Here is a 72,089-nt window from a genome sequence, read left to right as displayed (position 1 = left end):
CAAGAACTAAATAAAATAATTTCAAAATTCATATGGCAAGGCAAAGGACCTATAATAAGATTTAAAGCACTACAGAATCTTAAGGAGAAAGCAGGTTGTGCCTTGCCAGACTTGGAAATGTATTACAACACTTGCGTGCTGGTATGAATAAAAGAATAGATTCTAATAGAAAGCACAAGACTTTTAAAGTTAGAAGGGCATGATCTTAAGTTGGGATGGCACGCTTTCCTTTGGTACCAAAAAATGGATATACACAAATACTTTAAGGACCATGTAATAAGAAAATCCTTGATGGCAGTCTGGGAAAAAATAAAATCTCAAATATATACAAGAACTCCAAAATGGGTATCACCACTCACCAGTGGAAACATTTACTCAGCCAAACCTATTAAAATAGGAGAAAGCATATACCTATGAACAATTTTTAGGAGATTATGGAAAGCTAAAATCAATAGAAAAATTAAAAGAACAGGATATGAATATAGGGTGGTGGTTAAGAGCGCAATTTGAATCCAGATTTGCCAAAGACAAATCACAAGGATTCTACATGGACCGGTGTCTCTTTGACAAATTGTTATTGGAAACAAATGAAACATTAATTTAAAAACTTTATTCTTATATAAAACAATTGAAAATAGAAGATGAAATAGTACAAGACTATATGGTAAAGTGGGAGCAAAACAACGGCAACAGATATGGAAAACAAATATTAAAATAACGAAATCAGCCACATTTAAAGAAAACCTGTACAAAATGTTCTATGGGTGGTATGTGACACTGAAAAAAATTAGCAAAAACGTATCTAGAAATATCCAAAACGTGTTGGAAATGCACAGATAAAACAGGTACATTCTTTCATAATTGGTAGTTGTGTAAAAAGGAGATGAAATATTGGAAAATGATACATGAACTATTGCAAGAAGTACGAGGCAAAACTATACCCTTTAACCCTGAAATACTTCTACTAAATATTATACCAGAGGGGATGCATAGGGAAACTAGATATTTTATACTTCATATAATTACAGCAGCAAGAATGGTATATGCCAGGCATTGGAAGAACACAGATATACCAACAAAAGAACTGACAGAAAAAAAATTGGTGACTGCAGAATTGGATACACTAACAGAATTGATAAAAGAAAAAATAGACACAATTGGAAACAAAGATGGATCCCCTTTTATAGGTGGATAGAATTAAAATACAAAATATGAATGTAATTATAGTTTAGGAAGATAGGACCCAAAATAGCGAGAAAAGAAAACGATTATCAAAATTAAACAAAGTAGACTTATAGAAATAATAGGCTAACAGTAATGAAAAGACTGCACAAATACAATTGAACTGTAGAGGTGGAGCGTAATATATTGTATAAAAATGTATTAATCCTGTAAGATTTGGTTTGATCTGTTTGTAGGTTAATTTGGAATTAAAACTAATAAAGCATGTTATAAAAAGAAAAAAAGAATTATTAGACTTGGAATCAGAATGGGAGTAAAATAGAATCAGAAACAAAGTGAGCAGGTGCATACTACGGGTTATAAGGATGGTTATAATCCAAATCTTGGTAGGGGTTTAGCAAATTTTATGGCACCTGATTTTTTTTTTTAAAAAAAATGTATGCTGCCTTTCAAGGGAATCCTTCCTGAGACAGCTTAAAACATAATAAATGTTAAACCTGGCATTAAAAGTCCATTCAGAGCACAAAAACATAAAACATCAAGCAGCTTAAAATGAGCTTCTCACAGTTCTCAGTGCTAAAAACAGGCTATAAACATTATATTAAAACTCTGATTAAAAGCCTCAGCAAAAAGAAATGTTATGGCCTGACAACTAAATGCAACATAGGGCGGGCATCAGCTGAGCCTCAGGGGAATGGTATTTCACAAGCAAAGGTGTCTCCATTGAAAAAGCTCCATCTCCATTCTCCACCTGCCTTACCTCTGACGAAGAGGGCAAGAGAGCAGGGATTGAGAAGAAGGTGATATTATTACCACATCACCATCACTGAGGATCCAGTTCAGAAGGACACCGACTTAAGCAGAATCCCAGCTTAATGGTAGGGCTACGTGAGGAAGCTTTGGTAGGCCAGATCCCAAAGTGTCCTGCATTTAACTGCCATGGCGTAAGATGATCAATTCATGACAAAAACAATAATTGGGGACAGGTCACACAGGCACTCAGTGAACTAGATGTCTAAACCCATGAGGTAATTCAAGTTCATACAAAATATGTGAAGCGTCATATGCAACAGCCCTGAAAAACTGTTTTACAGGCAGGAATGCAACAAAGTTTTCAATGCGAAAGGTCCTTTGTTCAAAGGCAACATCATTTGTTAATTAATCGAATTATCAATTCAGAACACTCATATTTATATGCTTTCAAAATAATCTCTTACCTAACCATCCCACTTAACCTGGCTGACCATTAGCGATTTGCTAAACTTTAAACACTTTCCAAGATTATGTATACAATTAATACTTCATCACAATACAATTACAATACAATTAATGCTTCATTAGCACTTCCTTGCTACTTTTAATCATAATAGCAAATATCAAAAATAAGGATTAAAACATCATCATCCATATGATGATTTGTGGTTCCCTAACCATACATCCCACCTTTGAACTACTCTTCTGACCTTAGCTGGGCCATTCTCACTGCGTTTCCAGACGCTCCTCACACCGGAGCCTAAATATGTGATGCATCTACACATACAGGCTGTGTACCCCAACTCCTCTGAATCTCATTACTTCCTTGTCTTACTCCAAGGCTATTCTCTTCTGGAGTTCCTTTATTCTTTGGTCAGCAGGTCCAAGTATCTACTGAAACCGAGTTCGCTCTGATTCTGGCCTACAGAAGCATTCTTTATGATTTTGTCAGTCAAGACCTGCAACTAGTCTCCAATATTCCTTGCCAAATCTATGATAACATGAGCCTATTCCCACATTCCCTTAGGATCCTGTGTAATTCAGAATTTGTTGTTAAACAGGCTATATATATCAGGGTAAAATATATATCATCACCAACAGAAAATGATTAAAAATGAAAGTGTACAAAATATAGTACATGTTTCTTGCCATAATCAATAAATGTTTAAATGATGAAAAATAACAAGGTGTCAATATAATAAAACTGCACAAAGCAAAAACATATATTACCATGCTATGCCAATAAAATAGACATTAACAATATACTTTGGGGGTCAGTTGCTGTTGTCTTTTGTTCTAGCAATAAAGTATCAGCTACTGCGTTTCTATGGACGTGCAACCTGTCTGAATGATTTCAGTTCCCTCAGTTACCCATTATTTTAGATCTTTTTATCCTTGAGTACAAATTTGAAAACCTTAGTGCGTGCTGTGATATTCCCTCGTAATATAAAATCTTATCTATTCTCTCTTTAATTGTGCCATTTTATCACTCCAAGCTGTCAACTTTGCTCAGAAGATTCTGTTTAAATTTATTTACCCACCACAGTCCTATTCCTGGAACTAAAGCCTATTATCCTGGTCTGATAAGAAATCCTACAATTACTTTATTCATTACCACCCATCTAAAAACCAGGGGAAATAAATCACCAATGCTAAGAGCAAAAAGCAGGCTTTTGTATTGGTTGCTTGGCAAGATCTAAACAGGGTGCACATCCGTTTTCTTTACATTTGAGTCTTTGGTATATGCTACAAGTTTCAAGGGGTCACAGTTTTTGTCCTCAGAGTATGATTGATCTGCAGGAAGCCACATTGGTTCAAAGGAAAGTCCAAAAATAAAGCCATATGATTCCTTTCATTCGGACTAACTAAAATATCACAAAATAGTATGGAAAATTCTGAGGTCTTCGAAACTATCACTATCACTGAATAGATGTGACAGACAGGACTGGCTCCAGCTCCACCTCCCTTGAGAAACCAACCAATGAGAGGGGGAAGAATGCTGAGCCAAGGACAGTTGGAGTCCATTGGAAAGAGTGAGAGGGTGAGAAGGAGGATTTTGGACGCTGCTAAGAAAAGGTGGCAGAGATATTTGCTGGCTGATTACAAACCTGTTCTGTTACACTGAAATATTCTATGTTTAACCCCAATATATTTACGAGTTAAAACCTTTCATCCTATGTTCCATCTTGTAAATAAAAGTTTACTTTAATTTTGTTTAATCCTGGCTGGTTTGGAGTCATTGATGGATGGAAAATATCACACAGACAGACTGTTAGTAGTTGGATCCCTTCCTTACTCTAAAAGGACAGTTTATGGATGGAAGATCATAAATGCTCCTGCCTGATCTAGAGTGGATGCCAGATGGGCAAGAGTCTGGAAAACTACCAGAATATAACTTAGAGGCAGATGACTGACTGACAGTCCCTCCACGCCCCAGAGAGACGCAGAGATAATAAGGTTTCCTTTTTTTAGTGAAGATTTTTTTTAAATTTAAGCTATAAACAGTAACATAAAAACTATAAACAATAAACATAAAAGATAAAGAAACAACATTCTAAAAAAACCCTACACACTAACAATACATCAAAGCAGAATGAACTCAAAGCAGCTTAACCTCCTCTGCAGAGCCTGCAGGGCCGAAGGAGGAAGGAATCACATGGGTAGATTTTAGAGCTGCTGGAATGCCATTCTGGAGAGTTCCTCCTCAAAAAAAGCCCGTGCACCAACTGCACATGTGAACTTTCTCTGTCGTCTTTAAAGGGACCTCAATGACATAGGACAGCTGTAATTAATCAATTTCTTGCCATATTAAACAGTACAAGAAGAAATAAATTAACATAAAGCAGGATTTATTTTCAAAACGTCACTTCTTAGCACAAGCCAGTGGTGCTGCTCTCCTGCTTGGGTGGCAACCCACCACTAACTATTCACTTGCAGTTTCCCACCATAGTAGTCAGTGAAACAATGAGGCTAAGCTGGTGCCAACTCTCACCTACTTCAGGATTTATTAACACCACCTCCGTTGTTTGTGTGTGCTGGAAACACAGGAAGTCGGTGGTTCAGAGGGAGGTCTATGTTCTGTGCAATTCTGGTGCTGTTGAATGCAAAAACAGCTGCCCCAGAATCTCCATTTTGTCTGCCCTCCCCTTCTCCATTGAAAAGAATGACCAGGAAAATCATGCGCACAAAAGAAAATGAAAGAAAAAATTTGAGTCTCACCAGGCAACACCCTACTGGGGAACTACCCAAACATGATATACATTTCATTTGACTGCGGTGGTTTCAAAACCAACACGAAAATTTTCAAAATGCACACCCCTACTTTCTACTGCTATATGAATATTCTTTAGACAGTACTTTATTGCAGATCAAAGCTTCACTTGTTATTGAGCATTTTGTTCTTAGGAATTGACATAACCAGGAAAGGGTAAAAAATAAGGGGGAGGTTTTACTGTGATTTCTTGGAACAAATGACTGTGACACAGCTATCCATTGCTAGCATAAAATTGGAATATTTATGAGCATTTCACAATGTCACAACAGCTTAGCCATTGGTAAGGCAGAGTTGGCAGGCAACAAAAAAAAGCCATTTCATCAGATTCAGAGAGCAGCTAATAATTCATTTTATATTATTATGTATATTTCAGGGGTGGGGGGAAGCAACATTGGCTATGGTGTTTCCAGCAATTCCTAGAACTCCTCTTACTTGAAAGTGACGTCATGGTATAGCTGGCATCATCCCTCCCATTTCCTTGCCCGCAGCCTTCCCACTGGTTGCCATGCATACACTCCAACCTCGCTAGGATCACACTGCGACCTGCTCTGGATCTCAGTACAACAGAATCTAAAACATTTTTAAGTACTGTTAAATGTGTACTTATTACGACTGGAGGGGGACTTCTCCCAGTCTTTGGTTCCTTTGGATAGGCTGCCACCGCTCAAACTTAAAAGGCTTAACTCCCCACCAGCCACCAGCTGTTTGCGGAACTGGTGAGGCTCTGTTCATGTGCAAAGTTCTAGCAAATGGCTAAGCAGGAGGCCCGTGGGTGAGAATACTGTTGACACAGCTTGACTTAACCAAAGAAAGATCTTTATTATACTGCTCGCGGGGAGGGCGGAATATAAATATAATAAAATAAATAAATCAATAATAAAAAATACAGTAGAATATGACAGAGAGCACAAGGATATATCGGATAAACAATGAACTAGGCTTAGCAGCTAATAAAAAGAAAGAAAAGGAAAAAGTCTAATATCCGACTATCCTTTGAGAGTTACCAAACTGTGCCTGGACATCCAAACCAGATGCCTCTCAGAGAGGTAGGAGGGAAGCTTCCTATAGAGCCCTTCTTCCTCCATCCTCAATGAACCATATACACAGAAAACCACAGCCCATTTGAAAGCCTCACCCCTCCTTAAAGGCAAGGGGAGACTCTTCCTCCCTCCTGGGGAATTAAAATCTGTCATCCATGTCCAAGCTTTCCTTATGCACATAGGTGCACATTTGCCATGGAGTTTGTTTTATGATGGCAACCAAAAGGGTAGAACAATGTACATTTATCCATCCCAGGATGTCAGCTATAACAAACATCTCAAGAAGAGGTGTCAGCTAGAGCAAATGAAGTACTGCCCTGCCAAGCATTTATTGTACCTTCCTTCCTGAGAGGACATCCATTTTCCCAGGGTGAATTACAGGGCAGTTTGAGATCTAAATGGCCTGCAGATACATGTCTGACGGTACTGTTGTTCTCAGTAGAAAAGAACCTTTCTTATATTTGGGACAGATGACACATTTGTGGGAAAAGATTGGAACTACTTTTCTAAAGAAAAACTTCAAAACAAACATACCAAAACGAGATAAATTTACTGACTGTGTAGCATGGTATGTTCTATAAAGTACCATGCATATAAACAGAAGAATATAAATGAACATACTGTGTGCTTGTCTGCATTTACAAAGATTTCAATATCCTTAAAGAAGCATGGTGTAATGGTTAGGAGGTCAGACTGCAAGTCCCAGGTTCAAATCCCCACTGTACCATGAACCTTGCTAGGTGACCTTAGGCCAGTCTGACCTTCAGATAAAATGGAAGAGAAGAGAATAGTGTAAGCTGCTCTAGATCCCCTGATTGGGGAGAAAGTTGGGAAATAAATGAAATAAATAAATAAATAAATGCCCTCTCAACATTATAGTTGTTGTAGGAAAAAATGGGAGAGGAGGGAATGACGTCCACCACTCTGAACTCCTTTGAAGAAAGGTGTACACTAAATGCTGTAACTCAAGAGATGAATTTCTAACTATTTGAAAGCATCCCTAAAGAAATTTAAGAAGGTGAGCTAATGGAAAAAATGTAAATACAACTCATTATATTTTAGTATTAAGTGTGACACTGAATAATGTCACAAAAATGTATTCAGCAAATTTGGCAAGCCTTCAGTACTTGCTGATTGCAAAAATGAGAATGAATAATTTTTGTTCAGTGATAACCTTTTCCTTAAAGGGCAGAACAAGGGCCCAGCTCCCCTGCAACTGTTTTAGGAAGGCCTGGAACAGATTCGGTATTATGCCATTTAATTGGTTCTCCCACCAAGTGAAAATTACTTTTTTGTCAGCTACCGCTGTAAACTTTCATGAATGAACATCCCTCAGCAATGACACCTCAATAGGGCATCAAAAAGATTAGACAATAATTAAATCATATAAGCCATCCTGAGGTGTGAAGGGATAAATTGATGCAAGATATTAACTTGCAAGGAGTCGCATGCCATCTGTCCCAGAGATATTTATTCTGACTGCAAATGAAAACACTGCAGTGAGAGGCACTTCTATGGACAGGGTAATAGCATCATATATTATTCCAGATCAGGAAGTGCTAAAATTTCCAACCGGACCTGAAGCAATGCAAAGGAGTTATATGCTAATGAATGTATTAGCTGTACCGGTGGGCTTGGGGCACTGGACTTTTTTTTTCTCCCTTACTGGAAGACAGGATAAGAAATGTAAGAGTTATATTTATTGCATTTCTCTATCCTTATGCACGGATAGAAACAAGCAAAAATTCCAAAGGGAATGTTGGAAGATGGATCACTTAGTAGACCAGCTACACTGAATACCAAGTTTGCAAACCTCTCTTCTTTTGAAGTTTTGTGTCCTTCTTTGCAGAAATAAAGTCACTCCCTCCATCCACTTAACAGTGCCATCCTTAGCAGATTTACACCTTTCTAAGTCCATTGAAATGACTTTGCTAAGCATGACAGTTTGAAATGTTCTTAACATTTTAGCAGAGTGTGAAAAGATCTGCAGGACAAACCTGGGCATATTTAAATCAGAAATAAGTGGTACTGTGAGACTTGTATCTGAGTAAGCATGGGCAAGATTTTTGCCTTGCTTATTTCTTTACTTATTTCAAGTAAAGTATGTCACTTGAAGTTTTTCCAATGCCCTTTAAGCTTGCATACTTTACTTTCTTTTAGGTGCTGGGCTAAAACTTATATTTTTACTTTGGATTTTTATTAGGGGTTTTATCATCAGTTTTTTTTAATAGTTTGCGTTTGTCTTACAGTCAGATTTTTATGCTGCTTGCATCTGATGGCTTGTTTTTCATGGCTTTTAAACAGCTTTTTAAAATAGTGGTTTTTCATTGTAAGCTGCTTTGAGCAGGGCACTGAGGAAGCAGCATAGAAATATTCTAAATAAATAAACATATTCTATAAATCAGCAAGAGGGAAGAACAGCTGCAGACCTCATTCCATACTTCTAGGGCAATACAGGACCACTTGGGAGCAAGGGAGACAGAATGTCCTATGTCCCAAGGGTGGAACATAGGATTAGATCCAGCCAGTTTTTTCACTCAATCGCACCCAGTTCCTCTCCTTATGACAGCCTTCATCCAACATGGCTTTTGTACATGAAGGCCGCATGATTTTCATTATGATTCTCTAGCCTTTTGGGGTGGTCAAAATGATTTCTTCTTTTTTCACCAGCAGAAAAGCTGGTTGGACCTAACACATGGTTCGTGGGGAGCAGGTCTCCAGATAGCTCACATACATTTTCTAAATTATATCACAAACATTCATGGAGATGAAGCGGATCTTATCATGCAACTTGCCCTTGATATCCTAGCTATGAATATCTCCAAAAATTGCCTAGAGGCAGATACCTTACCCATACCTTAGAAAGAACATATGTAGACAAGTTAGTCCTGTGTTTGAATCTGTCTAGTTATCGTTGGAAAAAGAAAGCAAGACTGGATGGATCTAGCAAAGAAAGTTACATTCTTACTGAATGCTGGAATTTCTCTTCTTGTTGTGCATATTTCAACAGAATAATTATGTCTTTGTAATCAAGTGGTTCTTTTTGAAGTTCTGAAATTTTTGAGACAAGGAGTAAAGAATGAATATTTATGATCTCTCCTAGATGTGCATTGTTGCTTCTAAGGAAATGACTGACAGTGAATCTGGGAGAAAAAATAACTTGCTCTCCAGTCTCCTGGGGAGAAGGAGGAAGGTTGGATCACTCTGCAGGAGGTGTGAAGGCATCTTAAGGTATCAATCCCAAATTATTAGCATGGACCTGTAGGGCAGCCAAGAGGAAACAGAAGAAAACTCTGTGGAGTTACACTACTACCATTTGCACACAAGGCTCAGAGATTAAGAATGGATCATGCCCCCATTATCTTTCCTGCTATCAGGAACTGGCTAATTTGACTTGGTCACCACTTTCATTTAAGGAAAAACCATGCACTTCTTTTTTTCTACCAAATATTGGAGAAGACATGTTTGCCTTAACTTTGGAGCCTCAGAAGTTCATCATCCTGTAAAACCAAATAAAGTAGTGAGACCATGTGAATTATTATTACATCATTTTTCAAGTTATTTTGTCCTGGAAATATTCAGAATTCCTTATTAGACATACTGCCCATGGCATGCAGCTGTATATTTAAGAGAGATTTATTTGTCCTGTATATTTTACTTGGTTTGCATGCTATGTAAATCAGTGGCAAATCTGTCCTCTTGAATCTCGATTACGTAAGTAAAGAATGTGATTTTCATAAAACTGCCTTTCAGAAGATTTGTTGTACGTGTTCTATATTGCAGCTACATAAGCTGGTTCTTTGGCTTTATGTTTCAACTGGGAGTTCTAAAGTTTCATTTAATAATCTATGTTTGATGCAGTGGGAGGAGGTGGAATCAGAGTAATTATTTCCGCATAAAAATCAAGTATGCAGTCACAACAAAGTAAATCAACAAGTGTCAGAAGTCAGATTAGATAGCTATGGTTTCATTTGCATGCAATATGCTGGAAGAAAAATGTGAAGAAAATAATGAGTATGATTTCAAGCTTGAAAATTCACAAATAAGCTAAAAGAACACATATACAATAACATTTTTTGAAGTTTTATTACTTTAATGTATCTCATTTTACATTTAAATTTTCACCATCTGTAGGGCTAATAGACTCAAGAAAAGAGAGCCAAGAGTTTGCATGCTCTGTTGTAGACAGGACCTTAACTATTTCCACAATAATTTGCAGGGTTAACATGGTTGCATGGTTCGCAATTAAAATATGCTCCACCAGTGGGCTATAAATTTCAATAAAGAAATAGCAATGGAGGCGTGGGAACACTTGTGGAAAAATACACTGAAGATCACGACATGCACCAATATTAAAGAGAATGTCTATAAAATGATTTATCGTTGGTATCTGACACCAAAGAAAATTGCGCTAGAGAATTTGAATACGTCTAATAAATGCTGGAAATGTAAAAAGCATGAGGGATCTTTGTATCACATGTGGTGGACTTGTGAGGTGGCTAGGCAGTACTGGGGGGAAATAATAAGAGTAATAAGTGAGATTTTACAATTTCAAGTTAATAAGAACCCAGAACTCTTGCTACTGAACTTGGGAATGGAGGACATCCCAGCACAACACAGGACATTGCTATTTTATATGACAGCAGCGGCCAGACTTTTGTACGCGCAAAAGTGGAAAGTACAAGAAGTGCCAACTATCGAGGACTGGATTTACAAATTGCTGTACATGGCGGAGATGGACAAAATGACAAGAAAATTGAGAGACCTTGATCCAGGACAGTTTAACACGGATTGGGAGAAGTTGAAACAGTACTTGGTGAAAAAATGGGAGGTGGGAGGAGAACTGTGGCAGTTTGAAAATTACTGAAACACAACAAAAGAAGCAAAATCAAAAAGAGTCCAGTAGCACCTTTAAGACTAACCAATTTTATTGTAACATAAGCTTTCGAGAATCAAGTTCTCTTCTTCAGATGCATGATCCGAACTGGTCAAATACAGAAGAGGAGGGGAGAGAGGGGAGAAAGAAGGGACATATATCACAAGGAGACAGAATGCCATTATTATTTATTTAGTATTTATTTAGTATTATTTAGTATTTATTTAGTATTATTTAGTTGTTAAGTCAAATGGGAAGGGAAACAGAGATAGCACTGTGATATAATAGATAAGCTTAGAAGAGAGTGAAAGTATATGTTTAATAGTTAAAATAAGTTTGGAACGAGTAGGGGAAAATAGATAAGGGGTTGGAAAACTGTTGGAAGTCATCAAAAGGGGGGGAAGGGAGGGGGTTAGAATTGGAATATTTAAAAGAAATTGACTGTAATGGACATAAAATATTTCTAATCCAATAAAAATTTAAAAAAATATGCTCCACCAGATCCAAAGATTCCTGGATTATACTTACTTAAATTTATTCCAAGATGATGGTTGTTGGGGGTTTTCCGGGCTGTATTGCCGTGGTCTTGGCATTGTAGTTCCTGACGTTTCCAAGATGGTTTCCGGGTTTCAAAACAGAGACTTTCTCGACCACCCTGATGAGCAATTTACTCCAGGAGGATAGAGGGCATATAACTCTCCTAGTGATCTATCACCATTAAACCTTCCTGGATTGTCTGACCAGGTTGCAGTTGCAATTGCAGTTGTGCTATATTGTCTTGGCTTCATTTCTTCCATCAAATGGAATTGCTCAGCAATTTTTGTAAGAGAAGCACTACAAGTTCCCATCTTGCCCTGTGTTGTGTAACTGCCAGATGAACCCATGGAGCGGGGAGAGCCAGAGATTTGGATTTATTGTCATCAATATATGACTCTTTCTCAGTTCCATCTGATCCTATGAGGACAGGGGAAATTCTGAACTAGTGTTTGATATCAATGAGAGACTTGATTAGAATGAACTGATTGAATATTAATTCAAGAAAGATGGAGACGGTCTTGGTTCAAAAGATTACTGATCCTGAGGTAGATGATGTCCTATTATTGGTGGGATTGCATTCTCTTGAAATAATGGTTTGCAGTGGGGAGATGCTCCGGGATCCACAGCTGTTCCTAGACGGTCAGGTAGAGTGCATGGCTGAGTTGCCTTTAACCAGCATCAGTCAGTTCACCAGATGTTCTGCTTCATAAAGATGAGGTTCTGTGCCATCTGCCCCCATTTTGGTTCTATATGGGAATGCTTTGCATACTTACTTGAAATTCAGCAGGACTTACCTCTTAGGCCATATGAAGATTGAGCAAATTTGTTCTTATAGAAAAATTTATAGTACTAATAAGACTTGGTGTGTTGTGATGGTTTCAGTACTGGACTAGGATCTGGGAGACCCAATTCGAATCCCCGCTCTGCCACGGAAGCTTGCTGGGTGACTTTCAGCCAGTCACATACTCTCAGCTGAAACTACCTCACAGGGTTGTTATGAGGATAAAATGAAAAAGAGAGAACAATTTAAGCCACTTTGGGTTCCCATTGGGAATAAAGGAGGTGTAAAAACAAAGGAAACAAATAAGTGATACTTACCATTTATAATCAAGCCTAGATTTAAGAGGCATGTGAACAGGACTGAGATTCTCAGACTACAAATCTCACATGTTATAAACATAGAACTGGATGTTCAAGGGTCATCTAGTCCACCCCTGCACAATGCAGGAAATCCACAGTTGCCTCCCCCTGTCAGCCCCAGTGACCCCTGCTCTATGCCCAGAGAAAGGCAAAACATCTCCAGAATCCCTGGGCAATCTGGCCTGAAGGAAAATTCCTTCCTGACCCCAAAGTAACAATCAGCATTACCCTGGGCATATAAAAAAGTCCATGAGAACCAAGTGTTAGAGATTATGTATTTTATATATTTAGTTTAGCAACTTAGTTTAGTAACTCAGCAGAATAACATAGCAGAGCAATTTAGTCAGAAGTGTTTAAACCCTTACAAACGTGCATTAATTAATCCTCAGACAAAATTCATTTGATGGAAGAAATGAAGCCAAGACAATATAGCACAATGCAACTGCAATCTGGTCAGACAATCCAGGAAGGTTTAATGGAGATAGATCACTAGGAGAGTTATATGCCCTCTGTCCTCCTGGAGTAAATTGCTCATCAGGGTGGTCGAGAAAGTCTCTATTTTGAAACCCGGAAACCATCTTGGAATAAAATTTAAGTAAGTATAATCCAGTCTTTCAAAACTGAAGGTAGCATACAAATAAAGGACATTCAGAACAAAAATAAAACAATATAAACCAATCTAACAGTCAGCAACAAATGATAAAACATCAGGTCACTAAATGAGAACTAGAGCTGAGCAAGCTAGAATGAGATCATGGTTTTATGCAAAATTCAAACCAATATCATGATAAAAAGAAGGCTTCGTTAGATATCTAAAAAAAACCCACAATGTACAACATCACAGGGAAGACATGACACCATTACAGCAGAGACCTCATTTCCCATCACCAGATCTATCTAGGAGGAGGCAGTTCTCTGAGGTATTCTGAGCCAAGCTGATTAGGGCCTTATTTGTCAGAATTAAGGACACATGTATTGTCGAAGGCTTTCACGGCTGGAGAACGATGGTTGTTGTGGGTTTTCCGGGCTGTATTGCCGTGGTCTTGGCATTGTAGTTCCTGACGTTTCGCCAGCAGCTGTGGCTGGCATCTTCAGAGGTGTAGCACCAAAAGACAGAGATCTCTCAGTGTCACAGTGTGGAAAAGATGTAGGTTATTTGTATCTACTCAGGAGGGGTGGGGTTGAGCTGAGTCATCCTGTAAGAGTTTCCCAGGGTGTGGAATGCTAATGGCGGGAGGCTTCACTGTATCCTGAGGAGGTTCTTTTGCATATGGATTGGTACTTGATGTGCTAATCTTCTCTGCAGGGCTATTGTCGGGTGTAGAGTGTTTTGTTAGCCTGGTGTTTTTCAGAACTGGCAACCATGCTCGGTTCATTCTTAAGGTTTCTTCTTTCCTGTTGAAGTTTTGCTTATGCTTGTGAATTTCAATGGCTTCCCTGTGCAGTCTGACAAAGTAGTTGGAAGTGTTGTCCAGTATTTTGGTGTCCTGGAATAAGATACTGTGCCCTGTTTGAGTTAGGCTATGTTCAGCCACTGCTGATTTTTCAGGTTGTCCAAGTCTGCAGTGTCTTTCATGTTCTTTTATTCTTGTCTGGATGCTACGCTTTGTGGTCCCGATGTAAACTTGTCCACAGCTGCAGGGTATACGGTATACTCCTGCAGAGGTTAGGGGGTCTCTACTGTCTTTTGCTGATCGTAGCATCTGTTGTATTTTTCGGGTGGGTCTGAATACTGCTTGAAGGTTATGCTTTTTCATAAGCTTTCCCATCTGATCAGTAATTCCTTTGATATATGGCAAAAACACTTTTCCTGTAGGAGACTGTTTTTCTTTGGTTGTTTGATTCATCCTGGGTTTGATTGCTCTTCGGATTTCATTTCTGGAGTAGCCATTTGCCTGAAGTGCGTGGTTTAGATGATTAATTTCCTCATTGAGAAAGTGCGGCTCACATATCCGTCTTGCACGATCCACTAAGGTTTTCATTATGCCTCTTTTCTGTCGGGGATGGTGATTGAAGTTTTTGTGTAGGTACCGATCAGTGTGAGTTGGTTTCCTGTAGACCTTGTGACCTAACTGAAAGTTTGCTTTGCGGATGACCCAGGTATCCAGGAATGGGAGTTTTCCCTCGATTTCTTTCTCCATGGTGAATTGTATGTTCAGGTGGATGTTGTTGAGATGATTCAAAAACCCTGCAGAGAAGATTAGCACATCAAGTACCAATCCATATGCAAAAGAACCTCCTCAGGATACAGTGAAGCCTCCCGCCATTAGCATTCCACACCCTGGGAAACTCTTACAGGATGACTCAGCTCAACCCCACCCCTCCTGAGTAGATACAAATAACCTACATCTTTTCCACACTGTGACACTGAGAGATCTCTGTCTTTTGGTGCTACACCTCTGAAGATGCCAGCCACAGCTGCTGGCGAAACGTCAGGAACTACAATGCCAAGACCACGGCAATACAGCCCGGAAAACCCACAACAACCATCGTTCTCCGGCCGTGAAAGCCTTCGACAATACATCGAACACCTCTACGGGGAGGAAACATTCCAACAGACCCGGAGATTGGAAACACTTCGGAACAAGAAAGCACATCTACTCTGTTCTTTAACCTTTCTTCTACGCTGCAGGGACACAAGAACTATTCCATCTTTTCTCACAACTAAAAGAATCTTCAAAACCACACAGGCAAACCGCATTTATGACCGTCTAGAACAGGCCCTCTTACGTGAGAGAATCCACACTACCCGCAGAGAACTTGCTGCCACAGACAAGGAGCTATTTTGCTTGCATATCAACACCAGCCATAAAATGAGAAGTCAGGATTGGGACAAGGTCGATAATCTCACCTACAGGAAGATGGAACAAGTTTTTACCAACCACACATCCAGACAGAAGCAGAAGTTTAACAAACTACAGGAAAAAAGACAGACAAGCCCCATGCTCGACAATGCACGCATTGTCATCAATCTGACAGACCGTCAACTCTCACCAGAAGAAACCTCCATCTTGGCAAAGGGAGGAAACTTTGCAGTCACCCCCACCAGAATTCCTGTGGAAGACATCATTGCAAATGTAGAAGCTGCCATTCGTCATCTACCTGAAGAGGAAGCTGAGGAAATAAGAGGAGAGACAGCCAGGATTCTACGAAAGGCAAAGCTTCCCACCAGCAATATAACACGCAAAGAGAAAAATGCCATCAAGACCCTCAATGCAGATCCAGACATCATCATTCTACCAGCTGATAAAGGCAATGCTACAGTGATCATGAAAACAGAGGAATACAAAAAGAAGATTAAGGAACTCCTGGACCCCTCCAACTACAAAAAACTAAAACGAGATCCCACTTGCAAAATCACCAGGCTAACCAATGCGCTGATCAAGAATTCCTCACTACATCCCGACACGCACAGAAAACTATGCAAGACTGAAGCACAGCCACCTAGACTATATGGACTCCCCAAAATACATAAGGATTCAGTCCCACTCCGACCCATTGTGAGTGCCATTGGTTCACCGACATATGAATTAGCTAGACATCTGGCAGATCTCCTGCAGGACCACATCGGGAAAACCTCATCTTACATCAAAGATTCAGCAGATTTCATCAACAAAATCAGTTCTCTGAAACTCAATCCACAAGACATACTTGTCAGTTTTGATGTTGTATCCCTGTTTACCAAGGTTCCAGTAAAAGACACTATTGCACTTATTAATCAGATTTTCCCAGAGGATGTAACAGCCTTATTCCACCATTGCCTGACAACCAGTTACTTCCAATGGGACAACGAATTCTATGAACAGATGGATGGGGTGGCCATGGGGAGCCCACTCAGCCCAGTTATAGCAAACTTCTACATGGAACATTTTGAAAAAACAGCTCTAGAATCAGCACCCCACAAACCTAGTGTATGGTTCCGGTTTGTGGATGATACATTTATCATTTGGAGCCATGGGGAGGAAGAATTGATGGGGTTTTTGAATCATCTCAACAACATCCACCTGAACATACAATTCACCATGGAGAAAGAAATCGAGGGAAAACTCCCATTCCTGGATACCTGGGTCATCCGCAAAGCAAACTTTCAGTTAGGTCACAAGGTCTACAGGAAACCAACTCACACTGATCGGTACCTACACAAAAACTCCAATCACCATCCCCGACAGAAAAGAGGCATAATGAAAACCTTAGTGGATCGTGCAAGATGGATATGTGAGCCGCACTTTCTCAATGAGGAAATTAATCATCTAAACCACGCACTTCAGGCAAATGGCTACTCCAGAAATGAAATCCGAAGAGCAATCAAACCCAGGATGAATCAAACAACCAAAGAAAAACAGTCTCCTACAGGAAAAGTGTTTTTGCCATATATCAAAGGAATTACTGATCAGATGGGAAAGCTTATGAAAAAGCATAACCTTCAAGCAGTATTCAGACCCACCCGAAAAATACAACAGATGCTACGATCAGCAAAAGACAGTAGAGACCCCCTAACCTCTGCAGGAGTATACCGTATACCCTGCAGCTGTGGACAAGTTTACATCGGGACCACAAAGCGTAGCATCCAGACAAGAATAAAAGAACATGAAAGACACTGCAGACTTGGACAACCTGAAAAATCAGCAGTGGCTGAACATAGCCTAACTCAAACAGGGCACAGTATCTTATTCCAGGACACCAAAATACTGGACAACACTTCCAACTACTTTGTCAGACTGCACAGGGAAGCCATTGAAATTCACAAGCATAAGCAAAACTTCAACAGGAAAGAAGAAACCTTAAGAATGAACCGAGCATGGTTGCCAGTTCTGAAAAACACCAGGCTAACAAAACACTCTACACCCGACAATAGCCCTGCAGAGAAGATTAGCACATCAAGTACCAATCCATATGCAAAAGAACCTCCTCAGGATACAGTGAAGCCTCCCGCCATTAGCATTCCACACCCTGGGAAACTCTTACAGGATGACTCAGCTCAACCCCACCCCTCCTGAGTAGATACAAATGACCTACATCTTTTCCACACTATGACACTGAGAGATCTCTGTCTTTTGGTGCTACACCTCTGAAGATGCCAGCCACAGCTGCTGGCGAAACGTCAGGAACTACAATGCCAAGACCACGGCAATACAGCCCGGAAAACCCACAACAACCATTAAGGACACAGTTGTTCTAAATGCCACCTTATTTTCAAATAAGTCTACTTGAAAGTAAACCTAATTGATTCCAGTGCTTTTTACTGTCAAATAAGCATTCTTCTGCTTACAATTATATCCCTTAAAATGGATGATCAACTGTTACATACCCAAATATAACAAGAGCCAGTTCGATTTCCCGCTGTGTTGGGTGAACTTGGGCAGTCGCATTACTCTTAGCCTAACCAACCTCACAGGGTTCTTCTGAGGGGGGAAATGGAGGAGAGGAGAATGAGGAGAGCCACTGTGTCCCCCCATGGGGAAGAAAAGAAGGATATAAATGAAGTTTTTAAAAATATATATCACATTGATGAAAAGAGGCAAACTGACTGAGTCCAAGAAAAACTTACTAACTAGCCAGTTACCAAAATTTCAAGTGCATTCCCAGGGTATTCAACATCTAAACCAAAGAAACAATCTTCTGACCAAAGGAGATTCCGACTTACAGATTTTTAAACATGTTGTCAAATACCATAATTGTTTTGGAAAGCCATGGCCAGTACCACAATTACATTTTTTAAAACCAAGTATGGTGAGCGTTGTTGAAAACGGTGTGGTTATACTAGCTTGACAACAACAACATTTGATTTATATACCGCCCTTCAGGAAAACTTAACACCCACTCAAAGCTGTTTACAAAGTATGCTATTATTATCCCCATAACAATCACCCTGTGAGAAGGGTGAGGCTGAGAAAGCTTTGCAGGAAATACAAACCACTTTTTCAGAAGAAATTGTAACTAAAATGAAGTTATTGCGTTAGAGCCTCAAACAAGCTTCACAATCACAACACAAAAATATGTGTTCCCCATATGTTTTTGTATCTTCTCCCTACAGCAACCTCCAAATTCAGCAACGTCTCATAATTTCATCCTCTGAAGCTAGCTGTTTCTCAGAATTGAATTTACATCATCCAGGCAACTCAGGTTTAAATCTCCAACTGACATTTCAGCAAAACAAATATTATTTCACTCCCATTGATTCCCAATGCTCTATAGAATTAACTGACTCAGCAACTTAGCTATAAAACATTCATTCACAAAAAAGCACAAAAACAACAGAGTTCAAAGGAAAGCTTTAAGATCCCTAAGCACTTATATTTTCTTTCCAACAGCCAAAAGATGCTTTATTAGTAGGTCTTACTCAAAGCAGATAAAATATGTTCAGGCTGAGATGGGTCTTTAAATGTTCTTTGTGAGATTCCTGGGTGCAATTTCTCAAGCACTTGCCATGTTTCTAGGTTTTATTTTCAGTTAATCCAGACTTCCTCTCCTCCAGTACTAAGTCTATGGTTGCTATCCTCCTGTCCATCTTTTCTCAGAACTCCCACTATCCTGCTCTTCAGAATTGTGCATATCGGCAGAAATCCCATATTCCTAAACACCAGGTTGACCAACTATCACGTCACTGATGAAAAAAGATTGCATACTTGAGGTATCAATTAAGCACACTGTCCTTTGGCTCAGGGTTCCTATTGGTTGGCCTGCTGCCTGACTAAGGCCTTTTCCACGTGGGTTGTTTCGCTGTTCTGGCCCCATGCTGCTTCAATGTCTCCTCCGAGTTCAGTTTCATGGACTTTTTTGCATTCTGCATGGTGAAAGGCTGCATCCAATGTAGATGCATCTAATCCTAACATTTTCTGTGGCTTTTCTCCTTGCACACATACCCTGATGGTTTTTCTACATCTAAGTTAAGACAGCTTTTTTGCCAGAACTGACAAATAAGTGGACCTGATACACACGGGCCAAATACACAGAAAAGTCACTGTAAACACAAGTATGTGGAGGAGGCCTAACTGAGTCCCAAACCTCTGATACTTTTATTTATTTGTATTATTTATAGTCTGCCTTTCTCACTGAGACTCAAGGCACATTACACAGTATAAGTCCATATGAACAACAGCTGAGACATTCAATAAACAATGCAATAGGTATACATATGCAAGCAGAAATCTGAGACCAAGCTGAAACAATATTGATACAAAGCATAAGCAATTAAACATGACATATTAAACAATGCAGAAACCACCTAGTAGGAACACACAGCAACAGACAATACGCAGTAGTACAGTCTACAGCCCCTATCCTTTTACCAATGCATCTCTGAATCATTTTCGTATAATACAGCCTTCCTACCTGTGTAAGAAAGCCCTCCTGAATAATAATCTAGTTTTCGTAGTTTGTAGAAAGGCAGAAGAAAGAGACCCCTCTTAATCTGATTAGGCAGGGCATTCCATAAGGTGGGGGGAACAACAGAGAATGCACATGCACAGACAGTTTTGGATTTTGCACATTTTCAGGATAACACCTGCAGAAGCCCCTGTTCAGATGAATGAAGCAGCCGTGGCAGAGCATAGGAAGAGAGGAGGTGCTTCTGACACAAAGCTATTTATAGGCCTGGCAGGCCACCCTCATCTCCCTTTGTTCTGCTTCACAGCACAGAACCCAGCCTCCCTTCCCACAATCCAAAGTAAGTGCATGGTGGCTGTCTGGCTAGCAGCTAAGAAAGACTTTTTTTCCCTTTGGGTGAATTTTGTGCAAGCTAAAGGTTTTTCCTCCTATCTACTCTACTCTGAATATTGCAGGAGCAGAGTCCCCCTTGCCCCAGCAGACAATGATGCTGGTAGTCCTTCAGGCTTGTTTGACTGGCAGTTGCAGTGCAAGTAAAATAGGCTGAGTAGTACATATGCAGTTTAGATGAGCTACTCTGAGACAACAGTTAACAGGGTGAAGGGACAGTCTACAGACCAGCAACCTTGGGCTTGGTGTCTTCATGGAGCTGGGACAGGAACTCCTTGATGGGTGTCATTATCTTTAACTCAAAGACCTCTCACAACTAGGGAGAAAGGACATGGCACACACCCCTCGAATGCTAGCAAATGATTGGCAAGGAGCAGCCTGGGCCGTAGACATACAGCTCAGAGCCAGATTGATTTCACCTGGAAATCAGAGATGCGCACATAGAGGATGCCAGATTCTTCTGCATCCCATCACACTGCTGTCAGGTATGGCATTTGTGTTTTGTCCTTGGACACTGCAGATATCTGCCTGAAAAACTTTCCTCTATGCCAGCAGTGATCCAGCAAGTTCTGCCCATGTTCTTGCTTCATGATCCCCATAGAATGTTTTTAACTGTACCTTTTGCTTTCTAACACTCCAGGAATAAGAGCAGAATTTTCTACAGATAACCATTAACTTTGCTATTCATTCAGTTTCAATTTCAAATTCCCAATACATTATAAGTATCCGCCTGATTTTATATTTAAGGGCTTTATATTAAAGAGCATCACTTTCAAATAAAATAAATTGATAAAACAGTTTCCCCAGTGTGTTCTTTGAAATTTCTGTCGCTTTTCCCTGCTGAAGTTATTGAAAGCTCTGATCTTTATTTCTTCTCATTTTATCTACCATTAATTTTATTGAGTGACTCTTATTGCTGAAGTAAAGGTGGAAAAAGAATGGACAGAGTAGATTTTTCCTTTCATAGTTCTAATACCTCCACCGAATCTCAATTTACTCATTTCCAGGTTAAGCACACTTAGGAGGCAGTAGTCTATATACCCATTAAAATGATGTAATTGCTCTGAGATGCATTTTTAGGTCTGGGATATCACTGAAGCTTAAAGTTAGTTAAACACCAGCTGTGTGCAATGAAGTGATCTCCACAAAGAACCTAACAATGCATCCTTGAAGAACAAGACCAGGACGGAGGAAAGTGCTTACATTCTGAGAGAGAGCTATGAATTAATCCCTGAGTTATTCAAGGTCGAACTAACCATGATGACTCCAAGGGCTGGTGTAATTTGACCCTAAAAAGCACGTGGGGGCAATCTGGCTCAAGACTGTGGCTCTAAGAAAGGACATTTAACTCCTCTTCTCCACATAGTTTCTTTGATTAAATATGCAAAAAATCAAATCAAACGTGAAAAAGGCAGACTTAATACAGGTACTTGCTGATGGCAGAGGCTGTAGGGGATTTAAAGCTGGGGGGAGGGGTTTCCAATCAAGAAAAGAGCTTAAGAAAGAGTTAAATCCTCTTCCCTGATCCAAATTGGGTACCTTTCAGGTCCAAATTGCATGTCTGGGGTTCAAATTAAGAGTATGGCCCTCACTGTTGAAGAGCTTGCTTCTCTCCAGGAGGACTTTCATTTGCTTTTCTCAGATGTTCTAGCAATGAATCCTGCCATGCTGAGATGAAATCTGAAAAGGTAAATGCCAAGTATTGGCACATGTGGAATAAGGTGTAAATAATATAAAACTACCTTTTATCACATCAAACTATTGGGCCAACTGGCAGAGTAAGTATTGTTTACTCTGATTGGCAATGGATCTCCCAGGTCTGAGGAAGCTGTCCTCCTATTTGAGATCCCTATATTTGAAATTGAACTGGGCAATTTCTACATGCGACACAATATGTTCTATCACTGGGTCATTACCTGCCCTAGATGGCAATGGAAGACAAGATAAGATGAAGCTAGGATAGTTTTAAAAAGGATAAAAGGGACTGGATTCTGAGAGGGGACTTAAAGAAGGAACAAGTATGTCAGAAACACTGGGTGGAGATTTAGAGAAGAGGGCAAAAGATACTCCTGGTTATATTTGCAAGGTTTGCAATGTATTGCAATGTATTGCAATGTATTGCAATGTATTGATTGGTAAATTGACTGACATTTATTAGTCACTTTTACCTTGCAGGAACTCAAGGCAACTTACAATATAAATAAAAACAATAATAAATAAAAACAAAGTTCAAAAGCATAGTTTAAGATGGCCAATAAACACAGGAAAAAAGTTAATGAAAAAGCCGTTCTAAATTTTAAAAGTCTTCAGCTAGCCTCCTGAAGATTGGCAGTGAGAGGGACCAGGCACACCTCACCAGAGATGCTGTTCCTGAATCTTGGATCTGTCACCAAAAAGGCCCTGTCTTGTGTACCCGCCAAGTGAGTTTCTTTAGCTGACAGGACATTCAGGAGGGCTTCTCTGGGTAATCTTAATTCCTGGGCAGAAACACATGGAAGAAGATGGCCCTTCAGATACCACAATCCCAAGCCATGTAGGGCTTTAAAGACCAAAACCAACACCATGAATTGTGCTCAGGAGCAGATTGATGTAATAATGGGCTCACGTGGTCCAAGCAATCTAGCCTCAGCATTCTGCATTAACTGCAGCTTCTGAATGCTCTTCAAAGGTAGCTCTAAGTAAAGTGCATTGCAACAGTCCAGTCGAGATGTAACTAAGGCATGGATCACTGTAGCTAGATCTGAGTGAGCCAGGAACAAGCACAGCTGACCTGTCAGCCAAATTTGGGCAAACACATGCTGAACCCCCACAGCCACCTGGTTATCTAAGGTGACTGCTGTGTTGAGCAAGACTGCCTAGCCATAAATCTGGCTTTTCAAGGGAATTGTAACCCTGTCCAAGACAGGAGAAATCTCAGGTTCCTGGTCTGCCTTTCTACGAACCCAGAGAATCTCTGCCTTCTCAGGATTCAGTTTCAACTTGTTCACTCTCACACAGCCCATTACTGACTCCAAACTCCGTTCAAAACACCAAAAACATCATTGGAATTAGGTGGAAAAGAACAGTAAAGCTGGGTATCATCTGCATATTGGTAATGCAGCCCAAACCTCCTGATGGCCTCTGCCAGTGGCTATAGATATTAAATCACATAGGGGATAAGACTGAACTTTGCAGAGCCATACAGGCCAATGGCTAAGGGCCAGAGCAGGAATCCCCCTGCCCCACTTTCTGATACCAAACTCCCAGATAAGACTTTAACCACTGTAACATGGTGCCCCTTAGCCCCTACACTGAGCTCAGCAGGATAGTATCAAAGGCCACTGAGAGATCCAGCAGGACTAGCAGGGTTATATTCCTCCTGTTTAGTTCTCAGTGGCAGTCATCAGTCAAGGTGAGCGAAGAGGTCTCTGTTACAAACCCTGAACTGAAGCCAGATTGAAACAGGTCTAGAAAGTCAGTTTCTTCCAAGAGCCCTTGGAGCTGGGAAGCAACCACCTGCTCATGCATTTTGCCCCAAAATGGAAGATTGAAGACTGTCCAAAAGTTCTCTAACATAGTAGGGCTCAGGGAGGGCTCTTTCAAAACAGGTCTAATCACTGCCTCCTTGAGCACAGGTGGCACAAATCCTACTGTCAAGGAAGCATTTACCATTCCTCTTACCCATTCAACTGCTTGACCTGGATGGCCCAGGTGAGGCTTATCTTGTCAGATCTCAGAAGCTAAGCAGGGTCAGCCTTGGTTAGTAATTGGATGAGAGATCTCCAATGAAGACCAGGATTGCAGAGGCAGGCAATGGCAAACCACCTCTGTTAGTGTCTTGCCATGAAAACCCTGCCAAGGGTCACAATAAATCAGCTATGACTTGAGGGTGCTCTCCACCCATTCAACTAGCCCCCTCAGATGGCTAGTTATCAGCTAAGAAGGGCAAGTTCAAGAACTCAGATGGTGGGCCTCACTTCTCCAAGTGTCTTGTCTATATCCTTGGGCTCCACAAGCTGAAAGGCATCTATGTAAATTGGATGAGCAATTTACCAAAGTTACAGTATCTGAACATGCATCCACAGTGGCATCTAACTTAGAGTGGATTTGAGCAACTTCATATGTAAAACAAGTAGCAAACTGATCACATTCAGGCCGTCATGTGGTCAGAGTCCAATTCCCTGGGGGCTATGATGTATAAGTACCCAAACCACACAGAACAGCTCTGCCGGATGATTACACACAGACACATTGGTAGTGGAGAAATATTGCCTTTTCGACATCATTACTGCCCCAGAATGGGCTCTAATATGTCCTTCCTGTTTCATTGCCATCAATTCCCTTATAAGCCAAGGAGAATGCTTGGCTCTGTTCAGCAGAAGAGGGCACTTAGAGCCAAGCTAGAAGTGATCGAGCGGAGCACAAGTGAACAGGGAGGAATACATGGGAGTCTGTTCACTTGCCATTCAAGTGTAATTCGCCACTTCTAGTTTGGCTCTTAGGGGTGATTGCGTCAACAGCTCTAGCCATCTTCCTATTCCAGAGTGTGGCCAAGGCCTTGACAGAATCAGCAGCAGCCAAGGTGGGGAAATCCCCAAGAGCCAACAGGAAACCATTAGAATCCATCAGGCACCTGGGCGGACCATCTTAATGTCACCATCACTACCAAATTATAGTGTAAGTGCATGAATGAAGATGACAGGAGTGTGGGAAATGACCCATTGAGCTGATATGCCACCTTGGGAACCAGAAGATATGAACAGAATTTCAACAGAGATAAGAAAATGTGAGATGGATTGAGCTTTCTTTTTCCACATGAAAATGCAGGTTCGTATGCAGTAGAGAATGATCAATTTCTTATCTAGGATTGTTGTTTAGAGAGGCAATAGTTCAGTGCTAGTAGATTCACCGATGCCCAACTCATAGTAATAGTGATGCAGATACTACAAGTGAACAGGTGTGCTGAACTGACATAAAATTCAAGACAGATGTTGCCAAGACAGCAGTTCAGTGAAGCATTATATTTTGTTAATGTCTTTGCTACTAACCAGTGCAAAATGGGCTAGTTCAATCAATTATTTTATGAAATACTTAGCAAAAAAAAACACATAAAAAAGGAAGAAAAATACAGCTGAAATTTCTACCCCCAGATCCAATTAGTGTATCTGCACGAGCCCAGAAATGTCCCTCCCTGCTTGAATACTTATAGATTTTGTACATTTTGTTGGTTGTGTTGAACCCTAGGGAGTCATTGAGTATTATTTCTTTAGCTGGGGTCGTTTCTCAGTATCTATGTATTACTTTTTCTAAATCTCTCCCCATCATTTGTGTGAGAGTTGTGTTTTCTGGATGCAATTAATCTGTAAACTTTCTATAAATATAATAGACCAACAGCAGAAATTAAAAGCCTAGCTACTCCCAAGAAAAATCCAGTCATGTTGGTAATCAGTAATCAAGATGCAATCCACAAACCATTTAAAGCAGGGCACATACATGAATCTGGCTTAGTGCCATTGACCTTGAGTACAAGCATAAATACTGGATTTTAAGCAGCTGTGAACTCCGTTCTAAGTGTGGTAAAGTGTTCCACCTTGATAAATAAGAATTAGAAGCTTTTCAAGACCACCATCAGGCAAATACCATCTGGAAAGGAAAATGGGCATACAATATAAAGGGCCCTTCACCCTAGAGCCCCACAGTCACTGGGTTCCCTCCTTATGGAAATGCAAGTATGCACACTCACAAGTACAGTGACAGACACTGCATCCAGACATCACAGTTGAACTCATTTTTTTCACAACAAAAACAATCCAAGTATGCAGGACAAAATGGGCAGGCAGGCAGTCGCCTGGTTAGAGAGAGATCCTATCTGGGGCTATAACATGCACAGATCTACAGCAATTAAACAAAGCAATGCCATCCTAATACAGAAGCGGACTTCTTAGCCACTGAAAGATACAGTAGAGAGGTCTTGGCAGGATCTTGGCAGGAGGGCCATACAGAAGAACTGTAGCTGGGGGCCTGTCTCAAAAGTTGGGACACTTCACATTAGACATGGGCATGAACGGGGGGAAAACAAACACCCTGTTCATTGTTCGTTGCCATCCATGAACAACAAACAACGAACATGGATGAACATGAACTGTTCCCGAACATGTTCGTTGTTCATTGTGGCCAGAACCACCCCCACACCCAAACCTCCCCACTTAGCCCCCCTCCCCTCAAACCCACTTACCTGGCCCTTTAAAGATCTATTTAAACTATCCGCTGGTAGGCGGCAGGGGGAATTCCCCCCTGCACCTTCCAGCAGATAGTTTAAAGGGCCCTGTCCTGGCAAAAACAGCAGTCTGCTGGTAGCTAGTTTGAGGGGTTACCAACTGACCTTCCCAATGTCCAATACCCACCAAATTTGCAGGGGACATAGTCCTCACTGTCCTCTGAAGACCCCCCAAGTTTAAGAGAGACTGCACCCTGGGAAAGGCATGATCCACGGGTCTCCCCCTTGGCTGTCATTTTCTCTCCACAGTAGCAAAAATGGGACTCTCTGCTGGAAGTACTTTGAAGGGTTAAAGCCAGAAGGAGTTCAGACAGAGTTCAGTCCCTGCCTCCAGTTGCCAGGGAATTGATTGCAGGTGCCAGACTGTCTGGCTTGACAAACAGCTGACGAAGGCAACGAACGAGGCTTGCAACGACCACTTGTTTGTTTAGAATAGGGCCTCGCAAACGGCTTGTTCGTGAACACGAATGGGCTGTTCGTGGGTTTTTTTCGTTCGTAATGCCATTTGTGCCCATGTTTACTTCACGTGTCCCCTGTATTTTAAGAATCACAAAACCTGTGGTTTCTTTAGAACTGTCAAGTCTTCAATCTCTGAACCAAATGCAAAGAAAAGGGGGGGGGAGCACCTGATTTCAAGAACATTATCACATTCTCATGGCCAGAAACCAGAGTTAGTTCCTGATGTCTGAATTCTATGATACACTCTTTGTGGCCTAGTTAAAGGTTGGGTTGGTTTTAGTCATCAAGTTACATCGGAAAACAAACTCTGTAAAAAAACAATCTTAACAAATATGAAACATTATGAAGCCTGAAAAATGTTTTTTTTTCCTGATGAGCATCTTTACATATGAACTGAAATAGCTTCAACTCTTTAGCTAGCAGAAAGACAACTTTTGGAGGAACAGTCTAGTTTTACATTTTCTCTCCTCAAATATATCAAAGTAGAACATTTTGGCTTCTTCCAGCAATAGCTTTGGAAAAAACTTAAACAGTATCTCCAGCTAGAGTTAATTTTGATTATCTAAACACACATGAAGCTGCTGTATACTGACTCAAATCTTTGGTCCATCAAGGTCAGTATTGTCTACACAGTCTGGCAGTAGGTCTCCAGGGTCTCAGGCAGAGGTCTTTCACACCACTTGCTACTTGATCTTTTCCAAGAGAGCTGGGGATTAAACCTACAATCTTCTAAATGCAAAGCAGATGCTCTACCACTGAGCCACAGCTCATCCCCAGTAAACCAACAATAAATCGCATGGACATGATAACCAGCTTCAATATCCTGTAAGCTTTCTCTACAGACCAAAAATAGTCTTTATGTCAGATTCTGACCAAGACAGGCGATCACACAGGCCATTATTATGAAGTACAATATGAATAAATGGCAAAGGAATATAGATCCAAACATACATTCCACAATCTTTATCATTTACTAGACATGGGCACGAACAGAAAAACAACGAACATGGGAACATGCGGACTGGGCCCAGCATACCTTCGGGACTGCCTCTCCCCATATGGTCCCCGGAGGTCGCTTTGGACAGCTAATAAGCACTTGCTGATGGTCCGTGGCCCCAGGGAGTTCCGCCTGGCCTCTACCAGAGCCAGGGCCTTTTCAGTCCTGGCTCCGACCTGGTGGAACTCTCTGTCTGAGGAAACTAGGGCCTGGCAGGATTTGTTATCTTTCTGCAGGGCCTGCAAGACAGAGATGTTCTACCAGGCATTTGGTGGGGGCTAGGCTGTCCTTTCGCCGGCCATACCACAGAAGACTATCCATCACCCATGCAGGAACTCATAAGTGTGATGCAGGGCATGATGCAAGAGCCAAGCCCTGCATCTAAAATGCTGTATTTTAATATTTATATCCACCAATTGAGAAATTTTAATTGTATATGGAATAGTGTTTTAATGTTTTTATAATGTTTTTATTGTTTTTAAACTTTATGTAAAAACTGGATGTTGTTACACCACCCTGAGCCAGTCTGACGGGGAGGGTGGTCTAGAAATGTGATAAAACAAACAAACAAACAAATAAATAAATAAATAAATAAATAAATTCATTGCCATCCACGAACAACTAACACTAATGAACAGGATCCTGTCATGAACATGTTCATTGTTTGTTGTTCATGGGGGCCAACAGGATCTCCTCCAGCCATCAAGATCCCTACTGCACCACTCCCAGAAGCCCTACCTGAGCAGGCAGCAGGAAATGTACCAATAATAAATAACAGCTTGACCCCAGAGCCTGGCAGCAGCCCTGGAACTTGAAGGGGTAGATCCCTACTGCACCACTCCCAGAAACCTTACCTGAGCAGGCAGCAGGAAAGGTACCAATAATAAATAATAGCTTGGCCCCAGAGGCTGGCAGCAGCCCTGGAACCTGAAGGGGTAGATCCCTATTCCACCACACACAAAGAAAATTCAAGCTGCAATGCACTCACTCTGTCTCTCTAACAGCAGCTGCCTCTCCCTGAAAGCCAGAGCTGGGAGCCCCCCTCCCACCTGGTCTTTTCCTCTTGTAACAAATTTGGAGCTCCAGTCCACACTTGGAAGGAAGACCTGCCTATCAAGCTAAATTGGACTTAGATTGGGGTTTCCAGGGCAACAGCAGGAGTTCAGACAGAGTTCAGACAATCCCTGCCTGAGTTGCCATGGGAATTGATTGCAGGTGCCAGATTGTCCGTCTTGACGAACAGCAACGAACTAGGCCTGTTTGTTTAGAATGAGGCCTCATGAACAGCTTGTTTGCAAACAGCAGATTGGGCTGTTCGTGGTTTTTTTTTGTTTGTATTGCTGTTCGTGCCCATCTCTATCGGTTACTGGAGCTCAGCATTTATTCATAAATTCTTTAAAAAAAAAAAAACAGAACATGAGCTAAGACAAAATAATGTCCAGAATCAAAGTGGGCTAACAGACTCCTACAGTATGCAGCTATAGGATAAGAAATCTAGAGATGAATGACATAACGAACATTGTGATCATGATTCTATTACTTCACAATAAATATTTCTGGGACCAGCATTGCAGGAAACAGTTTGCAATAGTGAAGTTCTGCTAAATGTATGCAATAAAAGGAAATAAACGATTGTCTTTGGAATGTATTCCTTGCTTCAGTATTATGCATAACTTCTCTCACAAGAATAGGTCAAGGGATTTTATTACAATTTTGTTTAATGTTTTAGGAAAGTAAGCATGTTTTAACTCAGCTTCATTTGCTACTGATGATGCTAGAAGAGCAGAGAGTACAATTTCAAGTAGAATCCAAACCACAACAAGGCTACAAAATTTACAGTGAAATCCTAAACAAAGGTACACCTTTCTAATTCCATTTAAGTCCAATTTGCTCTGCTAGTCTCCTAGGCAGTTGATATGTCAAAGTCTATCATCTCAAACACTGCATTGTGTATAGAGATGTGTGGGGTTAAGGGGCATCCATGCCTCTGCCCCCTTATTTATCACTCCCTCTTCTGTCCTGTTTGGGCTTTCAGAGCCTCAGAACTGGAGAGGGGGAGGGGGTTGATAGCCCCTGACAGTGGTGGTGGTTGTAACTTCCCCACACACTGGATCTCTCCTGCACAGCTTGGAGAGATCCCAGCCACATTCACACTGGCCTGCTTCTAAGCCCCTTATGCAGGAAGAAGGAGGCACATGCTCAGTCAATTCTCCTGAAGTCCTGTGAGACCTCAGGGCGATCTTAGGCTGCACTTGCAACCTCTCCCCCCTCTCCCTTTCATTGCCCTGACTGGACTAAATTCCCAGCAGCTATTGTTGGAAGAGGAGGATTTAATGCTGTCCCTTTCCTCATGTTTCAGAGGGGGACAAACCAAACAGTTAGAAAGATAGAGAAGTCAGGGCACTCTGTTTACTGCTTACTATTTACTGCTCTGACTGTCCTTTGATATATAGATTGCTATTCTCAGGATTTCCTCCTCCTGACTCTCCTCTCACCTCTTCTCTTCCTGGCATTGTTCCAGGCAACACCTCTCCTTCTCCTCCCTCCATCTTGGCAGCATGGATGCAGGCCTTGTCCTGCCATCTATGTCCATCCTTAGATTAGATAGGTAGTCCATCCTTAGATTAGATAGGTAGATAGGTAGTCTTTCCTCCTTTCCTATCAGAGTATGGAGTTCCTACAATAAAGAACTCTTATTTCTTCTCCAAATATAAAGCAAGTGTATGCTTCTGTTATTTTCATTCCTGCATACACACCAGCCAGCAGAACCAGCTCACAACCACCTATAACCATGTTTCCTATGCCAAATGATAGACTCTTCTAACAGCCCGAACATGGAATCCTTTAATTAGGTTTCTAGGACCTACATAATGATTTATTCATCAGCTATTGGTTGTGGTTGAATTGGGGCCTTAAAGGGCCCATGCTGTGTTGCAGATGTTGCAGCATTTCTTCTTCTTGCCGCTATCCCAGCTGCCTTCCTTGTTGCAAGCACCACGAGTTCCTATGTGAGCATCCAGTAACTCCTGGGTAATTCTGAGCATGGCTCTGGCAACGGAGGTGAACCCAGTCCCAGAGAATATTAATACATTTTGTAACTGCTCTAAGTTAATTTGAAAGATGGAGTTATTTTATGGTTTCTCAGCACTGGAACAAAACTGGCCATCTTTTCCTGATCAAAACAGTGAAATCCAGCATTAAAGCTGATGCTCATATTGGTACTTTTAATGTAAAAATAAGATTAAACCCAGTGACTAGTGTGAAAATGCCATTTAATATGTTGTAAAATAAATAAACAAAACACCAGCAGAGAATGGTCCTCCCAACATGTACCTAAAAAATCAAAAGACATGAAAAATTGCAATTTTTTACATTCCTGATTTCATAGGGCTATTCCAGGTTGTCAGATATAACACTCTCTACTGACTTTTCTTTGTATAAAATAATTGACATTTTGAATCTGACATTTTTAGTTTTGTTGCACATATACCTCTATAGTTTTGGGAAAGAAAACTAGATTGCCATCCTCTCCAAAGATCTCATGCAAAGCAAGGCACACATATCAGTAAATGACAGAAAGATTTCCAGCCAATCAACACTGAACAGGACAGCATAACTTGACTGTGTAGTCAGTGAAATTTTGCTCCACAATAATGTTACTGAGGGAAAAGTCTTGAGACAATGGAGGAGCAAAATGGGTCCAAAAAGAAACTTCTCAGCCCTAAGATAAGAGAAACGGTTCTATTGAAAGAACCCAAGGACTGTTGTAACCCTAAAAGCAACTAATGAGACAAGAACTGGCAACACTCACTAACCCTAATTGGAACAGCAGATTTCTCAGTGCTGCTGGGAAAGTAGGTCATTTATTTAAATACCTAATTATGGTCTACATACTTGCTGGTGGGCAGGCTCTGTGAACATCTTGGCCACTGTTGCTACAAGACAGTGTCCAAGTGGAGACATTCATGGCTAGCCCCATTAGTGTGCATAGGAAGCTGGAAAGGGACAGTCTGAGTACATCCAAGTAATGTTCTGTAAGTACCAAAGCAGAAAGTAGCCAGGAATTCAGGAACCAATCCGCTCACCATAACTGAGACAGCAACGCAACGGTTCTTCATATCTCAAAAGGCAGCAACTCAAGCCTGTGTCCTTAGTGGAGAGATGGAAGGTGTAATTACTTGGCTGCTTTTAAACTGGTAACAGAACAAAAGAGAGCCAAAAGGGGGCTTGAGGAAGCACGCCAAAAAGACACCAAAAAAAGAATTAGACACCAAATCGTGAACCGTGCGAATTATATAATGAATAAATAAACAAGTGCTGAGTATATCATAACATGAGTTATCAACCAAATTCGCACAAGTAAGTTCAAAGGAGATAGTTCCAACACCGGACAGTGCTACTTGATGCTTTCGTAGCGTCACGAAATTGACAAATAATAGTAGCAACGGAGAAGGCTCCGTTGCTGGCCATGCTGCTCAGAATATAAATGGCCTGAAGAAGGAGAACTCCTCTGAAACAAGTGAAGAATTGAGGCTGGCACGGCTCATTGCCTAATTTATTGATTTTGGAGCCAAATTATTGATTTTGGAAACCGCTGACGGCGTTGTTACTATTATTTGTCAATATCGTGACGCTACGAACGCATCAAGCAGCGCTGTCCAGTGTTGGAACTATCTCCTTTGAACTTACTTGTACGAATTTGGTTGATAACTCATGTTATGATATACTCAGCACTTGTTTATTTATTCATTATATAATTCGCACGGTTCACAATTTGGTGTCTAAATCTTTTTTTGGTGTCTTTTTGGCGTGCTTCCTCGAGCCCCCTTTTGGCTCTCTTTTGTTCTGTTGCTTGTCAGAGGAAGCCTTTCCTGTTTTTTGCAGTCTGCTTTTAAACTGGTACATTTTTCTACCTGTGGTTAGTCCCTAACAGATGTTCAGAAGTCTGGAGATAATTTCTATTTAACACATGCAAGTTAGCAATAGCCTTCCCTCTTTTTCTTAGAGAGATGACAACCTAGATGTTAATTTTAAAGAATGAACATTGTTCATTGCAGGTTAGTTCCTTACCTAATAATTAAGATGCCTGATATAAGTGAACAAAAAGGAGTTTGTGCCACATGAGTGCATCCTATACAGAAAACCAAAAATAGTTTGGCTATTAGTGTCCTGTCAGAAATCAAATATAGTTGCATCATCTTCACAATCCCCTTTCCCTCATAGTTCCTCTGAGACATGAGGCACATTCTTATGAATGTTTATAAACCCCACTGAGTACAATGAGAATTACTCCTAAGTAGAGATGGGCACGAACAGCAATACGAACAAAAAAAGGCCACGAACAGCCCAATCTGCTGTTTGTGAGTAAGCTGTTCGTGAGACCCCATTCTAAACGAACAGGTGGTCGTTGCAAGCCTCGTTCGTGGCTGTTCGTCTTGCTGTTTGTCAAGCCAGACAGTCTGGCACCTGCAATCAATTCCCTTGGCAACCGGAGGCAGGGATTGTCTGAACTCTGTCTGAACTCCTGCTGTTGCCCTGGAAACCCTAATCTAAGCCCAATTTAGCTTGATAGGCAGGACTTTCTTTCAAGTGTGGAGCTCCAAATTTGTTACAAGGGAGCAAAGAGCAGGGGGGAGGGTGGCTCCCACCTCTGACTTAGTTTGCAGACAGTGGAGAGAGAGAGAGACAGTTGCTGTTGGCATTTTGATAGAGAGAGTGCATTGGAGCTTGAATTTTCTTTGTGTGTGGTGGGATAGGGATCTACCTCTTCAAGTTCCAGGGCTGCTGCCAGGCTTTGGCCCAAACTATTATTTATTACTGGTGCCTTTCCTAGTGCCTGCTCAGGTCAGGTTTCTGGGACTGGTGCAGTAGGGATCTTGACCAAACTTGGATAATGGCTGGAGGAGAGCCTGCTGGCCGCCACGAACAGCCAACCACGAACATGTTTGTGAACAGGGCCATGTTCGTGGTTGTTCGTGAGTCCCTGTTCATGGATGGCAACGAATAACGAACATCATGTTCTTTTTTTCTGTTCATGCCCATCTCTACTCCTAAGTAAGCTTGCACAGGATTGCAGCATTCAATGTTACAGAGTGAGGCAGGGGAGCATAGAGTCTATTTGTCTATTTTAAAGCCACACTTCAACTACAAAACCACAAAGTTGTATTTAAGGTAGCTGTTCTCTCCCACATCTCATCTCTTACAGTTTAATAGTCTTTTGATTGAGAGAGGAAAATTTTATTTATTCCAGGTGTAAAGTGAAAACCATGTATCCTAGCCAAAAATCACTCATTATTGTCTTTTAAGTCTTGAAATAGTCAAATATACCGAGATCACAATTATACAAATTACACTCCCATATTTTAAAGATATAAGAAGTACATATGTATACATGTCACCATCTCTTATCCTATATATCTTAGACCTAAAAGATAAAATATAATTTCAAGAATCTTACCAAAGCACTTCCAGAAAAATTAGTTGCATGCAACCCAAGTCTGAGATATTTCGGGCTCAATGACCTGAAACCCACATGGCCATACTAAAATCTTCCCATTTGTCACTTTTCTACAGTATATCATGAATTATAGAAGGTCTGAGTTATAGAAGACCTTTCTCATGAAATAAGAATAGTTAAGTGGGTAGTCATGTTGGTCTGCAATAGAACAGCAGAATTTTTGTCCAATGGCACCTTAGAGGCCAACAAGATTTTCAGAGTATAAGCTTTCAAGAGTCAGAGCTTTCTTCTTCCCTCCCTGATATATATAATTTTAAAAAACAGAATAATAAAAAAGGTGATACAGAAAGGAAAAAAGGGATTGTATAGCAAAACTGTATGAATCAGAAATAATTGTATATAACAAAATATATAAAATACAAAGTATTTTTCTCCAACATCCCCTTCATTACATTTTAAAGACACTATCTATGAGATACAATGATACTGACTTACATTAGGGCACATTTATATTCAACCTTGTAAGTTACGAATTTTGCAACGAAACTGTTTTACAACTACATTATTGGTTTCATCATTGCTATGTATTCAGTATCACATACTCTCACCACTTCTACATAACCAATATAACTTTTACCAAATGGATAATATATCAAAATACATAAGGGAAGTCTAATATATATCTCATAATAAAAAAAATATATTTCTGCTCAAAAAACTATTTCTTTTTACATTTATATTCAAGATGTTTTAGGACTAATTCTCATTCTGCTTTTACATTGCCTAAAATTGTCTCCTGCTTACATAATATACTTTCCATCTCTCCTCAAAATTTGTGATTGATCTGTTAGGAAGAACTTCCTGACAGTTAGAACAGTCCCTTGTGGAACAGGCTTCCTTGGGAGGTGGTGGGTGCTCCTTCTTTGGAGGTTTTAAAGCAGAGGGTAGATGGTCGTCTTACAGCAGTGCTTATCCTGTGAACCTAGGCAGATCATGAGAGGGAGGGCAGGAAGGGTTATATCAGTGCTTAGTTCTCATGGCCTCTTCTTACGTGCCAAGGGTAAGGCTGATCACAACCTTGGGGTCAGGTAGCAATTTTCCCCAGACCAGTTTGGCTAGGAATCCTGACAGAGTTTTGCCATCTTCTGGGCATGGAGTAAGGATCGCTGTGGGGTGCAAGGTATTTGGGAATTTCTTGCATTTTGCAGGGGGTTGGACTAGATGACCCTAGAGTTCCCTTCCAACCTGGTAATTCTATGATTCTAAGAAATCTAAATGATTTGGTTTAAAGGGCTTTACCCACTAAACCCCAGTGTCTTTCAAGATGGATTCTTGCATACTTACATAGATCTGGCCACTCTTTCTTTCTTGCTCTACGCTTCTGACCTATAGGTCTTAAGTAGTAACTGAGAATATGAGGAAGAAAGTAAGAATTCAGGTCAGAGAAAGTTAGTCCACAAACTACAAAAGGGGTGATTTCTTATGTTACCCGAATTCCCATGGCCTGGACTAAAAATTTAGCTAAAATGAGTAAATTTTCCACTCGTGTCTGTTAGAAATTTAGGGACTAATATATCTGGTGTAAAACCTGCCCAGTGTAACATCAGTGGTTTGATCCATTTCTGTCTCACCTTATTGTACCATGGGAATTCAAATAAAACATGGGTTACAGTTGCGATAACACCCAGACCACAGCCACAATATCTGTTTGAAAAGGGTATACCCAGAATGCAGCCTTCAGAGACTGCAGAAGATAGCGCATTTAGTCTTACAAGCATAATTGCTCGTCTATATTTAGGGACTGTTAAGCCAAACAAATATGTTGGAGTCGTTAAACTTAGAGGGATCCCCATATAAAGGGAAGAACAAACTCTCCTAGCTCTACAGATGGTGCTCTTCATATCTATCTTCAAAATTAATTCCTTGATGGTTTTACAAGCTGAAGACCATCCTAGAGCAGTGATTCCATCCTCTGCACATTGTAAAATATTCAGTTTTCCTTCAATTGCTTGGCTTCGTGCGCTAGAATAGTTATCGTGCTTCAAGTAAAACAATAAGCTATTGTTCACTGAGAACGTTATTTTAAGTTTCATGTTCAGACCCAGAATCCAAGCTCTGGCTTCAATAGAATGCTGGCCCAATTCTAGTCTGAGGGCGGGACCCACCACAATTCGGCACTCCAGTCAGCAGCATTGCTGCTTAAGACTGGGGCCGGGCTTTGCAGCCTTGCTTGGAGAGGAGACAGACCCCCTCCCTACATCCGGGGATTTTGGCTGAGGGCAGAGCAAGCTGTCTTAGTAGGCTGCTCCGCTCTCCTGGCCAGCGGTCATGTTTTTACTCGGCCCACCCGCCTCACCCTGTAGCAGGGCAGGATTAGCTGGCTGCTGTTTCCAGAGCCAGGTAGGAATTTTTTGCCCCCTTACCGAATTGGCTGTTGAGTGAGGGGTTTTTTTGGCCTACCTTGCACTGCTGGCAGAGGTTTGAGGCTTTGGCCTGGGTGGGCTTGTTCTGGGTTCTGTCCTGGCAGGAGTTTATTGGGGAATAGGGAGCGGGCCGGTGAGCACTCAGGGGCATTTCCCCATGGTGGGGAAACAGGGTCTGCCATCAGTGCGGTTTGCTTGTGACGGCTACCATTGCACAGGCAGGCACCTGTGGGGATCCCCAGGCACAAGTCCTTCCCTCATGCTGTACAGCTGGGGCATTAGGAGCTTGATGGGGGAAATCCATTGGCCTAGCCAGCCGGGCTGAAACCATTCCATGGATGGCCTACTCCCGGGGCTGTGGGGCTTGCCCAGACAGGTCAAGGCGGAGGTCCAGGGTTGACCCCGTGGCTTGACCTGTACCACTTAGTTGGCCCTTGCCATTGTTAATGGTGATTGTTATTCAATAAATGGCCTCTTTAGTTCCAAGCCTGTGTCTGTATCTTCATTCCCACTAAGGTTGCAAACTTCGGTATTCCACAGATCTGGCGCAAAAACTGTATTAGTGGTCGCAAGTATCATTTTGCTAATGTCAAAAGGGTGTATGAAAAGCATTCTCTGCAAGAAACGTGGCAACTAGGTAGTGCTAGATGAGCCACCAGGAATTGGCCAGTAGACAATCTTCCTTCTGCCATACCTGTGTTGCAGTGTTGGTATGCTAACAATTTCCTCGAAAAAGGAAGCTGTTATTTGTAAATGGGGGTGGGGGAGAATGCAATGACTAGATATCACCAATTTTTTTGCATGTGATATGTAGAAATATAATTCTTGATTGAGGCATAAATTTGCCAAGAACTGGTTTAGGATTAAAATAGAAAAATGATCGGCTACATTAGAGCATGCAACTATGATAGCCATTTATTTAAAAAGACATGTTAAATGAAACTAAAATGGTTTGACCTTGGGTGAAAATTAAACTAACCTTTTGGGAAGAATTACAGTAAAGATCTAGATTCCCCCTTCCCCACGACTCTAAGAAGAACTGACCCTCCCCCCTCTTTCTGTGAGCTTAAGCTCAAGCCAGGATGAACAGTAAAGTTCAGCCACTGCTGCAGGGAAGACGAAAATAGATAGACTCATATATTCGCACAGGAAATTTGAAATCTGTTCAACAAGTCTGAGGAATACAAAAACCATCTTTACTTTCGAGCCAATATATTTTCAGTTTAAATAGTGATGCATAAACTACTGAAACAATCCAATTTAAAAGAAAAAGCGGACAACTCCAATGGGGATACTTTGATATACAGAACTGGGCTTCTGTATACAGCTCTACGAGCATGGAAAGAGATGCATGACAGGGAAGCCTGTCCATGAAGGAAGTGCAAGATTAGGGTCCAGTGGCACCTTAGAGACCAACAAGATTTTCAGAGTGTAAGCTTTGGAGAGTGAGTGCTCACTTCTTCAGAGATGAGTAGGAAGGGGATGTAAAGGTACAATGCAGCTTGATTGGAGTAGAAATTAGCATCTGTAGCGAGATAAGAATCCTAAGTCTCTATTCAGCCCTGGATTGGTGTGCGTGTGTGTCTATTGTTCCAAATCTGTGAATAAACTCCATTTCAGCAATCTCACATTATAATCTCCCCTTGAAATTTCTCTGTATGAGGACAGCCACTTTTAGGTCAGCAACAGAATATCCTGGAAGTTTAAAATGTTCTCCCTTTGTTTTTTTTAGTGTTCTGATTTCTATTTCTATTGCCGCCTGCCTAGATTCAGATGGCATGGGTACCCAAAGTAGGGCCTCCAAAGATGACCAAAGTAGATGGATAAGTTCAAGTCAGAAAAGAAAATCCTTAAAGTATCCTGGACCCAAGCCATATATGACTTTAAAGGTCAATAACAGAAAATCAGTCCAGCAAACTCGAAACCAGTGTAGATGAAACAAGAGTAGAGTGATATGATAGGATGCACTCCAGTCAACATTCTGGCCACAACATTCTGGACCAACTGCAGCTTCTGGAAAGTCTTCAAGGCCAGCCCTATGTATACCACAAATTGTAGTAATCTAATCTAGATGTTACCAGAGCATGTAATACAATGTCAAGATCTTTCCCACCCAGAAAGGGCTGCAGCTTGCTCACCAGCTGAAGCTGGTGAAAGGCACCTCTGGCCATTGCTGCCATCTGTTTATCCAACAAGAAGCCTGGGTCCAGCAGCACTCCCAAACAATGAACCTGCCCCTTTAGGGGGATTGCACCCCCATCCAGAACAGGAGATATCTCAGTTCCCGGGTCAAATCTTTTCCCCATGAGTAGCACCTTTGTTTCACTGTTTTGGTTTATTATCCCTCATCCATTCCAAAACTACCTCCAGGCACCTGCTCACAGTTTCTGCACCCTTTCTGGGATCTGCTGGAAGTATGAGCTAGAGCTGAGTGTCATCCATATATTGGTGGCAAATTAGCCATATCTCCAGATGACCCCTTATATGAATTTTGTAGTACCTGATTAAGGGGGTGCCACCATTACATCTAATGTGTTTCTGAAATATACCACGGACAGTGAAAGCTAAAGTTCTACAAGACATGACCTATCTCGGGTCATACCACATAGGGTTAAATGCTGACAAAAGTTCATCATATGCAAAATGCATGAAAATCAATGTTTAGAAACCCGGTACCATCCAAGGACATTATTTCACTTGTTTTAAGACAGGGGATCAAGAGACTGATCTCTTTTTCCTGAAAGGTAATAAATTCTTTGAATTAATTGCTTTGGAATCAGAACTCTATTGCCTAGAATAAAAATACAGATGAAGAACATTATTTGAGAGAATGTTACACAATGACTCTTTCTCCTAACATTTCTTGCTTCTGGTCAGTCGTGGGTTACTAGCCTAAATTACTGATCTCTCTTCTGACAACTCATAGACTTTGAATTTTTTTAAACAATCATGTAATATCAACAACCCATTATACTATTACGGGTGATTAAGATTAATCACTACTTATCTTCATATCCACATTTCTATTAGAAAACAAAGTAATCTGCAAGTCTCTATATACCTGTCATGCCTCACTGATTTAAATTATACAGGAAGAAAGCTTCTCTCAGGTTTTCATATAATTATATAACCTCTCTCTGACTGGCACTAGCTCTTTTATCTTATCTTAGGAGAGCTGTTGCAGACTGTAATTATCCCCTCATGGCATAGGAAATGAATGCTGTCACCACTCTGGAACTGAACTGAAAATGCCTTGCTACCTGGATGGGCACCATGTTTTTCTCTGCTATTTGTTACATATTTTAGGATCCAATGGATTATCTACTTCATTGTATATTATGAAAAGGCAGTGAAACTGGCTCTAAGAAAATGATGATTACATCCTTCTAAATTCCACCTTTAAAATAAATAAGGAGAGTATTAACTCAGTAATCTTTGAAGAAGTACAGAGTCAAATGCGTTTGGCACCATGAAGACTAGATTTTCAAAGAGTTGCCTAGCTCTCACTGGATAACATAAACACAGAGGCCAAATACTAAAGATCCTCTTGCACACAAGCAAACTTTTGAATGTACACAATGCACCCTTGAATGCACACAAGCAAATGTTTGAATGCAACCTTTCCTTTTCCCTACTGCCTAATCAAAAAACACAAGATGCTTCAGTTCCATCAGTTAGAAAAATGTCTATATTTCTGACATCACCAGCATGTACAAACACTTCTCTTTACAGCTTTCACCGAAAGAAGAAGACATGGATCTTTTCTGTCTCCTTCCTGGGGTTTTGATGAACAAACTTCATAAAGGTGTAAAATAAAACACCACCACCATAAACCTGCAAACTGAAATCACATCAAGAAAGTCATTCAGACATTGTTTCATTCATTCACCCTCTTTAGCAGTTTCCATATCTCTCACCTACATAAAGAATTTATTCATTTCAAGCTTATCTCACAGGGATGAGACTAAAAACAATGGCTTTCTGAATTTCCATTTCCAAAGGTGAACTTGCAACTCTAAGTAAAGTCTATTTGTGCTGAAAGTTAAAATTGACTTCAGTACATCAGGTTTTGTAAAAGGGTATCTATATTCCTAAAAGAAACAATTTTGTAAGGAGCCTTCTTTCTAGAAGAACATTTCAGACTACCTTGAACAAATCCAAGAAAAACTGAAGCAGCAGCCCATTATCTGACTGAAGGCTGAAATTATATTCTAACATCCATAAAGCACAACTATTTTCCCAAGTTGTCTTTTGGGGTCCTTTTATTCATACAGCTTTCACATCTTCAATAGGAGATGTGCCAATTCCACAGCATTTTCAGTGCTGTACAGCCCCTGCTGAGAAACTATTCAAAAAACTTCAGGACAGTTTTGAGCACCACATTTATCTTGACTCTCAGTTCTAGTGTTAGGGATGATGGTGGATCCCAAGAAAGACCCCAGAAGCCCGCATGTTGGAAACATCTCTTGGATCAAAGGGTCAATGCTAGTTGTCCTATTTGTGACTGCAGTTTGCATGAAATTTGGCAGATACTTGGCTGTGATTTCTGCTCTGATGCCAAGATAGATTTCATATGTATTCTGAATATGCTATCAAACAAGGCCTCGGCAAATTGCATTATAAATATTGCACAGTTCTTGTGAGAACTAGGGGTGTGCACTGAAAAAAATTCCATTTCATTTTCAGATCCAGTGGTTCTGAACCAACTATGCACCATTACTGTTTATTTCTGGGTGGGGGGTTCTGGGTCTGATCTAATCCATTTGCTTGTTATCATTATCTTGAGTTTTGGCCCCATTCTTTGCAATATGGGCTTCCAGGCCTTGGGGGGGGGGGCAGCTGTTTTTGCAATGAACTGCTCCAAAATTGCACAAAGCACAGTCCTCCCTCTAAGACATCAACTGGGCAAGTTCTGCCCTGTTCTCTGCAAGCTGTGTATTTAAGTATGGGGGAGTATTCCCAAGCTAGCCCATCAATGGCTCAAGCAACCTGGTGGGTTGGGGAACACCTTTGGTGATTGAGCTGCATCAGCTGAACTCTTAAGTTGCTGGAACAGCATGTTGGGGGAAAGGGGAATAACGCTTAACACCTCTTGGCACTGTTTTACATGCAGGTGAGGATAAACAAGGTCAGCAGTAATGCTGACTAATTTTGGAGCTAGGACAGATAAGCCCAAAATGCTGGTAGCCATGGCAGGCTATTTGTTAGCAGCAACTCACACTTTGTAAAGATCAAGTAGAGGACCAGGAAAACAAGTCCAGTTCTCCAGATTAGAGTCCTGCCGCTCTTAACACCTATACCAAACTGGCTCTATATTTACATCCCCTCACCCAGCTACTGCCTAGGGCTATTGGAGAAAGGTAACTTAGAGTTTACTTCCCATATATATATATGTGTGTGTGTGTGTGTGTGTGTGTGTGTGTGTGTGTCCACCATTTATTTAAACTTAGCCTATTAGCCATGTCCAAAGAGTTTGATTTTTGTGCATGTTTATTTCCTTTCAGCCAACAACTTCACACTAGCCAGGGTTAAAATTGAACGAAGAATAACTTTTATTTTAATATAGAAAATAGGAGTGAATGATTTAAACAAGTGTTGTACCCAAATTATGTGTGTCTGGTTATCTTAGCCAATTAAGAGAAATGAATACACACAGATAATGAAGTCTAATGAAGGATGTTGTAAAGAAAAGCCAGATATATTTGCAAATATAGGACACACTACTAGGTGAGCTCTGAGTGTGTCACCAGAACAAAGGAGTACATGCTATTTTAAAGGTACATTACATCACATTGGAGAAATGAAAGTCACACTCAAGGCAAAGCATCTGACTTCTGTCACATCTTTGGATTGGCTATTGTACATTTTTCAAACTTAGAGCCAAACTACAAGTGACGCTGTACACAGGTTGGACACTTGTCAGCTTCCCTCAAGTTTTGATGGGAAATGTAGGCATCCTGGTCTTGCAGCTGTAATGGAGAGCCAAGCTGTAAAACCAGGATGCCTACATTTCCCATCAAAACTTGAGGTAAGCTGACAAGTGTCCAACCTGTGTAAGGCGTCAATTGTAGCTTGGCTCTTAGTCTCTCGACAGAACATCTGCAATTTTATCCCAGTTCATACCTTCTTCTTATCAGCTTCCCCATATATGATCATTCTACCCTCACTTTTTCTTATCTCTGTTTCTGCAGATGGGTCTAAGGAATGTCCATTTATCTATACTTCCTGAAGGCCAAAAGTTCTCCTTTTCCGGTGTGCAGCCAGAAAGGTCCAAGGAGCCAGAAGGGCCCAGGCAGGGACCAGTTACTTTAAAACATGCACAAAGAACATATTTCATGTCCCTTTTTCTATACTAGTGTGATTTCATGATTGATCTAAAGTCAGTACTAAAATTTGCTAATCTCACAAATCCCCCCTTTTGTTTCTCTTGAGATTCCTTATCACAAGTGAAACACTCTGCATTATTAAGACACTTAAGTGTTCTATATACTAATGATCAAATTCTGTAGCAGGTACCGATATTTAACAAGACAGTGTAAATTATATGCAAGAGAATATAGTTACAATATGTAAGCATCACCCAAAGAATTCAATACCAATCCCTAATAGAAGTACAAGAAAATACATAGAAAAGCAAGGTCATGAATAGACATCAACAATTAGCCACAAAGGGTGGTGCTGCAGCAACATAATCTGGAGGGCTAATAGTTCAAATGGTCCATCTGGGATGACTTTGCTTATGGTCAGGATTTCGATCAGGTACTACTGTTCCTTCAGGAGTCTGGTATTGTCCTTTCCAACATGAAACACATTTATATCCTCTAGCATCGCACCACTCTTTGGCTACAGGGAAAGAAGCCTCAAGATAGGATAGAGGCTTATCCCAACTTGTGCATTCTCAAGCATAGATACTAAGGGGTGTAGGTAGGCAGACAGGGTAATACCTAGTGCCATCTATCTGAACTCTCCAGGGTCCTCAATATGCTTTCCAGTCATGGATTCCATCTAGCAAAAGAGATCGGTCACTCTTTTCTTCCACCAATCTGATGAGCTGTATCTGTAACACCAATCACACAGTAAAACATTTCCCTTAAAGTTATCAATGCAGCTCCAAGTCCATTTGGCCTGAGGACAGGGAGTACCACTTCTTAAATAAAGTTCTTCTTCTGTGCACTGGACCCACATAGATCTTCCAAATGGGTAATAATACACACACAGCTTGCTCTCTGGCCAGAAATGGGAGTGGAAATACCAGTAGATTGCCTCAGCATATGGCTCTTCTGAATCTGGCATCAGGGCATCCAGGACATCCATGGAAACACTGGAAGATGGGCAGCTCAGGTTTCCATTTTAGAAGCAGAGGAAATACAGCTGGGACTGGATTAAGCACAGGACCACGTTAGCTTAACTCTAACGATAACGATTCAAGGTAGGCACAAGAAACAATCACTTAGAATAAATACAGGAAAGTAACTGGAGAACCACAGAAAGTAGAATGGAGTCACTGGCAGATGAACAAAGTAGCTGTGAGACTGGAAAACAGGTTCCCTTATCCCCATGAGAGAGAAAATAAGGAAGGAAAGAACAGAACAGGCCACAGGAAATACAATTTCAAAGTAAAATATTTCAAGATAGGAGGAGAGAGCAGACCGCTGTGCAAGCCATACTACTGCATGATCAATAACAATAATAATCCCTGAAATCAAAACTAACTGAGAGCGGGACCACAAGTGACGCCTGACACAGGTTGGACACTAGTCAGTTTCCCTCAAGTTTTGATGGGAAATGTAGGCATCCTGGTCTTGCAACTTGACTCTCTGACTGCTGTCCAATGGACTTTTCAACTGTCACTTGTCCAACATTCCGCCAAGCTGCCTACATTTCCCATCAAAACTTGAGGGAAGCTGGCAAGTGTCCAACCTGTGTCAGGCGTCACTTGTGGTCCCGCTCTGAATACTTCTTGAGACCAGGAGGGCATGTGCTGGCAGGAGCAGACAAGTGAGTTACCTGTTAGGCCCTTCCTACTGGTCAGGATAAACAAAACCCTCAGATATTACAAGGACTCCAATGAAATGAACAGGACATTCGGAGGGGAAAAAAAAAACCTGGAATACAAGCACCCAAAAGGGGTCTCTCTCAGGACCTGTCTTACCATGAAGTTGACATCCAAAGCCAAAAGGGGGTTTGCAGTGCAATAAGCCTCAATCTCCTTCTATTCTTCTTACTGAGCATTGACATGAAAATACATCGGATTGAGAGGCCCATGTCTTATCACATCACCACCATGCAGTCTTTCTGGTTAGGAGTGAGCTTACCACTTCAATTCCCCCACATTATTGCACCACATTAATCACATTCTGATGCTGGTTCCAGGACCTGGCTCATGAACATGGATGGAGTTATGTACAGAGAATGGCTTAAGAATGGAGTCACTTGCTGTCTCTCTATTAAAAAAAAACACGATTTAGAAAGATCAGATCCAGAAACAAGAATAAAAGTAATTTGGTAGCCAGATGACTACATGCCTTATTCTGCTTACCAGTGGTCTCTTCACTCCTGAAAGAAACAACTTCAAACACAAGACTCATGATTAATTGTTTAGGAAAACAGTACCAAGAATCTTTGAAAGTACACTTTAAATTTCAGGTTCAGGTCAGATTACAGAAGAGAGAAGGTAATACAATGCATACAAAATTGAATTAACAAATTTAATTCTGTAGCTTTGCTTTCTTGGATACTTATACTAGGTTGAATTCGCTTTTCCTCAGGCAGATTTACACCTGTAAAATTGCTTTGCATTTATCTGGACCCAAATAATTCCAAACAGTAACCCAATAAGATAGCACGTTGTTGCTTCTTAACAAAAAGCAAAGCATTACAACGTTTAAACTTACATACACATGTTGAGACAATTGAGGTTCCAGTCATATCCTCTTTTAGCTATTAAGGGGCTAGGGAGGAGAAAGCCTAAGTTTCAACACTGGAAGGCACTTTACAGGAAAAGAACACAGACCAGCCCTTCTGAAACAATGCAGAAGGGAGTATCGAAGAGTCAGTAAACAAAGCTGTGATAATTGCATTCACTTGTTAGTTTCAAAGTGATGGTCCCAAGGGAAAAAAAAAAAAGAAAACAAGCTCACATCATAGGAAGAAATAAAACCCTGGGATTTTTTTCTTCTTCCTAGACACACCCATATGGCCCAAAGCTAGCGGACAGAGACCATTGGATAAGAAATGGCAAATGAGCAAAGACTACAAAAAAATCATCCTTTTTGTAAAAATCTTATCCCGTACATTTTTTTAAAAACCTTTTAGAATTTCCTTTCCCTACCTCCCTTAAATATTTAATGCACACCACCTAAAACACATACAGAAATCCCGCTTAAAATATTTTTGACTTTACCTCCTCCTTTTAATCTATCTAAATTCCTTTCCTACATTCCAGTACCTTAACTCTCTGATTTCCCTTCCCAATTCCTTAACTCATATATGGATCTTTCCTCCTCCCTTCACCCTACTCAAAATTCAACATACTATTTCTCCTTCAGTGTTCCTGTTTCAACTCCCTTAAGACAATTGGGTTCAAAAAATCACATGGACCTTTACTTAAGAAACATGTACTAAAATTCCCTGATTATCACTAAGCAGAGAAAGAGGTATCTGGCCATCTCATAGGACCACAGAAACCATAAGACAGAAACCCATACATTAGAAAACCACAATGCAAAAGCTAGCACAAAACCAACTTCCATAGCCAAAAGACAAAGAAAGGAACCCCGCCCCCCGCTTTTTCCCTTCTCCATAGGATTGGAATAGGGCACAGGAGCATTCTGCATTCTGTTGCCCTTGCTCCATTATAAAGGAGAGTTGTGCATGCTTGGCTCTCTTTATCCTAATATCTCTCCAATGTTGAGTTACTGCTGTTAAAATTTATTTTACCAATGTTTCAGCCTGATAACCTCTAACCACCAACTTTTTTTTGTGGTAAATACTGGTTCCACCACTCTGATCATTTCTGCTTGCAGCCTTGCTCAATTGCAGGTGGTTCCAAGCAGAAAGAAACAGCCTGTTCCACTCAGCAAGTGAAATAAAACTACAGAGTGCTTGGATGTGCCAAGGAGTTCAATTTTTCCTTTTTAGCATTTAAATCTGATTCACACTTGTTTAGCATAGACTCACACAAAGTTATCTAGCTCCCCCCTTCCTTATTCCTCTCTTTCCCAGTGTTCTGCAATGGAGGAGGCTCCAGAAAGCAAAGAGAGGAACGGGAGTCCAAAATCAGTCAGCAACTGGCAGCTTTTCAAAAAGAAAGGATCAGCATTTGTAAGGGGAGGAAAGAAACAGCAGGCAAAATAATCCAGTTTGCCTAAACAGAGCCCAAGAAACAGGTTCCCAACTCCTGTCCAGGAGTCCTGTTTCGGGTGTAATGGGGAAATACCAAACTGAGCTTAGATGCTAAGACCAAGTGTCATAGACAGGTCTAAAGCAGATTAAGACAGAAAACAGAGGGCACTCTCTCCAGGCAGGAGATATTAACCATAAGACATTGGGCTAAGCTACAAAGTCATATTCATGGAGGAGGAGAGGTGTTCTCCTCCCCTTTCCTTCTCTTCTGCCGAGCTGGAGTGCAAAATAGCATGTGTCCAATCAGTCAGAGATTTATCACAAAGAAAAGCCAACAGAGACAGAGCTAAAACAGATAGACCAGGACTATGAGCAGAAGATGCCAACCCCAAACAAAAGATCAGTTGAGGTTACAGGCAAAACTTTAGCTTCTCATCACTTTACCAAATCTGGTTCAAAGGCAGGATTGTCAATTGACCCCAGGGTGACAGGGGTAGTTGATAGGAGGTGGTGTTAAGGGGGCTAGTAGCCCAGAGTCAGAGGAGACAGACCAAGCAGTTCCCACCGACTTCCTTCTGACAACACCCCTGGAATGAGCACGTTCAAAAGGGGACTTTTCTTCACTTATTTTCTCAGGTTGAAAACTACCAGGTAACTCAGCCAAATTCTCTCCAAATCTCTCCTCTTGTGCAATCCTTAACCATAACTCCCCATAATCTAATTCTAACCATAACACTAGATTCAAACAGTAATCTGACGGTTCCCTGATCTTATCCTGATTAAAAGTACCACATGCTGGCCATTTAGATCTTCCTAAGAGTTTATGTTCTGACTGCCTTCCCTTCCAATAGGCTATCAGATTATCAACAGTCAGGGGGCCCCACTGAACTTAGAGCCAAGCTACAAGTGATGCCTTACACAGGTTTGGACACTTGTCAGCTTCCCTCAAATTTTGATGGGAAATGTAGGTGTCCTGGCTTTACAGCTTGGCTCTCCATTACAGCTGCAAGACCAGGATGCCTACATTTCCCGTCAAAACTTGAGGGAAGCTGACAAGTGTCCAACCTGTGTAAGGCGTCACTTGTAGCTTGGCTCTTATTCCCCTTACTGGTTCCCAATTCTCTACCACACATTCTATAGGAGTCTGGCTCCTCTCAGCTCCTTTACCAATTTTATTCCTCATTTTTGTTTCCAAAACAATTCAAATCAAATGCAAGCAATACAAACCAACCCAAATGCACTCAAATTCAATATCACAGAACCAAAGATAAAAGGTAAGAGTGCCTTCACAACATGCAGGTGCCATGGAGAGAAATCTCTGAGTAGACACCCAACCAGTTGCCAGACAGCTAACTTTTATGCAATTATCAGAAAACTTTGGCACATTAACAAAGACAGTCCTTAAGGTTGCAAAAGCAGTTTCTGACACTTTCTCAAATTAGCTTTCCCTTTCTCAGCGTTATCAGTGGACAGAGAGAGACAAACACACTCGCTTCTCACTCATTCACAAAACGAGTAACAATAAACATTCAACACTTAACATGTAACAATTACCAAGAAAACCAACCAACCCACAATTCTTGAGACCAACTCATCAATGTCTCTAAGGCAGCCAAAACAGTTAACAGGTCAAGACAGACAGTGTTTTCCAAGCCCAAGACAGCTTCAGGCTTCTTTTTTTCCTTTCCCGTCTTTTCCTTTTCCTTTTCTTTTTTAACCAAGCAATTAATTCCCACTTCCAACCACACCTATCAGGGGCGTCCCCCTGGAAATCTGGAGTCTTTCACCTCTGCTTCCCAGTCGAAGGCTTACCTCCAAGGATTTACAAAGACCTGGGGGAACACCACAGCTCCATTTCTAGGAGGCTTACCACTTGGATTTACTTCCCGCACCTACCCAACAGAATTCTGTCCCAGACAGGTTTATTACCTGATTAAGCCGGCTTGCTGGCCCCTTGATCTCCTTCAAAAGACTTCAAAGTTCGTGAGATGTCAGCCTCTGGACAAGCAGACTCGAGCCCCCTTGGCCTGCCAAAAATCTGTGGTGGGGTGCACTGCCCAAGGAGAAGGGTCAGGTCTGCTGCCCAGGAGTGCTGTCTCTCCCAATGTCCTGCCGCGGTCGCCAAAGTTGTTGTACCCAAATTATGTGTGTCTGGTTATCTTAGCCAATTAAGAGAAATGAATACACACAGACAATGAAGTCTAATGAAGGATTTTGTAAAGAAAAGCCAGATATATTTGCAAATATAGGACACACTACTAGGTGAGCTCTGAGTGTGTCACCAGAACAAAGGAGTACATGCTATTTTAAAGATACATTACATCACATTGGAGAAACGAAAGTCACACTCAAGGCAAAGCATCTGACTTCTGTCACATCTTTGGATTGGCTCAAGTTTTGATGGGAAATGTAGGCATCCTGGTCTTGCAGCTCTAATGGAGAGCCAAGATGTAAAACCAGGACGCCTACATTTCCCATCAAAACTTGAGGTAAGCTGACAAGTGTCCAACCTGTGTAAGGCATCAATTGTAGCTTGGCTCTTAGTCTCTCGACAGAACATCTGCAATTTTATCCCAGTTCATACCTTCTTCTTAACAGCTTCCCCATATATGGTCATTCTACCCTCACTTTTTCTTATCTCTGTTTCTGCAGATGGGTCTAAGGAATGTCCATTTATCTATACTTCCTGAAGGCCAAAAGTTCTCCTTTTCTGGTGTGTAGCCAGAAAGGCCCAAGGAGCCAGAAGGGCCCAGGCAGGGACCAGTTACTTTAAAACATGCACAAAGAATATATTTCATGTCCCTTTTTCTATACTAGTATGATTTCATGATTGATCTAAAGTCAGTACTAAAATTTGCTAATCTCACACAAGGAATGATTACTATGAACAGATTAACAAACAGCTATATCTCTGCTGCTTATCCTAGCAGCCTCAAAGCCCTTCTCCTTTCAGTAACTGCCTTCCAACGGACTTTCAACTGTCATTGGCCCAGCATTCCACCCACTCTCATTGGCTGTTTCCCAGGAAAGGCAGAGATGAAACCAGTGCTGTTGGTCACACTATCTTTCCAGCCAATATTACCTCAGTCTTTGAAATGACATTATTTAGTGACTTCAGTTAGATGATATTATTTAGTGACTTGACATAAATATTGAAAAGCATAGGTGATATTGCTTGTCTTTCTTAAGGGAATGGAAACTCTAAGTGTTGTCTCAAACAGAAGTAAGAGACGCTAATGGTAACCGGCCCACCAAATCTCCACTCCTTTTTTTCAGCCTCAGTTTGTTTCTATCATGTCAAAACTTACAGGCAGATAAAGAAGGATCTGTATCAAGGCATTGCCAATATTAATTTGCCAACTCAGAGCATCCTCCATAGCAACCAAAGGTGTCTTGGTCCCCAAACCAGGTCTTAAAACTTACTAGAAAGGGTCTAGTGTAACTGCATCATCCAGGTAAGCCTCTCCATAGGTTTACCCCTAAAAGGCATGCTGAACACATGGGCAAATCCTATGTTGTTAGGGTAGGTTTCCTCAATAATGTTTTGTGGCCCCAGGGGCATTCGGGTGAGGTGGGAGTCACTGGAGCACAAATGATACACCAAGCTGGAGGGAAATCTCAACAAAGCCTTCTCACAGTTTTCTTTTTGGCTTATGGTAACTTCGAGTTGGATCCAGTGGAGGATTTCCAGAGACATTGGTGTGCAGATTCTGGGGATTATGAGATTAACTGAGTTTTAGAATCTGAGTTTGCATGGAAGAAACAAATATCCCAGGCTCCTGCAGATTTGAGTTTGATGAATGGTTTCTCAAACAAGGACGTTTTTGATCTCATTTGGTACAAGAGAGGAGAAAGGGAACAAGCAAACACAGAAAAGAAATCATGTCCCCGTGTCCTTCAAACAGAAGTTTGTTGATATGTCTGAATATGGCCACTCTGTTGATTCAGGCTAGGAAAGCAAAATTGCCAAATCATTCCTGAGAGTTTCACACATGATTAATAGTAATAATCTTCTATTACAATTACTCCAATGTCTAGACACACCATACACTTTCGGAGAGAGCAGAATATTGATTTTCACAATACAGGGAAAAAAGACTATGCCTTTTAAAATGAGCATCATGATTTTTGTTGATGAAAAGCACAGGGAAGTATAAACAGAAGAAATGAAAAACAATGCTCTTAGATAAATCTGGCACATTATATTTTCTCTTCCAAATGTCAGTGTTTCTTGAGTTGTATTGTGACTCTGTTGTTACATTATTAATAGAGCTTTTAACAAATAACTTTCAAATAGTATTTCTAAAGCCTGAGAGGAAATCAAAGGCTGCAGACCTACACAGCTGCAATGGTGCAATGTGCAGTATGTATTAATCTAATTATAACAAAACTTTTGCTTACCATAATAAGCACACCATGCAGCACCCATGGTTTAGTAACCTACCATTTGGACTATGGTAACAGGTTGACTGTTTGGGGAGGGAGTTGCATTTAGTGCAGAACACGGTGTTTCATCTTCCATGAATGAGGGTGAAATTGCTCGTTTACATCTGCCATGTGATCACTACAGGGACTTGCAGTAGGACACCAGCTGTTTCCCCCTTGGGTCTCAATTTAGAAATCCCACATGGGCCCAGTTCTGACCAGAAATGCAGAATAGTGAGAGGAAGGGCTCCTGCCTTCCTCCATGCCATTTTCCCCATTCAAAAAGGCCCCAGATTAGATGTAGATGTAGATATAGATGTAGATGTAGATGTTGATGTAGATGTAGATGTATCCCAAGGATTTCTGAAACGCATTGGGTTTTTAAAAAATATACTTAAGCGCAGGGCTTTTTTCTGGGAAAAGAGGTGGTGTAACTCAATGGGTTGCCAGCACAGGGGGCAACTCCTGGTGGGAGGTGGTGCCCTTGGTACCACATGCACACGTGCAAAGTGTGCCCACGCTTCTGCAACCGCGTAATGATGTCACTTTGGTTCAGCTGGAACAAGGGGGGGAGTTTTTTAAAGTTTAAATTACCCTCAGTGAAAATGGCCATGGAGCAGAGGGCGATCTAAACTCCCCTCTGTCTGGAGATCAGGAGGCTGGCCATGTGACCATTTTCAAGAGGTGCCAGAACTCCATTCTACTGCATTCCAGCTGAAAAAAAGCCCTGCTTAAGTGAGAAAGTGAATTTCTTATTTTTTTAAAAGCCCACACTTTTGTTTTCTTCAGAGAATATAGTAAAGTAGTAAAGTCTCTTAAACCTGCTTCACTTGACACAACTTCCCCTTAGAATTAAGCTTTCGGGAGACAACCAATGCCTAGTACCCTTACAAGACTACAGTTCCCAGAATCCCTTGGCAGAGACCTCATGAATAAACAGCTTATAATTATTTTAGATTTGGCATAACATAGATGCAATGATGCAATAATTTATGAAGAGAACCCCTATCTTGCTATCTTTCTCTTTCAAAAACCATAATTCTGATAGCTACAACTCCCACCCAGCTCAGGAGCTGCCTTTACCTGCACCCCTCTCCCCCCCAAATATGAAGGGTTTTAGTGGATAGTCTGGGCTCCCAATCCAATCAGGGTGGAGTAGCAGACAGAGGCTTGCTCCTCTCTGACATTGGATTTGCTCTTCAGAGCTGCCCAACTTCTACTATGTTAATTAAGATACACTGGTTGCTTCACAGCAAATCAGGAATTATGAGGGCTTCTCTAGATTGACTGGGATTTGCTAGAACTAGGGATACCATGAATTTCTCAGTGAACCTGTTTAGCCTACTAACTTACCTTGTTTGATACAATCAGAGTTTGAGCCAATCAGGAATATGTTCTGATTACATCAGGTGCTGAACAAATTCACTGCTACGTGTCGGTGAGGAGCCAATTTAAAGCTGATAGGAGGATCAACTGGGAGCTTAGTTCTTATCTACTTTGCCCCCTCAGCAAAGCAGCTACACAGTAAAGTAGCAAACAGGAGCTCTTCTCTCCCTTCCAAACTCTACAGGGAAAGAAAAAATGTTTCTGATTTCTACATGGCAAAAGTGAAAGGGGTTATTTATCTCCCCCTCCTCCAAACTGGGTGAGGATAGATCTGATGCGTTTAATCTCTCCATTGCAGAAGACAAAGTAGAAAAAGCTTCTTTCTCTCCTTTTCTTTGCCTCCCAAGCTAACAGCTTCGAGTGGGCAGAAGAGATAGAAAAGCAGGTGGGCTTCTGATCACCCCCCCAATCACCCCCCTCTGAAATTACTGTGACTCAGCAAGTCTGGGGAGACAATAAAGTTTATAGGATCAGTTGGAAGTTGGATCCTGATTTCCCACCCACACACCCCCAAAAAATAAAGCAAAACTGCCCCAGCAGGAGATCAGAAGGAAGCTCCCAGCTTAGCCCTCATCAGCTAGGGATGCCAACCTCCAGGTGGCATCCAGGTGATGTTCAGTCAGCTTTTATATATCTCAGAGAAAGGATTCTGCCTAAGTCAGACAAACTGAGCATGCACCTGGGTCAGTTTGTGTATATTTGAAACTTAGATTAATCTATCTAGGTCAGGCAAGCCGTGTAGAAAGTCTTGAGTGAATCTATGCTTATGTGGATTAGAAGAGAGTATCTGTTAGTGAAGATCTCTGTGGAAAATTAATCTGAATATACCTTCAAGAAGATATAATTATTTTTGAAACTACCGAATTTAGGAACTATTCTGAAACCAATACACTTATCAAAACTCTGCAACCATCACACTTATGTTCTTATAAATAAATTCTACTTTTGATCAAGGAAAAAGGATCCCTTTTTTACCTCACAGCCACCCTCACATGCTGACCATTCTATCAAACTACCATCTATAACAAGCCTTCCTATATTACTATTTAAACTGAGGAGATCTAAGGTGAAAGCTTTTGGTGGTAGTGAAGACCTTTTGAGGGAGTCAGGAAGGCAGCAATATATAAGTTGCACAAATGAAAAAGGGACGACATTCTCGAGGTAAAGTAGCAAGCACCTGAAATTCTCTGTGAATGGAATTAAAAAGTGTTGCTTGTGACAAGATCCTACCTGAGGTGTAAGTTTAAGGTCCAGAGGCAAAGGTTTAACAACAACAAAACCCCAAGCAATTATTACAAGCCTGTTGATTAATTGGCTACCCTTTGCCACTGGCAAATGTTTAGGGTTTGAGCCTTCCTAGATAGAACAGTGCAAGGTTTGGCTAGGAAAGTTCTGTCAAGTACCCTCTTAAGGTGAACTTTCCCAAACTGTCTCCCCATGACTTATCAATCAAGGAGCTGGAATACCATTTAAACCCTGGTATCACCAGCTTGGGCGAAAGATGGTAGAATTAAAGTTTCTCTAAGCACAGCATTGTATGCAAGCTAGAATAAGCTAAAGGCAGTTTAGATCATCTAGCACTTGGAGCCAGGGTAAGATTTCCTGCATGTGTTGGTAGCTTATTAGATATGATGCCTAGGAGGGATGGGGTTTAATAAAGTTCAGATCAAATGTTATTAAATAAAAATACCAGTTGAACCCGTTTTAATTGTGAAGTGCCTTTATTGGGGGTGAAGGCAAATACTATTATATCTTTATGACATAAAAACAGGAGTTGTATTTCCCCTCCCAACACATTTAGTTTAAAAAATAATTGTAACTTGATCATGAACAGCCAAACTACTCATCTGTTTAAGACTGAGGTATTCCTTCATAAACACAGAGCACAAGACACAGCAATGAAGGAATGGTATATCATTCTACAAGAGACAAGATCTTTCCAAAAGTTATTATAAATTTGATGATATCTTCACACAAATGTGTCTTTTAATATCATCTATTCAGTGAGGATATTGCAACATTTTAATATAAAATATTACATTTCAGACTTCATTGAATATAATACATTTAACAGAGTGTACATGTAACAAATGTAGTCATGCCCTACTATGCAGTTTATAAGATTTCATTAAGTTCCAATTATAATTCATATTATTGTTTATAAATTAAATCAATACACAATAAAGGAATCTGCTGGATCTACAGTAAAACTTAATAGTAAGAATTAAGAAATTAATTTCCAATAACAAGCATAAGACAAAGTAACCTATGATATCCAGGCTTGTATATATATGTGATACTCTCTGATGTTCTTTGGCCCTATTTTATGAAAAATAGGATCATGCTTTAATGTAGTCCAAGCCCACCAGGAGCTATCATAATAAATGTAAATTCTGTGCTGCCTTTTTAACAAAGTAGATCTGTTAAAAACAAGCTCTTCATTAACTACTCAACACCTGGAGGAAGCATACAAACTTTGAATCTTTATCCGTTTCCCTAAGATAAAACCCTGAGATAAAACCCTATTATCAGGTTCTGGCAGTTAGATCCCCATGGCACTCCACTGCACACACTCCAGTGTATGAGTTAAAGTTACTTTATTAGAGATCCATCAGTATCAGCATACACAGACAAGGTTATTGGCAGAAGTGAAGGTTTGGAGGGGTTAGTTATAGGACAAGTTCCTGCCTGTAGGATATGGACAGTTGGGATTCTGGCACAAAGGAGCCAGGAAGGGGTGGGAAGGGGTTTTGAGATAGGAGCAAAGGAGAATTGGAGGAGAGAAGCAAAAAATGATGTCATTTCAGTTCCCAGGCGCAAGCCAGCTCTCAAGGACACAAGGACTCAGAAGAAGGGCAAATAAATCGTAAGATGAAGCGCTCAACTGGTGAGTGTGACAACATGTAAGGAGGAGGTCACTTACTCTCAAATGTTTTCTGGGACTGGGAGAATAGCTTTGTGAGGTAAATTTTGCTCACAGAGCTGGCATCCCAGTGGCCCAGATCCTACGCTGTCCTAATGTCTATGAATACAAGGTATAGGGATCCAGTAGAATGAGAGACAAAGAAACGTTGTGCACAGTCTCCTGACTAAAACACTAACAGAAATATATGTTAGTTACTGCCAGTTCTTACTACTCATCATTAATTATCATCTCTCACTTGACAAGCAAAGTAGTTCTAGTCTCACACATGGAGGTTTTTCTCTTTTTCAACAACTCTAGACAAATACTTTTTTTTATTTCTGCAGGATGTCTTCCATTTCCACACAAATCATAAACAGCCCATTTCTTCCCATTAGAAACTCTGCCCCTTAAACACCTTTCCCAGCACATCATTGCTGGAACAATCTTTTTTCATGTGTCTGGAGGGGAAGGTACATCTTATGTTTTAATTAAAGGAAATGTCCCCTTCACCCTCTTCCTTTTCATTTTCACTGTGAACTGCCTTGATATTATGCTGACACCACCAAAATTGAGAGGGGGTGGGGGACTCTACATTACTACAGTACAAACGGCAAGTGAAAAAAATTCACTGCCGTCTCCATTAGTATTTCAAAACCTCCAAAAGTTCACTCTTCCTTTCTCTCAGTAAGTTGGAGGCCAATGGGTCTTTTCAATGTAGATGACTTCAGTGGGATACTCAGTACTTTCAGCAATTAGCATTATCAAACCCTTCAAGTATTGTCTTATTCTGAAGCACTGCTATGCAAATGCCTATTTCTTTAGTGCAGTATTGCGCAGTTCTTGAGCAGCACTATGCAAAATGAAGACAATGGCATGACAACAATAAGGGTGGTGCAATCCACATAATGGTGTAAAGGGGAAACCAAGTCTAACAAGTGTGAAAGCGTGGATACCCTTGTGCTGTGTGGAATCATCACCACCATGTAAAAAAACCCTTGTGTGGAATCAGCCATTGCCCAGTATTTTCTGTCAACTGTTTACTATTTGTTGCTCAATATCAAATTCTCTAGATCTTTCTTCATGCGTATGTTGGGAAAAGTCTCTTCTTTTGAAGTTTCATAGCATGCAGTGTGTTTTCAAGGACAATTTTCCATCATCACCACTTGCATTTGGCTAAGTTTGAATAATCTCTCTGACACTCAGCTCTTCAAAGCAAAGAAAATCTTGATATCCATATATGTAGAATATGCAAGTTTTTAAAAATCTCATTCCTATTTTGTCTAAAGAATATTGTACGGTCATCAAAATGTGTACAGATCCTAAGGGACTTAAACCTGGCTGTCATATACGGAGACCAAAGTCTTCAATCAATTTTTTGCTGAGAAAATCAGTGATAGCCTATCTTACTAAGCAATTTTCTAATAGCCAACCATTCAAACAAATCTACAGATTTCTTGCTCCAATGAAAATAAATAAATAAATGATGTTGGTAATAAGCAATTTCTAAGATTAAAACGTATCAGTGGTTTCAATTTGTGCCTGCAAATCCATCTAGTGCTGGCCCTGTTAAGAATACTGCTCTGTAGACAATCAAAATTTTCTGGAATCGCTTGATGTCACCTCCCCTCCCACACAAACATATACAACAAAATAAAGGAAACAAACATTTCTTTTTTGGAGATTTACTCTCTGGCATGCTTGACAGAGAGTTTTAAGGTTTAGTGTGTTTTGATTGTTCTGTTCAGTCATGACAACTGATAACAAAGTTATCAGTGCACTTAGAGCTCCCTCCAGTGACTCATTGGGCAGGTAAAACAATTCAAGATGCAGAATTTGGGGTGGGTTTTTAAAAAAATAACTAAGAAAAAGATGTCCATGCCCATCCCCAAGCCTTTCTAGACTTCTGACCACAAAAGTCAATCTACTCAGTGTCCTATACTGAGTGACATTTAGTAGTTCTGTATAATTCATTTCAGGATAAACATAGTATTTAGAAAACGCGAATAAATATAAAATTTGAATATTGCTAAGAGTCATCATTTTCATGCTGCCCAGAGCTATGTTGCTGCATTTATTGTGGTTATTTATGAGGTTTTATGACTATACAGGACTGGATCTGTTTTCATAATCATTAGCAGACTAAACTTGACAGCCTAAGTGCCCTGGTTTACAGGCTGAAGTTGCCTGGCCATATTTCACATCCCCTTTTCCATAAAGTGGAGCCTCTTTCTCATTTACCATATCTGTTTCCTTGCCTTCCTTTCCTTTATATCTCTTGACTTCGTACATGATCAACACCAGTGATGCTGAATAAATTAGGAAAGTGGGGAATTGGCCCCAGGAGATCCATTGCGCTACTTTCAAAATCCCTACAAGTCCGCTAGCTCTAATTTACAAATATCAAACCAACATTAATTCATAGCCAGCCATGGAACAGCAGCAGCCTCTTTTATTCATTTATCCTGTTGTAGTTTAAAATCTGAATCATGTTTTACAAACAATGGAAGGCACAAATGACTCTTTTAGGGCCAGAATCCTCCAAACATATACTCAGTTGATTAATCTGTAATCATACCCATGATCCCACTGTAATAAATACAGTTTATAGGCATTGGGTCTTAAGAATAGCCCTGAACACACTGTCCTAGAAGGATTACCCAATGCAGATTACTTTTTCTATTAACTTGTTTTAACAACACTTTTGTTTATACAACCAGGTTGGATCAGTTCACATTAGTGATTGCAAGAGCATTCCAAGAGCTGGGAGAGGGGACAGCTTATGTTTTAGGATCACTTTTAACGAAATAGCTTTACAAACAAAGTAAAGTGCTATAAAGTGAAATGCTTTAAAGGAGCTATTCATGTTGTATCCCTGCTGCGTAGGAGGTCCAGCAGTAGTGCCACCAACCTGCAGGTGGAGCCTTGACTTCTCCCAGGATTACAGCTGATCTATAGACTACAAAGACTAATTCACATGAAGAAAATAGCAGCTTTGGAGGGTGGACTCAGTGGCATTATGTTTCAACCTTCCCTCCCAAAATTCCATCCTTCCCAGACTCCACTGTCAAATCTCTAGGAATTTCCCAACCTGGAGTTGGGATTCCCTTTCCAATGGCCATGGTCAGCCTTGGGAAGAACCACAGTATTAGGATAGTTCCAAGAGAGTGTATTGTTTGTGTGCTGTGAGGTCAGTCCAAAACTGGCTTCTGTGTAGGAAAGTAAGGTTATATATTGAGAAAATGTTGTATGTCAACTGATCAGACAACTGCTTCAAACAAGTTACAACAATAATCTGCCAGACAGAAAAAAATGATGTTAAAAAATCATCAATAAAAAAACAAATTTAATCAGAAGTTTGAAAAAAAAATTCCAAATCCTCTGTGATGTAATATAACCAAAACGGAGATTTTACAAGGACTCTCTACAGAGACTCAGAAACCTAAAAACACGGTCCAAATTGGTATATCCAGTTTTAAGGAGTAAGGTGATGACACTTCTTCCAAAGTACCCAGTTGAAAGTATTAAAACACATGTAACTATTACGTCTTTCCTCAAAGAGGAACTAAGGAAAGAAACATTTAGCCTCAAGCCCAGAAGTGCAATTTTTTGGGTTTCCTAAGAAGAGAAGGCAATTGTTGAAAAGATTTAAAATCAGTAGTTTGAATATGCTCGGAATGTTTTATGCTTTAACTCTGCTTGGAGAAAACAAGATTGCGCTGAACTGTAACTGCTGTTCATTGAGTGGTCTTTTGTGTAGGCACCCATTGGGACTGTGCATGCACAGGCCAGCTGCATAGATGGCTTCTATGGTTTTCTAGTGCTTTCAACAGCTAGAAGAGCACTCACCCCTCCCCTGCCTGTTGCCAGCATTTTCCCATTAAAAACTACACATGGCCAGGGAAAGGATGTGCTCTTTATCTTCATTCTCCCTTCATCACCGTGGAGCCCAAAGCAGAAAAAGGAGAAAGAGATGTGTGCCGGCACTGAAGAACACTTGATGAACAACAGTTACAGGTAAGCACAACTCTGTTTTCATCCTTGTGGCTTCTGTGCAGTCCCATGCTGGAAGACTAGCAAGCTTATGCACCAGGAGGTGTATGGTCAGGTGTCTCAATGCAAGTGGCTGTTTAGCAATACTCTCCCCATAACTGCATCTCGACAGGAATTGGCATCCATTGAATAATGCCTCGTCAAGATAGAGGACCATTTATCAGCTTTACAGTCACTGGACAGAAATACACCTCTGCACAAAGCAGCCATGGATGCTTGAGCTCTGGGAGAATGAGCGGAGATGAGAAACAGGCAAGGAGTCATTCCACAGACATAGAACAGCTTTATAGCAAAAACCACCTCACATGACAGTGACTGAAATGAAACTGGGAGACCTCTTCTGGGGCCTCCAAAACAAACAAAAAGGTGAGGGTCCTGCCTGGATTGTCTTTTTCTGTCTAAACAAAAGAGCAGCACTCTCCTGACATCTAACATGTACAATGTCTTTTCTGCCTCTGAAGAGGGGCTGGAAAAAGAGACTGGCAAAATAATATCCGAGAAATATGGAAACTGGAAACAACTTCAGGAACAAAATGCAAACTAGGCCTGAGGACTATTTTATCAGCTTGAAATTGTGTAAAAGGTAGGTCATACCAAAGGGTAGAGAGCTCCCCCACTATGTGAACAGATGTGATGGTTACTAAAAAGGAAGTCTTAAAGGATATTAGAGATGAGACAAGTTGTGAGAGACACAAAGGGTCTGAGCATCCATTGTGATAATACTAATAATAGGCTCCACTGAGGAACTGGTAGGGTAACAGGGAGATAAAGGTTAAACATGCCCTTTATGGACCTCTTGGGGTAGTGAGTGGGGGAAAAAACTAAAACCCCATCTACATGAACACATCATCATCATCATCATCATCATATATCTTTATTGCTTCAGCACAGCCATAGCAAATAACAAGGAAATTACAAAATTATTAATACAAATTACTACATCATAAATTTAAACCAAAAATGACAAACTCCATCAAGACATTTAAATCCATAAAATCCATACGATCATGTAATGTATTTAGTACCACTAAAGGGAACTTATTAATACCTTTAAGTAAAATAAAACTTACTTCCATAGTCTTGACTGTATTTTGTTTACTGATGTTACAAACTTTGCCACTTGCATTGTAATCCATTTATCCTTATCTGCCAGCAACACCACCAATTTATCTTGCTCTGACCTCCCTGGCACTTGTTGCAGAATATTTCTAAGATATTTCTCCCGAATAGTTGCAAATCTCGGGCATTGAAACATAACATGGGCCATATCTTCAATGGATTTATGATCACAGGAGCACACACAATCGGCAAGTGGGGTCTTGTTATAACAGCCTTTCAGTACTGCCAAATGAAGTATATTCATCCGGGCCCTAGTAAACGACGTTCTATATTCTGTGACTGTTAGGTCATCAAAATAAGATGGCCGGGTTATAGGATGGGATATAAGATGTTTATATAGAGTTGTTGAACTCATAATACCTAGCAACCCCTGATCTTGCTGAGCACTTATGTCCGATAGTCTCTGTTTAATTAGAGATCTAGCAGCTATAAAGTCGTAACTCCTTAAATATTCTTCAGATAATCCTAATTTAGCCAATAGGGACAGTACCTGGGATTTCCATGATGTATCTTTCATCTCTTCATATGCCATTGTTACCAAAAGTGATGCTTGGGAGAAAAAAATCTTCAACCAAAAGTATATAACAAGTTTATGCACTGTTGTTGTTACTGGTGGCAAGGCCAGCTCTGATCTGACCATAACTGATGATGTGGAATTTGGGACTCCCAACATCATACGTGCAAATTTATTTTGTATTATTTCCAATGGATATAGATTTCCAAATCCCCAGATTGGTGCACCATATAACATTTGGGGGAGTAATTTAGATTTAAATATTTCCAAGGTGGGGGATACTAATGAACCACCTTTTGTTCTATGAAATCTGTATAGGCCAGATAATACTTTATTAAGTTTCTGTCTTGTTAAACATGAACACAAGAAGCCAAAATGGCAGCTACCCCCCACCAACTGCCAGCTGATAGTTTAAAGGGATCTGCTGGTGGCAGGGCCCTTTAAACTGCCCTAACCCCAGCCCCACACCCCTACTCCCACTCTCCCCCACCCCTCCCCCAGCCCCACACTTACCTTCCCCTGTGGTGTGGGGTCCTTCCTCTCCTCCCGTGAGGGGCGGCAAGGCCATTTGCGGGGTGGCAAAGTCATTTTTGGCCTTCTCTGTCCCTCTGCAGGCATGTGCAGGAGTGGAGGAGGCCGAAAATGGCCTTGCTGCCCCTCACAGTAGGAGGGGGAGGATGCCGCGGGCCGCAGGAGTCCTCAAGGTAAGTGTGGGGCTGGGGCTGGGGCTGGGAATGACAGGGTAGGGGGCTGGGGTTTGGGCAGTTTAAAGGGACCTGCCATAGCAAGTCCCTTTAAACTATCAGCTGGCAGGCAGCAGGGGGGGATCTCCCCTGCCGCCTGCCAGCTGATAGTTTAAAGGGACTTGCCCTTGCAAGTCCCTTAAAGGGGCAGTTTAAATGGCCATTTCCCTGGGGAAATGGCCATTTAAACTGCCCCTGTAAATACGACCCAACGAACCAGTATAAAGTTCATGGAAGTTCTGGAAAAGGAGCTTCAACGAACCCTGGTTCAGGACCCCCGAACCAGCCTGTTTCATGGGTTTTTGGGGGTTGTATTTTGGTTCATGCTCATCTCTAATTGTGGCCCATTCTGTAAACCAATGGCACTTAGCAGGATAGGATCTCTGAGTTGAGGATTTACAGGAATGCAGAAAAACTTGTGATACCCAGGAGGAAAAAAAATAGGGCTTATTCTATAAGCCAATTTGAGAGTAAGGGCTGACAGATTGTGATGCAACAGAGGGCCCTACTCTGTTTACATTTACTCTGCCTCTAGTAAATGGAGATAATTCAATCTGATAACACCCGTAGAGCTGTAACCCCAGGGGTCCAGGGTTAGAGTTGTCAGCTGGCTGCACCCAGAGTAAGGGACCAGGAGTGAGGTTGCTCCAACCCTGGAGGTTGAAGCAGAGCGTCAGCCTGGGCAGCCACAACAGGAGATTGTGCTGCCAGCCCTGAAGAGGGTGGCCATATTGCCAAACAGCAGGGCTGGCTGACCATAGCTGTCAGTATTGGGGAAAATAGAATCCCTTTAAGGGCTATGCTGGAATTAGTGGTGAGGAGGTAGCCTCCAACCATAGGGGCATATCTGGATGTTAGGGAGGGCCTTAAAAGAGGCAGCAAGGAGAAGTCAGGGATGGACAGTGGAAGAAGGAGGATAGGCGCAAAAGAACACCCCATTGACTTGTAGAGGGAAATAGAACAAAATGGGAACAAAGAAAACTCCCTGTTACGTCGTTTGTATGCTGACCACAACCTCTAAATTATCTGAACCCTGCCTTCAGGCATCCCAATGAGTTTGTAAGAGACAAAGACCATGGACCAACACCCTGTCCCAAGCATCTTACACAGAGCCCCACAGCCCAGTGAGCTTGTGTACACAATTCATCCCTATAAATGTTGATTTGGAAGTAGGCGCCATAGATTTCATTGCTGGTCACTCCCCAAGTAAGCTATTTCCCTCCACAAACCAGAAGTCCTTTACATAGACAGTCTTTACAACTTCTTTTCTAGAACACAAAGTCAGATGACCTAGCTTGTGGTCAGCCTATTTAGGCTCAGGTTTGAGAAGACGATATTGTAGGGGTCAGCTGGTCTACTAGGTTTAAGCCCTGTGATTAGGGTTGCCAGGTCCCCTTACCCTCCTGGCAGGAGGGGGGCAGCACTTACCTCTAGGACGTCCTCATGCACGTGCTCCCAGCTCAGCTTTCAGGATGGGAGTGAGTGACTATTACAAAAACAGAGCCTGAACAAAATATTAATGAACAAAATTAGTTGAATCTGAATTCCCCATCCCACAGGCAAAAATTCTGTGCACTTCCCTAAAGAACCAATGATGTATAAACAGAAAGCACTACACTGACACTGGGCTCCTGTTTTATGATGTAAAATGTTAGTTTATATATTATATACATACAAGCGGGGAACCCACAAGGACTTGTGGGAGGCATCTCATTTTCCTCTCCCCCCCCCACCATGTCCTACAGCAGCCTCTACCTATGGCCCAGCTGCATGGTGCTGGCTGAGCTGGGCCCAGTTGCATGGTGGTGAACCTGCAAGAACTTGTAGGGGTACTTCACTTTCCCCTGTAACCCCTTCCCCACACTATTTCCTCTTTCTCTCCTCCTGGCAGCCTCCATATACTAATCTTTCCTGACTTTCTTCTCTCCTTCAAATCCACTAAACAATTTACCTTTTATCTGCCCTCATCTTCACCTATATTTATACTTCATTAATATAATGTCTTTCTCCCCAATGGGAACCACAAGCATCTCACATCATTCTCTTTGCCTCCATATTATCCTCACAACAACCTTGAGAGTTAGGTTAGGCTGAAAGCATATGACTGGATCAAATTCACCCACTGAGATTTTATAGCAGAGTGGTAATTTGAACCTGGGTTCCAGATCCTATGCTGAAACTCTGACCATTACGATACACTGGCTTTTGGGGAGGGGGAGGCTGTTGAGCAGCAGCAAGTAGCCTGGCATGGGTGAGTCATGCACGTCAGGTGGTGAGTCATGCAAGTCACCCAGTGATTGTTTCTGGGTCTGGTGCTAATGAGTTCTCCCTCAAAGGTCAAAATAGCCCTCTCTCTGCACAAAGCCTGGAATACTGGCTGAACTGTTATGGCAGCAACAGCCACTACAAGCTGCAGTTGCTCCTTGTATCATTTTGGGTTTTTTAACCCCCCCCCCAGGGTTTTTTCAGATTTTTCTGCAAATGTGGGACATTGTTAAGGTGTGTAGAAAGATCATGGCTCCATTCATGGCTACAGTCTCCGGATTTAAGTATCTAAGATCAGGGCTACCTGGCTATTAGTATATAAGATAATCAGTCTACTGCCAATCATCTAGTGTCTGACCAGCTGATGATAATCAACATCATGCCCCCTCCTGCCCTCAACAATGGCATTTAGATGTGGGAGTGACATTCTGCACACTGATACTGTTTCAAAGAACTTCCAATTATTTATTTATATCATCAAAGTCCACCTTTTATGGCTTCCTTCTTCCAATTACATTTATGTGCCCTTCATTGCCGTACTATGCCCCTCTTGCCCCTCCTCATCAGGTTGATCAATAATTCTAATGGATCACTTGCTCTCCACGGGAGCAACTGATCTGGCTGTTGCCACTGCTTCCTTCTCTCTCCACAGCCCACCTCTTTTTCACCTTGGGTTCTTCTTAGTTCCGTCTAATCACTGGGAGAGGGGAAGGGGGCAAGGACCATTCTTTTTCTTGACTAATTCTTTAATTGCTCAGAACGTCAGAAGTCTCACCCAAAATGCCCAGGAGCTACCCTGCTATATTCTGCATTCCTTGCCAAATAGCAATACATAGTTTTATTTTATTTTTTGATAGCCAAATTAAGTAGCAATATCTACAGTTTCCATTGCAGGTTCCTGGTAAGACTGTAATTCAAACAAAAACAGTAAATATTTCAGTAAGCTGTATAACGTACTAACTAGCAAGGCAGCCGTTGGCCATAAATAAAAGATTCAGGCACAGTGTGCTTTGGGGGCCTACTGGAAGCTTCCAGAGTTCTAATTTTGTGCTTTCAATTATAACGGGTGAGCTGTAGCAAATGTAAATCCTTCACTTTCATTGTTTTCTAAAATATTTTATTAGCCTATTACTATTGTCTGCATATGAATTTTCCCTGGGAAGTTAATACTAGGAACGGATCTCTATCATTGTACCTCTAGCGTTATCCGATTATGTGAGGACACATATTATTATGGAGCAATGGAACTTCTGCCATGCCTTCATGAATACAAGTGGCTATATTTGTGCCTGTTGCCTACTCTGGTTCTCAGCATGGCGGAGCATAGTCCAATGATTCAGAGGCACCACATTTGGTATGAAATGAAAAGACAATTTTCTGATACTCCACTGTGCAGGGAAAATAAATTTGCTGCTTATTGTTTCAGGAAAGCAATTCACACAGTAGAGAGGCAATGTTTTTTGAGTTTGGGTGGCCACTAACGGGAGAACCTCAAAGCGTTCCAAGTCTTGGCTCAGACATTAACTCAGCAAATTATGGCAACTTTATTTGAAGTTTAGTCAATTCCTTTTAGGTTTAATTTTATGTCAATGGGAGAGAAGCAATAATGGGTACCAAGCAGCTTGGCATTTAGAAACTGTGGGTCTCCAAGAGCATGCTGGAAAAGAAGAAAAACCCTGATTCTCTTCTATTTCAGAGACAAACTGAAACTTTTGAATTATGTTCCACTTTGTCACAACCAGTGTGCTTCAATGAAATTCTGGACTCAAAGCGTTGCTTTTGGAGACCAGCTATCTCCAGAGTGGGAATTATCTTGTGCAGTTCCACAGAGTGCAATTTTATCTCCCATGTTATTCAACCTCTATGTGAAACCTTTAGGAAAACTTATTTGTAGCTATGGAAGTGGATGCCATCAATATACAGACGACACCCAGTTCAATATCTTACATTCCAAATCACCACAGAATGCAGTAGTGATCTTGGATTGCTGCCCAACACCTTTGGTAAAATAGCTGAAAAAGAACAAACTGAAACAGAACCCAGACAAGACGGAAGTGATGCTGGTTGGGAAGGCAGAAGAATTCTGCAGCTGATGCCGCTTTCACCATGCGGAATGCAAAAAAGTCTGGAAAGCAGTTTGGAGACTGAATCGTGGTATTTGGACCATGCATGCAGAAGTCAGGACAGGAATCGATGCAATATGTGGCCAGAAACCACAACGAGCCCAGCGCTGAAAAGACCCTGATCATGTGAAGCAAAACATCTGCCATGTGATCCCATGTGACCAGTTGCATCATGAGCAAAACACTGCTCAGATTGTCTGCCTTCCCATGCACAAGTCACTAAAAGCTAGCAAGCACTGCTAATAAGTACACAGCAGCAGTACTTACTGTTCAACAAGGCGTTCAAGCCATTTGCCACTGAACCAAACAAATCTGGGGATTAGCTCACTCAGATAATGGAGATCAAACCTTGTTTGCTACAAAATTTACCAGGTCCTCAAATCCCAACTTCCTTTCATCATGGGACTCAAGACAGTCTCCAGAGTTTCCTGATATTCTCTCTTTCAAGAGCTTGACGGAAACAGGTCTCTGTGTTGTGTACCCTACACCCTAAGGCCCCAACATATTAGAGTACAGACTTCATCACTTCTTTCTTCAGCACACTGATTGAAAATTTATACCAGTAACCAAAAAAGAAAGGTTTTTTTTGTACTTTAGCAATTATGCTGTTTTTGAATTACTTGACTTCGTATAGATGCAGCCTTTCTTCTCAGTGTATGTCTTATGGTTGAAAGCCACCATTTAACTATGAGTCACTTTTTATTAATGTAATAATTCTTATTCCATGCAGTCAGGTAATGAATATAAAGCTTTTGTTGAGTACAGCATGTGCCATATTGCTTTCCAGAAGAAATATCTTTTTCAAAAACTAATTCTATGCTGCTTTCCACCCCCCACCCCCACTATTGGCCACTATCTTTTTAAACATGCTATCTTTTTACAGCACTAATAAAACATAATCAGCTACAGTTCATCTTCTGAGGCAAAAACAAGCAATATTTAAATGACTCAGAATTCAGTTTTATGATTATCCATCAATCCGCCCTCTGTGTTTGGACTCACGGTTGCAATGCGAGTTAAAAACTACACAAACTACACCTACTTGTGAAATGTCTGCTAAACCTGTTTGAGAATATACTAAATAGGCCAACTAAAAAATAGCATCATGCCATGCAATTCTGCTAAATGTAGAAGAGAAAAATGTTGAGAATTTATGCAGCTGATCAAAATACAAAGTGTTCTATAAAACTTGCAATTCTATGGTCCCTTTCTGGTTTGTTGACCCTCCAGGACAACTGTGAGAAACAGGGTGCTAAACAGGTCTGATCCAACAGGGTATCTATTATATTATGCTCACCTGCTGTCTCGGCTCATGTCCTGCTTGTGGTGGTAGAGAGTGCCCTCAAGTCATAGCTAACTAATGAGACCCCAGATGGGGATTTCATGGCAAGAGACTAACAGAGGTGGTTTGCCATTGGCTGACTCTGCAACCCTGGTCTTCGTTGGAGGTCTCCCATCCAATTACTAACCAAGGCCAACCCTGCTTAGCTTCTGAGCTCTGACGAGATCAGGCTCACCTGGGTTATCTAGGACAGGGCCATGTAATGCTCACCAATCATAAATTAATTTGAGCATACTCATTCCCATGATGACATTGCTTTCTAGGACACATAACTACTGTAAAGTACGTCACATGGTGTTGCCTTGTTCAGAAACTTTGATTGGTGTAAAATATTGTTGCTCAAGTATTTGTGAATAAGAGTCAAGAGTTTTAAAGCAGCATAGTTCATTACTAGTTCACTTCAGGGTTCAATTTAAGGTTTTAAATTTTGAAGCTCTAAACTATTTGGGTCCTATTGCCACAGGGAATGCTTCCTCCTATAAGTACAAGATAGATGAACAACACAGGCCAGGTCTTTTTCATCCAGGACTGAGAACAGCTGTTGTATCAGCTGGAATTAATAAAAGGCACTTCACACAGCTGCCACCTAGCAATCCAATGGCCCTCAGCAATGAAGCTAGTGTTTTGCAAATAATGTCATTCCATCCTGACCAGGTATTTCCCCTGCTTATTAGTCCACTGACTCTCTCAGTTTTATCAATTCTTAGAGTTCCAGAATATTCACCCTCATCCAGTCTGCCATTGTTCTCAGACAAAGGTTCTGAACTTTCATTACCAATAAAATGGGAACATGGATCAGGGCCTCACCTACACAATGCAAATATTTTTATCATACTTTTCGACAATCTCTCTCCAGAAGTTTTCTTGTATGTTGAACATCATAGGAGACAAACTCAATCCTCGAGAAACCTCATAAAAAGAACAGATTTGCAACACATGGTGTGGTGTGGCATAATCCCACATCAATGGCAGCTACTGACAGTGATACAAACAACACAAGGATACTGTTTCACATGGAAACAACATGAAAACTTTAAGGCAAGGGTCATCATCTAAAAGTCAAAGATAATTTATATCTCAGCTCTCACACACACAACAATGTAGAAGGCATCAGGGACTCCCTTCTCTAGAACGCCCTGCAATTATTCTGGAAGGTCAGATGTACAGAGACTGGATGCAATATCGGTTCTTGTCAAATATTTTTAGCATACATATGTCATGTGTATCTCAGAGTATTATTTGACTAGCAGAGTATTCAGTGCTTACTTCTTTTTCCTCTATTCCATCTTGTTTAGCTATCCTAGTTCCTGAAATCTAGTCTGTGTCTTGGTATATCATAAAAGGGATAGAACTAATTTCAGTAATGAACATATTTGTATTATCTGGATTCTAAAGTTTCTGGTGCTTAAACTGACCCTTGTCATTCCTTTCACTGCACTGACATTGGCAGTCATTTTTATCAATGCAGATAAAAAGGAAGTCAAAGCTGGCATTTAGATGATAGAGGATTGAAACTACATTTGGTGTGAATGAAAGTCTTGTTCCCTGGACCTGCACAGCTTCGGAGAACTCTTACAATGATTTAAGTGGAAAGTAAAGTTCAGAATGTTGTAAGTTAGAACAGATCATTGTGCTATGGAAAATTGATGACAGGATTAAATGAAAGGCATTTCAAAAATGTGTAATTAATAACAATCATGAGTTTTCATTAATAATATAGCACTTACTTTTAAAAAGAATGTAACTCCTGTAATGAAAACTATAAATTATCTTTAATCACACTTTTTGGTCTATATCCATTTTTTAATGTTATGAAGTCATCACAAAATGAAACTTTATTACACACATATACCCAGAGATATACCATTAAATTCTATCAGTTATTTCTTTGCAATATTGGACTGCAAGAAAAAGGAATCCAAACAAATATTGAGCTGGCATTTCCCAATAGTCATTTTAGTAGAGGAGCAACAAGTAAACTTTTAAAAAGTGACCTTTCTCTTATTGTTGTTTTGAGTTTAAAAGTTATAATAGGTTAAGATACTTTAGACTGCAAATTGTCTTTTTCTCATAAAATAGGATCAGACATACGGGAATATAACGGAAGCAAATATATTTTTAAAAGAGCATGCATAGTTTGGTTTTCTGATTTTCATGGCCCAAATTCAGAGAAAAGGTCCTCTTTTATTTTGCAAACTGTGTACATAAGCAAATAGAAACACCCCAAACTACAGAATAAAAATAAACTGAGCAGCCAGTTAAGATGCTAGATGTTCTAAATATATATGGCAAAATATAGAGAGAATAAATTAATTAGATTCGTAGATTTATTATATTCATGCAGTCTACTCAGATCATGCCACATCGAAGACCATCTTTGATAAAGTAATTGGCTTCAGTACATCAGGTGCTTAGGATCACCTGTTATATTCAATACCCACCGCTGGAGCCAGGCAGCTGAAGATGATGCTGTTGAGCTGATCCTGTCATTTGAACCTGGGGTGGGAAAATGAGAAAGGGAGATGTTTGTTCCTGTTGTAATCTTTCCCGAGTCTGGGAGCAAGTCTGGCCTTGAAAAGTCCATGAATCACACAGCCTGTTTTTCTGCTTGCAGAGTAAGAGGACTGTTAGGAGAAAGGGGGAAGATTAGTAGCAGCTTCGGGGAACCTATATCAACTTGATGCTTGTCTGTAGCCACCAGTCGTAGCAAGGATGGCATAAGTGTATGATATCATCTTATCAATAAAGAACTTTTACTCCTGAAGTGAAGTCTCTTGAGAATTGCATCCTTACTCAGTAGATGCAGGCTATACAGTGGAAATAATGTTACCTGGACTTTTGATCATGGTACATGATGTCAATGCAGGATATTTTTCATACAGGCCATCATTTCAAAATTATTTTTAATGATCTGGGGGACTCAAACTGGTAACAATTAAACAAAATTTAAGGAGGAAAAATAAAAGTATGGATGTACAATGCAATTAAAATAAATGGTTTTGCTACACCCAAGGTTTTATCCAATCAACCAGTTGTGCAACACACTCAGATTTTCCCCATATTCCTCTCCTTCAAGCAGTCTTCTCAGGAAGACAACACTCGGAAATGAATGGAATCTTCCCTTCTCCTTTTGAAAAGAGTTGCATTGACAGAATGATTTTGTCTGATCCCCGCTCTTTCACTGTAATCCTCCAACTTGTGTGGCTTGGTGTCAATGCAGGACCTGCAACTCCAGATATCTTTCCAGAGATTAAAAGGAACTGCTGGCAGAAATAGTTTGCCCCTTCCTTCCTTCCTTCCATCTAAACATTTATATGCTACCTTTCCATCCAAATAGGGTGTCCAAGGCAGCAAATATATCGTTCTCATGATATATTCTCTACGAAGATTTTAATGTAGGAACTGAGCTTACATTCTATTATGGATCAAAAAGATGTTCTAAACATTCTCAAAATGTAATGTTTATTGTTTATTAACTTCATTTATAGCCCACCTTTCTCTCAAGGTGGATTACAAAATATAAAAACAATGTAATCGAACAGCAAAGGTCTTTAATAAACAAAATAATGCAGTAGGCTAGGATGGAACAACTGGAAAACAATGCAAGTGAACAAACAAAAACCTGTCTAAGGCAATCAAAGGTCTGAAAGACCATAATGAAGAAAGGTTATTCCAGTAAATAAAGAAAGCAATTTACAATTTAAATGAACAGTAAAAATGTTTATTATAAAGCCCTCTAAAAATATACAGACTGTTTAAAGTT

The sequence above is a fragment of the Eublepharis macularius genome, chromosome 9 (assembly GCF_028583425.1).
Source record: "Eublepharis macularius isolate TG4126 chromosome 9, MPM_Emac_v1.0, whole genome shotgun sequence".
Lineage (NCBI taxonomy): Eukaryota > Metazoa > Chordata > Lepidosauria > Squamata > Eublepharidae > Eublepharis > Eublepharis macularius.
This window is presented reverse-complemented; position numbering follows the sequence as displayed.